A 72,089-nucleotide genomic window follows, 5' to 3' on the forward strand; every position below is an offset into this window, starting at 1 on the left:
AGGACGTCATATGACGTCCACCCGGATCGAGGAGGGGTTCCTGCCGCCGTCATTTCACAATGACGCGGTAGGGATGTGGTTAATAATCTCCATAGGCGACGTTTAAAAAATTCTACAGGTTGCATGTTTTGGGCTACAGAGGAGGTCTAGGTCGATACCTCACATGTGTGGTTTAAACACCGTTTTCATATGTGGGCACTGTTCACGTATGTGTTCGCTTCTGCACTTGAGGTCGGCGCGATGGGGCGTGTTTACGTTTTTTTACCTTTTATTTTTTACAAAATTGTATCACTTTTATTCCCATTACTTCCCTTGTAATCGAAAAAAAAACATGACAGGACCTCCTAAATATGAGATCTGGGGTCAAATAAAAAAAAAAAAATTGTCATTTGAAAAAAAAAAAATGGCCCTTTAAGAGCTATGGGCGGGAAGTGACGTTTTGACGCTGCTTCCGCCCTGCGATGGTACGGAGATGGGTGGGGGCCATCTGCCCCTCACTCGTCTCCATACCCAGCCAGCAGAAGAACCCGATCGCCTCCACCACTGCCAATGGCTCTGGCGAGCGGTGGAGGGCACAGGAGAGCGGCGGGAGGGGGGCCTCTCCCGCCGACGATAAAAGTGATCTCACGCGAATCTGCCGCATAGACCACTACTGGCCATTCCCAGAACATATGAAAAAAATTTACCCACATGCATTTTACATCTGGCGCATATAGGATCTCTGTCCGGAAAAATTTGATGCAGTTTCTGGGCCATATAATAGATTCTATGTAGGAATTTCACCTGGATGAGCTTGTCATTAGAAGAGATAACCAGTTTGGAGTCCAGTTCAAGGCACTCCTCCCAATTCTCCCTGTCCAGTGAAGGTATGTTCCTGTGCCACATTTCCCACAGTTGTTGGTATCTTGGGGGGAGTGGGTGCCTAGGAGTGCCCCATACAGCGTGGAGAGGAGTTTACAAAGGTCTTCCGGCGACAAAAGTTGTTCAATGGGGTCAGCCTGGAGGCAACCGGGAAAACTGGGCCCTAGCAGCGTGGTGTAGTTGTAAGTACCTAAATTGCATCCAATTGGGTAGTTTGTACTTAGTTTGCAGGTCCAAGAGTGACATTAACACACCCTGGGGCATAATATGGGCCGAAGTTGTAATACCGTACATAGCCCATACGCGGAGATCAGGAATGGTACAGAACTGTGGTAAGGCATGGTTCCCCATATGGTGGTTGAGCCGGTGACCATTGGTCAGGCCGCTTAAATTGTCGCCCCTGTATGTGAAATTACGGAGGTCAGCTAGCGATCCTAAACATAGGGTGGGGGGGGACGCGTTAGCGGTAAAGCTCCGCTAGTTTTCGTTATGTTTTTTGGCCGCTAGCAGGCACACAAAGTGCCACTGCCGAAGTGCCTGATGCTAGGTGAACAGCTCCACAATACCTTTAATACACAGAATCTATTCTAAACCATTTGTTGACCAAACGGTGGCAGTAGCAACTTAGTTGAGTTCATAAGTGAGAAGAGCCTTCATGTTTAAGTTTTTTTTTTTAAATAATCATAATGCCAAGTCTACTTTAAAGTAGAGCTGCACAATTAATCGTTAAAAAAATCGTGATCTCAATTCAACCCCATGGGATGAAAGAAAAATCCTGGATCGCCGCACTCCTCAAAAAACGATGTCTTTATTCAAAACATGAAAAAACAACAAAAATTCAAATGGAAAAAACAGCCAAAATTCATGCAGTCAAACAAGAAGTGGACTAGGAGAAAAGAGCTGACATGTTTCGCATCATGTGATGCTTATGCCGCGTACAGACGGTCGTTTTTTGTGATGAAAAAAAAACGTTATTTTTAAAAACGTCATTTAAAATTACCGTGTGGTGAAAACGTCGTTTTATGTCTTCTGAAAAACGGCAAAAAAATAATTCGAACATGTTTGAATTTTTTGTGTCGTTTTTCAAAACGTTGTTTTTTGTGTCAATTAAAATGATAGTGTGTGGGCAAAACGACGTTTAAAATGACGTTTTTAAACCCGCGCATGCTCAGAAGCAAGTTATGAAGCTAGCTTCAATGGAAAAGAGTGCTGAACGTAACCGCGCTTTGCTAGAGCATTTTGAAAAAACGATGGTGTGTAGGTAACGAAAATGAAGTTTCAAAAACGTTGTTTTATTTCATGATTTAAAACGTCGTTTTATTTCATCACAAAAAACGACCGTCTGTACGCGGCATTACTCAATTCAACCCCCTGACGATCTCCAATGCAGAGTTTGCCAATTCTTTCATATAACAAGTGTAGAGACTATCTGCTCACTCAGCTGTCATAAGAAAACTTCCGGGCAGTCTGCCAAGTTTAGATAAAAGGGATAAAGTTCTGTGTGTAAAGAGAAAATCCGGGCAGTCTGCCAAGTTTGTAACAACATGAAACATTGTAACTAAATTCCTTCTTAGAGCAAACTTCTGTGTGTAAATGCAGGAAGTTTAACCACTTAAAGTCCAAGGGGCAGATCCACATACATCTGCGCCGGGCGCATCGTATGTAAGATACGCTACGCCGCTGTAACTTAATTTCTTTGTGGATCTACCCCCAAATCTTTTTCTGACACTTGTTTCTTAAAGGGGTTGTAAAGGTACAATTTTTTTTCCTAAATAGCTTCCTTTACCTTAGTGCAGTCCTCCTTCACTTACCTCATCCTTCCATTTTGCTTTAAATGTCCTTATTTCTTCTGAGAAATCCTCACTTCCTGTTCTTCTGTCTGTAACTCCACACAGTAATGCGAGGCTTTCTCCCTGTGTGGAGTGTCGTGCTCGCCCCCTCCCTTGGACTACAGAGTCAGGACGCTCTCTACGTTGCAGCTAGAGAAAGGAGCTGTGTGTTAGTGGGCGTCCTGACTCTCCAGTAGTCCAAAGGAGGGGGCGAGCACGACACTCCACACCAGAGAAAAAGCCTCACATTACTGTGTGGAGTTAAGCCTCGTACACACGATCGGATATCTGATGGAATCTAATCCGATGGATTTCTTCGTCGGATATTCGATGAAGCTGACTTTCATCAGTCTTGCCTACACACGATCAGTCAAAAATCTGATCGTGTCCAAATGCGGTGACGTACAACTACGACGAGCCGAAAAAAATGAAGTTCAATGCTTCCAAGCATGCGTCGACTTGATTCTGAGCATGCACGGATTTTTGACCGATGGAATTCCATACAGACGATCGGATTTTTCTATTGTTTTTTTATCCATAGGAAAAATGTAAAACATGTTCTATTTTTTTTCACTGATGGAAATCAAATCGATGGGGCCCAAGCAAAATGGAAGGATGAGGTAAGTGAAGGAGGACTACACTAATGTAAAGGAAGTCATTTAGGAAAAAATAAAATTGTACCTTTACAACACCTTTAAGTTAACTACTTAAGGACCCCTTCACGCCGATATACGTCGGCAGAATGGCACGGCTGAGCACAATCACGTACCTCTACGTGTCTCTTTAAGCCCAGCCGTGCGGTCACGAGCACGCTGCCAGCGGCGTGCTCGCGACCCGGTCCTAAGCTCCGTGACCGCGTCCGTGGGACCCGATCGCCGCCGGTGTCCCGCGATCGGTCACCGGAGCTGAAGAACGGGGAGAGGTGTGTGTAAACAAACCTTCCCTGTTCTTCACTGTGGAAGTGTCATTGATCGTTTGTTCCCTGATATAGGGAGAGACAATCAATGACATCACATGTCCAGCCCCGCCCCCCTACAGTAAGAAACACATATGAAGTCACACTTAACCCCTACAGTGCCCCCTAGCGGTTAACTCCTAAACTGCAATTGTCATTTTCACAGTAAACAATGCATTTTTATAGCATTTTTTTGCTGTAAAAATGACACTCACTGAGGACCAAGAACTGAGCAATCAACGGTCTTTGATCACTCAGTTCTCGGTATGGAGGCAGCAGAGGAAAGCTAAAGCTGGGATTGCTGCTGCAGCCATCTAGGGGGAGTATGATTGTTATTTTCAATTCTCACACTTGTCTTTTAAGTAATATTCAAAAGGGTTAAAAAGTTTAAAACATGTGCAAAAATAAAACCGTTACACACACAAAAAAAAAATATGCAAACATCTAATTTGCAGAAGACTGAATTTTTACTTTTTATTGAAGCAAAAATTACAAATAAATAGCGTTCAATTAATATATAACAAATTATATATTTAAAACAAAGCTGCCAATTTCACTCCTCAAGGGCCTATAACAATCAGGTACACTAGTATGCTTATGTGAATTAAAGCAAGGGAGAATCCTGGCCCTTGAGGTGTGAACAGTCAGCGCCATCTTTAAAATAAAAAATAGAAAATCTCTGCATATTTCTTAGCATATATCTTTTCTATGAAAACAGAGTCTGCGATGAACACCGAAGACATTCTGACATGTAAGCTTAAAATACCTTTTTTTTTTTTTGTAAGGAAGAGTGCAAATCTCCAAGATCTCAAAAATTGCATTTCCACAGCATATAAGGAGTTCAGAGTACTGCATGATGGCTGCACAGGACTGTCACGAAGCCCAGTTAACTTTATGAGCTTACTAAAAGGCACTTTATAATGAGCTGTTAACGAATACAAAATGCACATACCTTAAAATATTTACAGGTATAATTAACTTAAAAAAAATATTAGAACATTATATTAACATTCATTTAAGACATTTAAAAAACACACTTTATTGCATTACTTTCCTAAGGCAACACTGTCCAGAATTGAGACATAATAGGAAAAGATGTTCCATACTAATTAAGAATTACAATGGTTCAATATTGTCTATAGCTTTGGATATAGCTGTGTTTTTGCGATGTGAACTTGTTTGTGTGCTCTGTAATTTTGCTTCATATGTAGAACGACAATTTATCCACATTTTTCTTCAAAACAGTACTACACTAAAGCCGGCCATAGATGGCTTGAATCTCGCCTGATTCAGCAAGGACCGGCCGAGATTCGAACCTTGTATGGGCAGGCTGATTGTACCCAAGTTGATTGATTGATACAACCAGCCTGTCGGATTTTACAGTATAGCTGATAGCAGTAATCACCGTTTCCCCTGTCCGGAGAACACAATAATCCACAGGAAGGACCCCCCCCCCCAAATCAACATTGATTGGGGAATCAAGCGATTTTCTTTCCTGCATTCATTTGGTCCATGGCTGGCTTTATTATATGGTGGAAGTAGAACTGTCCTTACTAAAGCCATTACTCCTGTGTTTAGATTTAGGGAGCATTTACATTTGGGGGGGGGGGGGAATTAAGTGAATGGGGCCGTGCCACAACCTCCCTGCAAACACGTTCGTTACACACTGTTGTGGCAATTACAGGTTAAAAAAAATTAAATAAAAACAGGCGTGAGGATCACCTGTCAACAACCTACTAAACCAAAGTAAATCACCGCAATTTGCTTTTCAGAGGGTGCGTGAGTTCTGCCACACATCTAAACTTAGCTTTACACAGAATTCAATGGCCTTCTTCAACTTTACCAATGGACCCATGATCATCCTCTTTAGCATTCTGCTTCATGTGTATGTAATCTCCAACAATGAACTTCTCTAATTTGGTCCCTTTTGGTCTGTTTAATATTTATTATTGAAAGAACTTGGATCATTTTGAGAAGTTAAAAAAAAATACACATTTATCTTCCCAGAAATCTTGTGAGATGATAAGTTCCTGAGCGGTCTGCCTATGCCAATCAAATTACATTGATCTCTGCCATCTGAGAAAAAATAAACCCAGGAAACACCACCCTGTGGTTTGGAGTTATGGAATGGGTCAAAAATGGGTGAGTGAGGACTGAGAATATGTGTTACTAGCAGAATCAATAGGGGAAAAAAATAAAAAATAAAAATAGAGATAGTGGCCACTGCATGAAATGTTATATTTCTGCCGGCCCAGAATTGGGCTTTAAAAAAAAAAAGGAGGAGGGCATAGGATCATTGAGGACGACCATGCTGACTGTCCTAATGTTTGAACTTTAGAAGAAAGAGGCCATGGTGTGTTTATTGAACACAATTTCAGGAGGAAAAAATAAATAAAAAAATCTTGGAAAATGGCTGCAATTCCCTAAAGCCATTATTGGAATGCAGCGTCATCTTTTCAGTATCACACCGACAATAGCTACGTATTCATTAATAATTGTGTTTGTGCAGGATCAGACAGAATCTAAAAAAAAAAAAATCAAGAGAAGCACATATTTGCCTCTCAGACAAGCACCCTATACAGAGATAATGTCAGTAATGGTTCATTACTGCACTTTGCATATATCAGTGAGGAAATATCTAAATCATTGTAACCTGCTGACCAACTTTTTAGTCAACACCAGAATCCTCTTTTGCACCCGATACAGTGGCTCTTGTACAGAGACACCAAATGTCCCATTCTACCACAATTTTATATTGCCAAACCATAGCGGGTATTGGGGAAGAGATTAGATCTGTATGCAATAGCAAGTCTACAGGATATGTAAATGTACTCAATATGTCTTGTATATGAGAAGTTTACTATACTTAAAGTAAACCTGTCATTAAAATTTGCCGGCTGCCATTGTAGATGCCTGATCCAATGACTTCCAAAACTTTTTAATCAATATATTCCAGAACAAGTATCAGGAAAGTCAATTGAAATGTGAAAAGTCCTTATCAAAAATACCTGTTCCATGTCAATGACTCAGAGTATTAAAGCCAAAGGGTCGGTAAGAAACCCTGGCAACTAACATTTTTACAAGTAGATGCCAGTAATGGCACTGTCCAAGTTCCCCCCCGCCCCCCCCCCCCCATGACAGGTTTTATGTAAAGGATCAGTACATCCAAAACTGATTTGTAATTCATTTGAGTAGGAAGGCAGATTCTGTCGACAAGATACTTGTTCTGAACATCATTTTCTGTACTGGAATTTTAATCATAGACAATTTAGCAGTGAGACTCTATGGAGTGGAAGGTAAGGGTAGAACCAGAAAAATAAATCATGCACCTTGAGTCACCAACGGGCACCTGTCATTATCCGCAGCCAAAATATCAGTTTTATGCAAACTGAACCTTCAGTTGCCGAAAACGTACATACTCACCTATCATGCTCCTGCAAAAAAAAAAAAAAAATCTATCTGGTCAAAACGGGTTCTGGCTGTCACTTTCCAGTAAGAATGCACCTGAAGGTATTTGGTGTCTGATGGGGTCCATGTCAGTACAGAAAATGTCAATTTGTTTAGTTGTTTTGCCTATTGGAATCCTATCAATAGAGAGGTAACGGGAAGGAAGCTGCCATTTTTTCCATAGGGCCCAATTCTGCCTTCATTTTTCTCTGCTTGCCTTTCCTCTACCAGTGCAATGCTGTTTCAGAGCAACCAATTGCCAGTTCCAATTACTGTCAGGTAGGGGTAGGGGTGAGATGCATTGGCCCAGTACAAGGTCAAAACAGAGCAACATGGAGGTTACATGGGACACACGCTTTTTGCTCCTACAGATTAACAGTGTGATGAAGAGTGTTGATAAGGGACGACTAAAATTCAGTACCACATTATAGGCAACAAGTTTCCTTTGTACATTGTTTTAATAAATATCAAGATATAATAATTAGAAATACTAAAAAAATATCAGCTTGTATGCACATATACATATGTGCCTATACAATTTTAGCTTTTTAATATTTAAAAAAAATGATGACTTAACCTACTGCGACATAAAACAACAAAAAAAAAACCTATGGATTATAACAATATTAATTGAAAAGTGCAACATACATAACAGCACCAACAAACAAATTAGTGGAATAAGAATAAAAAGATTGTCCTGTTGTGGTTACATTAGTCTGGGCTCTTTTGGAAGGTCTCCATTCCATTGCTTCACCATTGTGCATTTTAACAGGCTAGCAGAAAACTTTTCATGAACGCCGAGAGGTAGACATCATCTGTATCAATAAAATTCTTCAAAACATTTAACACTGGCAGAAGAAAAGTACAACCGAAATTGTCTAGGAGGGAAAGGCATCATGTTGATGGGCTTCCTTCATACTTTTGAAATATTGATCTTATATTCACAACCATCTCTGTTTCAACTACTTTTCTCTAATTTAAAAAGGGAGCCATTTCTGATCTACAAAATTTTCACGCTTGTTAGTCCTTCCTGATAAAAATGTATCTTTAGTCACTTGTCTACTTTGCCATACAACAGACTTGTCATACACGTTTTGGACCCAACTGCAGTTACAGTATTTAATGGATCTTCACCCTGATGGGTCTGATCGCTTTGGACTGTTTGGACAGTTCTTGAAATTCCAACAATAGGAATTTGAATTTCTTCAGCTACTGTCCTCATATCTCCAACAAACCTCCTTGTCCAGGACTACTAGATGATCTCTCCTGGGTAGAGCCAACAGGGGATCCTTCTGTTGCCACTGATCCTTCTTCTCTTGCTCCTTCTACAGCTCCTACACCACCATCACCCTGAACACCACCTTCCTTTGTTCCATTTTGCTCAGCATGACTCCGCTGATGCTTGCTTAGGTGATCACTGCGTGTAAATCTTTTTGAACAGAGAGGACATGTGAATTTTTTCTCACGAGTGTGGGTGCGCACATGACGCTCAAGCTCATCACTGCGTGTGAAGCGTTTTCCACAGAATAGCCAGTTGCAGACGAATGGCCTTTCTCCTGTATGCCAACGAAGGTGAGCCTTAAGATGAGATGCTTTGCCATAGACCTTACCACAGCCTGGAATATGACAGCTATGTACAGGTTTTCTCTTCAGCCCTGCTGCAGAAGCTCCTAACCTCTCTAGTTCTTGGCAATTTGGGCAGTCACATGATGGACGTCCAGTATTCCCATAGGATGAGGCTCTTTGAGGCTTCATTGGACCTGGAGCCTCAAGCAATGGACTAGAAGTAAGAAGTTTTGGCTTGTACATATCTGGGCCCAGTGAGTGCTGAGATTGTGATAGAATATGAGCCGATGGGGAGGGACTGGATGAAGGAGATATGGATGGAAATCCCACATTTGGATACGTGGCAGGTGTCAATGTGGTGTATTCAGCAGTGTACTGGTTGCTCATACCTGCTGGGCTTGTCACAGGTGGCATAGATGCAGCTAACCCATCTGGCTGTGTCTGGTTGCTGAGCCAGTTGCTATTAGGATGCATATCCCACCAAGAGCCTCCTGTTCCAGTGGGTGAACCAGAGATCCCAGGATGATGGATTCCGGTTTTGTACCATGAGCTGTAGGGATGTCCTACATCTAGAGAGGTATATACTCCTGGAACACACTCAGCTGTTGAAAGACTCTTGGGCTCCTGGCATCCTGAAGAAGAGAATGAATGGGAAAAGGAGGTGTAGTCACCACCATAACTTGAAGGAGCAGGTGGTGTCCCACATTGTGCCATTAAATTGCTTCCTCCCAAGTACGTAGAAGAGTATCCGTCCCCCATCAGTTTAGTTGCACTAAAGTCATTTATAGGACTATAAGACTTTTTTGGTCCAGATTTCAATGATGGTTGATGATCTCTAATAGGACTTGAACCTCCAAACTTATTGCAGGCAGCAGTTAGCATTGCTAGAGGACTGGATACATATCGGGCTTCTTCCTGAAAAAGAAAAATATAATTCCTATTATGAACATAAATACCAGGCATAGCAGTCAATGTCCGAAATACCAGACTAAATAGATAAAAATAAGGGGTCTCTTTGGTCCGCCATGAGCACCGCAAGACGAGTGAAAAAAATAAATAAATCTGTGTACTAATGTAGCTAGGTATTTGCCTTTATCTGTCCCAAACAAAGTCTCCGTGTATGGGCATTGAATTGTGTGGTTTAGATGGCAAACATGGAACCATTAATACCATTACCCTCTTACTACATGCTCTTTGAAAATGAGTAAATAAAGTTATGGATCATGCATAATTGCCCAATTTTGACTGCGTTGTAGATTTATCTAAATAGGGAAATCTCTGCATACGCTCTGAAGCAATAGTGCAGGTCATCCACACTAGAAACTCAAATGTTCAGATTACAAGAACATAGCAATGGAATAATATTTTTACGAAGGTAGCACAATTTCGCTAAACGTGGGTGTGGCTTGATGTAGAAGGTCCTTACAACCATAGATAGAACTTGGATTTCATCTAAATTTCATTTTCCATCACATGGTCTACTAAACATGGATTTATGGATGCACCGTATTTGTTATCCATGGAAAATCCAATAGAACCACCATGTACTTTGTTTACAGAGGTAATATTCTGTAATGTTTGATGGCTGTGCTTTTGGTCACTTGGGTTTAGACACTGTGGCATATACTTGTTTTATGGTTAGAATTCACACAGAAGTGTCTCTGTATGTACAAGTATTCAGTGTCTCAGGGGTAAGCTCTGCTAAACAACTGCTACCACAGTCCACAGACTACATTAGCAGAAATAGTTTAACACTGACCTAGCAGGTAATAAAATAAATACAATTATATATATATATATATATATATATATATATATATATATATATATATATATCATACACACACACAATTTTTTTGTATTATTTACACACATACACACACACGTTTTTTTACATATACAGTATGTACCCATAAATGGAATAAATTTCCCCAACAGGGAGCGCAATTATTTATTATTGCACAACCGAGTGCTGGGTTATTTATTTTACTTGCGATACACTGTACATACTCCTGCGACCATATCCTTTATTAGTCAGTTATGTATTGACTCTCATCCCTCTGTCTAGTTAACTTTTATAGCCCCAGCCTCTCCATGATAGGGGTCAATTCCAGATTTCACAGCAGCTTGCCCTGCCACTGTAATCTTGTATCAGCCCTGCTCTGATTAAAGCTTGGTACACACTCAGGCCTCGTACACACGGGCAAACATGTCCGATGAAAACGGTCCGCGGACCGTTTTCATCGGACATGTCCGCTCGGAGATTTCGGTCTGATGGTTGTAAACACCATCAAACCGAAATCCCCGCGGACAGACAGCGCGGTGGCGTGGCGGTGAAGTTGACGCCGCCACGTCACCAAACCAGGAAGTAAAATACTTCCACGAATGCGTCGAATCTATTCGACGCATGCGGGAGATTTCTGTCCGCTGGTTGTGTACTAACCAGCGGACATGTCGGACGGACGGGTTTCCAGCCGACAAGTTTTAAAGCATGCTTTAAAACTTTTGTCTGCTGGAAACCTGTCTGCTAGGCTGTACACACGGTCGGATCTGTCCGCTGAAACTGATCTGCGGACCAGTTTCAGCAGACATGTTCGGTCGTGTGTACAGGGCCTAACAGTTTTTTTTTTCCCTTCAACCCGCTGACAACTCCAGTCGGAGCTGCTGTACTAACAATCCAACGTTATTACAGCAATCTCCCCGGCTGAGCTGTCCCTCCGCCAGAACACTAAGCCATTGGCTGAGAGGGTCAAATTTCGGATGGTTTTTATTGAACCAGCTGCTGTCTCCTGACATTCGGCCCGTGGGTACTAGGCAACAGTGATATTAGCTCTTCACATAAAGTAACTAAAGCTGGCCATACACAGCGCAACTAAACAGCGCAGATGGACATATCTCCCAATGCAGCCATTGTATTCTAATAGCCGTTAACATAACCAAACAGTCCCTGCATCTGACTGGAAGCAGGAGCTGTTCAGTCAACAGTTTTTTGCCCGGTTCCTTGATTTTTTAGTGTCAGAGCCCTTTCACACTGGGGCGGTGGGGGCGTCGGTGGTAAAGCGCAGCTTTTTTATTGGAAAAAAAGGGGGGGGGGAATTGGTGGGACTTTAAATGAGGCGTGTCTTGTGCATTTAATAATTGAGATAAACAGTGTATTGTCCGTAACAAGGTTTGATGTTGGTATGATATAATGCGGTGGCCCCGCAAATTGATGCAGAGCCAATCGCAAACATCAGACCAATACATGTATATCTATTGATTATAATGATTAGAGATCAATAGTAGTGATAACAATAATGCATCACCACTAATGATATAATACTCATTATTATTATAATGATCATACAAGTAATAATAATAATAATAACAACAACATAAACTCTAATATTGATATACTTTAACCCAAAAAACATTTTTAGCGGTGCCATTCGGCCGCTAGCGGGGCACTTTTAACCCTCACTAGAGGCCGAAAAAGGCTTAAAAGCCTACAGCGGCGCTTTTTTCCCGGAGCTTCACATTGATTTCATTCGGCAGTGGCTTATTAGGAGCGGTGTATTCACCGCTCTTACAGCGCCTCAAAGATGCAGCAAGCAGGACTGTTTTTTACCGTCCTGCCAGAGCACCGCTCCAGTGTGAAAGCCAGAGGGAGTGAAAGGAGTGACTTTTTTACAGGGCGCTTTGCAGGTGCTATTTTTAGCGCTACAGTGCCTCAGTGTGAAAGAGGGTATATATTTGTTTTATTAAAGGGGTTGTAAAGAACACAGCGTCTCCCCGCAAGGATGTAGTCCCAAGGGAGGAAGCAAGCACGCTGACTAACCCCCAGCCAGAACGGTTCGGATGATGGGGGCAAGCTTACTGAGGAGGAACAGGAAGTGAGAAATTCAGACAAAGAAAAAAAAACATTTAGAAGGAAAAAAAATCAAAAAATCAAAGGAAATGGTTAGTGAACCAACAATGCACTAGCTTAAAGGAACCTATTTAGAAAATAAAAAAACAAACCTTTACAACCCCTTTAATTGATTTAAAAAAACAAACAAAGAAAGAAGATCACTTGGTAGAGCACCAAACTATCCTTGCACGCTGCAATAAAAGAGACATATATGTGAGGCTTAATAGGAACTAGTGAACACCATAACGCAGGTTTCTTGATTTTTTTAATCAAAGGATGTGAGGCAGGAAGGAGCCAACAGGGCCACCCATGGAGTGAAGTTCAGACAGTTCATTAGGAACGGGCTGAAATTGGCTCCATGTTTAACCAGCTTAATAGGCAAGTGCTAAAATCTTCAAGGTGAAATGAATCTGCAGCCACTTACTTTGGGCACAACCTACAGCCCTGTTGTGGTTGACAACCTCTGTCTATCAGAACATGGTGGAACTTTTAGTTCTTGAGCAAAAAGAGGACCAAGGATACCAACCATTAATTTTACCTCGGATGTTACAAATTTTAGCCAAGTAGAAACGTGAACCGTTTCTCCAGAAATATTTGTGACTCTGTTAACTACTTAAGACCCGGACCATTATGCAGGTTAAGGACCTTGCCCCTTTTTGCGATTCCACACTGTGTCGCTTTAACTGACAATTGCGCGGTCGTGGCTCCCATACAAAATTGGCGGCCTTTTTTTCCCACAAATAGAACTTTCTTTTGGTGGTATTTGATCACCTCTGCGGTTTTTATTTTGTGCGCTATAAACAAAAATGGAGCGACAATTTTGAAAAAAATTCAATATTTTTTACTTTTTGCTATAATAAATGTCCCCAAAAGATATATATAAAAAAAAAAAATGTCCTCAGTTTAGGCCGATACGTATTCTTCTACTTATTTTTGGTAAAAATAAAAATAAAAATAAATTGTAATAATCGTTTATTGATTGGTTTGCGCAAAAGTTATAGCGTTTACAAACTAGGGGATAGTTTTATGGCATTTTTATTAATAATTTTTTTTTTTTACAGGTAATGGCGGCGATCAACGTTTTTTTTCGTGAATGCGACATTATGGCGGACACATCGGACACTTTTTTGGGACCATTGTCATTTTCACAGCGAAAAGTGCTATAAAAATGCACCGATTACTGTAAAAATGACAATAGCAGTGAAGGGGTTAACCAGGTGGCGCTAAGGGGTTAGGTGTGCCCTAAGGGAGTGATTCTTACTGTAGGGGGGTGTGGCTCTTTGCGTAACGTCACTGATCGTCTTTCCCTATATCAGGGAATAGACGATCAGTGTCACTGCCTCTCCCCGTTCTTCAGCTCCTGTGACCGATCGCGGGACATCAGCGGCGATCGGGTCCGCGGGTCCCGCAGCTTCGGACCGTTTCGCGCACACGCGCGACCCACAGCTGGGCTATTAAAGGCAATGTACAGTTACGTGCCTGTGCCCAGCCGTGCCATTCTGCCGACGTATATGTGCAAGAGGCGGTCCTTAAGTGGTTAATAAACTTTTGTGAAGAAAAAATGTGTAATAAAAAATCTCCAATGTAAAATGATGGACAGTCCAATAGAAGCAAAAAGTTCTGATGTTCCCACAATCTGAACGTGACGCACACTGTGAAAAGGCTGCCACCAATTAGAAAAAGGCTTACCGGAAATGTTGAACCCTGAGGAACATACATTCAAAAGGGTCAACAAAGCTTGATATAAACGCTGTAAGACCAAATCTTCACGTGCAATAAACATACGACATCTATAAAAATAATTTTTCAAAAAAAAAAAAACATACGACATCCAACACATCAATCAGATATGCCCAGGGTGGGCAGATGTAGGTGCTTGTGGGCAGTAACCCACCGGAGGTCAAACAACAGAACCGGATGACGTTGGAAAGAGGAAAAAGGAGAAGGACATAGCGTAATATAGTAGGCAAAGGGTATTTAATGTAGGTAGAGACACTTGCATTGAACAATGAAAAACATTGCTGATCAAATATAAACGGCAACAGTGGGGTCTCTATATTTGAGTGCCCCCACAGCAAGCAGCTTGCTATGGGGGGGGGGCACCCGAGCCGACTCACAGCTCCCTGTGTCTATTCGGACATGGAGCCCTGACTTGGCCCCACCCTGCCCCCTCTCTCCACTGATTGGCTCCTGCTACTGTCAATCAGTCAGCTAACCAATGGCATCGCTGCTGGGTCTCAGCCAATCAGGAAAGAGGACCTCGGACAGCTGAGACATCGCTAGATAGAGAGAGACCTCAGGTAAGTGTTGAGGTAGGGCATTAAGTTTAAAAAAAAAAAAAACCCTCCTGCCTTTACAACCCCTTTATTAGCTGTATTTGAAGACAAAATGCAATTCTTCTTTCAATAAATGTATACATAACTGGATTTAAAGTGGTTGTAAAGTACAATTCTTTTTTTTTTAAATATCAACATGTTATACTCATGTAGCACCCTGGAATTTAGTCAGGGAGCTCCTCATAAATTTACTTGCCAAGAGCAGATATCTTGTTCGATTGATAGGGATCTATTGATTTCTCTCCAAGTTTGGCCTTGTTGCACTTTTCTCTTCTACCACTAGGTGGTACTAGATACGAGAATGGCAACCCAAGGTCAGGTTATGTCCAACCAGGGGTTTTCTTTAATCCCTTGGCCTGCTGGGAGAGCCTATATATTCGGATAAGGTCCGGCGATCTGTGTTCTGTGCCACCCGGACTGCCGTCTGGCTAGATGTGTGTCGTCTGCCCCAGGCTGCTAGGCCAGAGATTAGGCCTATCCCGGGGGCATCTGGCTGCCAGGATGTGTGAGGGCCCAACCAGTAGTAAAGAAAGCAGCACAGGGTTGGGGCTGCGGCTTGCAGTTCAACCAAAAGTGAGGGTCCTGCCAGCCGGAAGAACCTGTCATGGTCGGAGGTAGAAGTGAAGCTGTCGCCATGAAGGGTCCAATCGCCTTTACCAGGGACCACAGTGAGTAACTGAACAAGTACCGTAACCATATTCTCACTGAAGGGCATGGTGGATAATTGGGAAACTTGAGGCGGTGATCAAGTCAGGGACCCAACCAGCGGAGAAGACACTTGCAGAGCAGCCTTGTGTGTCAAGCCGAGAAGAAGAGGGGGTGACGCTTGAGGGGATACCACCACAAACCTTGGAGGAGCTCAAGAGATTCAGAGTCAGTGAATCAGAGGGTCTAGTGAGAGACCGGGAGCTCAGTATTGAAAAACTACAATGAGCAGTTGTAGTGGAGCTGAAAGAACTATTACGTTTGAGTTAGGAACTGTTAAAGGACTGTTATCATAGGAGATGTCAATCCTGCATGTGCAGAAGTGGCACCTTGCTGGGGCTTTTCTCCTATTGGACTCCGCAACTATCTAAGGGTGTCCTGGTCCTAACCCTATTTCCCCCCAAAATATATAAAAAAGGACTCAAGAAATTAAATCTTTTACATCCAAGTGTCTGGCGCCCAATGACTTTCACCATCTTTGCACCCACTGTGCCTCACAACCCACTACATATTGAAGGATGTCAGCTATCTTTGGCCTTGGAGGTCCTCAGACCAAAAGAGGTAAAACAGTGGTCATCAACCCTATCCTCAGGGCCCACTAAGGCCGCGTACACACGGTCGTTCCAAACCGATGAGAATGGTCCGAAGGGCCATTTCCATCGGTTCACCACTGAAGTGGCCTGATGGTCTGAAGTGTGTACACACCATCGTTCCAAAAAACGATCGGGTCAGAACGCGGTGACGTCAAACACATGACGTGCTGAATAAAACAAAGTTCAATGCTTCCAAGCATACGTCGACTTGATTCTGAGCATGCGTGGGTTATGAACCGATGCTTTCTGTACTAACCATCGGTTTGGACTGATCGGGCAGCAGGCCATCGGTCCGATTTTGAAGCATGTTTTAAAATTTTGGACCGAAGGACAACAGACCGATGGGCTATACACGCGGTCGGTTTGGACCGATGAAACTGAACCTCGGTCCATTCTCATCGGTTTTGTCCGTCCGAGTGTACGCGGCCTTACAGGCCAGTTTTGCAAGATAACTGAAATACATCACAGGTGATATCATTTGCCGCTTAGTGATTGCAGTATTCTAGTCTGCATCTCCCCAAGGAGATACATAAAATCTGGCCTATTAGTGGGCCCTGAGGACAGGGTTGATGACCACTGAGGTAAAAGACCTTGCTACACTTACCTGCTCTATAATTGGACAGAACATCCCTGATCCTCCACTTCTGGGGTCCCCTGCCAGCGCTCCTTTGTTCCTCCTCTATTTGGCAAGCCACCATAGGAAGCCACTTCCTATGGTAGCACGCCTACAGGCTCGATCCTGAACCGTGCTGCCTGTGTCCATAGACACAGACGCTGGGCACAAGGCTGGATCAACTGAGAACTCAAGTGAGAATGGGGGTGAGGGAGCGATACGAATACCTAAACATTTTTTACCCTAATGCAGGGAATGCATTAGATGGTAAAAAATGTTAAGGCTTTAGAACCACTAAATGTGTATATTTACCTAGACTTCAGCATTAACACAATTTGAAGTCACTGAAATAGAACAGAAGGTGATATATTTATACTCTAACAGAACATACGTTACATTACACTTTTATTTTTGTTTAACAAACCTAATGGTCTATATTCGGACTATTTGCAGGCAAGTATTGATCCAACGTGGCAGAGCCAGAATCAAGTCTCTAGACAAACAGAAAACAAAAAATGTAAACTTGGCTTAGATATCTAAATAAAAGAGTTCCACCGTGCCCTGTATACAAAAGCGTTGGTGTAAATGTGTGAGGGCACTGTCAGTGCTGAACCAAGAACATCTATTTGTCCTATTAGGTTACTACACGCTGTTTACAAGAATGAAAGAATACCATCCTATATATAGGTGTTCCACAAATAACATTAGCAACAAATTTCTGGGGTTTATTGACCTCAAAGCGCGGGCTAATATTTGCTAAGCCAGCGTCTGAGGCTGCTTATTATCCACAGAATTTGAAGCATGTCCTTTCTGGGTTTATACAATTTATTTTTAATATTTTATGATCCCACCCAAAACGTATCTCCACCTTAGTCTCATAGTGCGAATTTAAAAATATCCCCTACAAATAAACGGAACTCAGATCCTGTTTAACCATTAAAGATCCTAAAGGATTTCTTCGGGTTTTCTTGCTCCTAGTTTTTCTTTGAGTGAATATTAAAGCTGGACCTGGACAGATAGGGCCAGATTCTCGTCCAGCGGCATAATTTTGTGCGGGCGTAACGTATCCGCTTTACGTTACGCCTCCGCAACTTAGACGGGCAAGTGCTGTATTCTCAAAGCACTTGCTCCGAAAGTTGCGGCGGCGTAGCGTAAATCGGCCGGCGTAAGCCCGCCTAATTCAAATTTGGATCAGGGGGGCGTGTTTTATGTAAAACTACTGTGACCCGACGTGATTGACGTTTTTGCGGAACGGTGCATGCGCCGTCCATGGAATTTCCCAGTGTGCATTGCTCCAAAGTACGCCGCAAGGACGTCATTGGTTTCGACGTGAACGCGAATGACGTCCAGCCCCATTCACAGACGACTTATGCAAACGACGTAACTTTTTAAAATTTCGACGCGGGAACGACGGCCATACTTAACATTGGTACGCCGCATTAATGCCTCATATAGCAGGGGCAACATTACGCCGGGAAAAGCATAACGTAAACGGCGTATCTTTACTGCGTCCGCCGCGCGTACGTTTGGGAATTCGCGTATCTAGCTAATTTGCATACTCGACGCGGAATTCGACGGAAGCGCTTCCTAGCGGTCAAAAAAAATGCAGTTAAGATCCAACGGCGTAAGAGACTTACGCCTGTCGGATCTAATGGATATCTATGCGTAACTGATTCTAAGAATCAGGCACATAGATACGACGGGTCGGATTAGGACTTACGACGGCGTACATGGCGCTGCGCCGTCGTAAGTCCTTTCAGAATCTGGTCCATAACCTTCCCTGTTCAACAGAAGTTGATCCTTAAACCGAATCTGTCCAAAAGGACAAGTTGGAAAACTTTTGATTAATGTCTGCAACCAATTTTTTCTACATGCTGATCAGTGCGATTCTGATAGCACTGGGTCCCTCTAACAAAATGCAATGTCCCAGCGGGTAGACTCCTTTCATCTCATTTGTGTTGATGGAGGAATAGTTATTTATTTATTTATTTTTTTATTCTGCCCACTAGCTGAATGATTAAAATCTACCCATTTATGGCCAGCTTAAAGATTATGATACCCCAACACATCATATTCCTGATATGTGCCTGTTGTACCATGTGCTTGTTAAGGATGAGCTCCGGCGTGTTCACACGGTCCATGTGCAGAGCCCGCCACGAAGTCGGCACCGCACTGTGCTAATCACAGACAGGGAGACATTGTCCCATGCGTGGCTGCAGAGATCGGGAAATGTCTCCCTGCCTACGATTAGCGCAGCGTGGTGCCGACTTGCTGGTGGGCTCTGCACATGGACTGTGCGAACACGCCGGAGCTCATCCTTAGTGCTTGTGTTAAAAAGTATCATGTTCTCCATTTATTGCTTCCTTTGTGTGAAATGCCTGGTGATCCTGCCAGTCCACTAGGCATGGGGGCACAGCCATCCCAGCGTGGTTAGTTTTCCGGCTGTGCAGGGAGAACATACAGCCTGTCCTCCAATGATCAGACTTGTGCCGACACACTCCCCCCTGCACAACCATTCACTGGGTAGATCAGTGCCCTGCTGTTTCTCCACCCCCACCCCTGCTGTTGGGTCAACTGCTGCAACTTAATAAATATTTCAGACTGGGTGACTCCTTCAATGAGGCCCTTTGGGGTTTCCCTCCGGCTTCCAGGAATAACTTCTACAGTGCTTTCACAACTTCTGTTGGAAGATCAGCCACATTAAAAAGGGAAGCCCTCCCAAAAGAAGGCTCTTTAAACAGGTCTTGGATTCTCCAACAGAGAGATCTCCCTGCATTATTCCTGACTCCTGTCCACCTGGGATCACCTTTCTGCATAGCAATCCATGGTGGATCACTTTTTAGAGGGCGATACTGTAGCTTCAATCAGATCCTTCAGCTTATACCACTTCCAACAATGTTGGATACCCATGTCCCCACTGAATGCGGTAGTTCCATCCTCTGGCCCCACATCACTACGGGACTTGGGGGAGCAGGGGCAGGGTCGTGCCCTGCTGTCTGTGTCTATGGACGTAGGCAGCGGGGCTTGGGAGCGAGTCCACAAGAGTTCCCCCATAGGAAGCAGCTTCCAATGGGGCACTGGATGAAGAGAAGCCAGGAGCACCGATGGGGGACCCCAAGAAGAGGAGGAGGATTGGGGCTGCTCTGTGCAAAACCATTGCACAGAGCAGTTAAGTATGACATGTTTGTTATTTTTGTAAAAAATGTTTACCTTTAGAAGCACCTTAACTTTTAGCAGTCTATTAAAGCTGGACTGATCAAAATGGATCATTGACTGGCTGCTATGAGTAAAGCCCTGTACACACGATCGGTCCATCCGATGAAAACGGTCTGATGGACCGTTTTCATCGGTTAACCGATATGGCTGACTGATGGTCAGTCGTGCCTACACACCATCGGTTAAAAAAACGATCGTGTCAGAACGCGGTGACGTAAAACACAACGACATGCTGAAAAAAACTAAGTTCGATGCTTCCAAGCATGCGTCGACTTGATTCTGGATTTTTAAAACAAGATTACTTTTTTTTTAACCTATGGATAAATAACCGATGGGGCCCACACACGATTGGTTTGGACCGATGAAAACGGTCCATCAGACCGCTCTCATCGGTTTCAGTACTAAAGAGAACTTAGACCAACAAAAGGCAATGTGACTTTGAACAGAACATCACAGAATAACCAACAAAGCTTTTGCCCTTGGCCAGAAATCCAGCAGCACAAAAAAGGAGTAAATGTCTCAGAATTGTGGCCACATTTTACAGAAGTCCTGGCAATGTAACAGATATTGTGGCATTCTGAAATTAGAAAATTAAAGCAGTTAATTCATAACTTCTCATCTCTGGGAGCACTTGGGTTAAACTGGCTTCTTTCTTGTGCTTCCCTTTGAAAATTCTCCTAACCACAGTTAGGAATATATATTCCCCTCTGAGGATTTGGGGGGGAAAAAAATAAAATAAACTTTGTTGTTTCCGGACCCAAAATCCCATTCTGGTTAAATCCGCACACTGAGTCCACATTTCTGGTTGAGAGGAGAGACAGGATTCTCTGATGGGGAGCTCTTTGATACTTTAACTCTACTGGAGCTGAAGTAATGAACAGAACTTCCACACCATGCATCCGCAGCCTGATGCCAGTCAGGGTCTGTGTACTCCAACTCAGTTTTATAGTTGTTGCTGTATAAACTTTACAAGCTTTTTTTAAATGAGGCACCTAAGGTATAGATGTAAATGCAATCACTAAATTTCATATAAAAGCTGAACTCCAAAAAAGAAAATAACATCTAATGAAAAGAAGAATGTGTATTCTTTTTTGAATCTAGGAGTGGTTTGTGCAATTCTTCCAGTTCTGTGCAGTAATCCAGTGTGAAACGTTTCCTCTGTGCAGGAGCTTCCTGTATTAAGACCAGTTACTGCCGCTTTCTCCTTGGGCAGGGTGACTGGTCGTGTCTCCGCCCACTTCTGTAGTTTTCTGCAGGAAGCCCATAGGGCAGTGATGGCGAACCTTGGCACCCAAGCTGTTTTGGAACTACATTTCCCATGATGCTCATGCAATCTGCAGTGTTGTGGAGTATCATGGGAAATGTAGTTCCAAAACAGCTGGAGTGCCAAGGTTCGCCATCACTGCCATAGGGATTCTTGCAGAAATGGCTATGTGTATTTGCAGCAGTATTTTAGTATTTTAGATCCTTTGAGGATAAGAAGGAACATATTTAAATTAACAATTCTATCCCTGGGATTCAGCTTTAACATATCACAAATAACTTTCAAACTTTGCACCCCTGTTATTAAAACAATACCTAAGTGATCTTCCCATTAAAGTCCTGGTGCAATCATTTCCTGTTATAGGGTGACAACGCCCCCCCCCCCCCCATATCCTGTGTTGTCACCTGAGCTTCCAACAAAGACCAAGGCTAGGCTCACACTTGTGCGGCTGTGCAAGCACGGCAGACCATTCATTTGAATGGGCTGCTGTGCCTCCTGAACATGCAGGAAAAAGGTCCCTGCACCTTCTCTGAAAACAGAAACCACAAGTGCGATGTGGTACCCAGTTTGGAGAAATCGCTCTGTGGTTTCCAGTGCATAGGGAGTGCCATTAGGATTAAAGGCACCACTATGCCACTCAAACTGCAGCGTGCTTTTGCCTGCCGGTGCGGGAACAGGTGCGGTCCCGCAGTGGCAACCACCTGCAATAGTGCGAACCCAGCCTAAATGTGGCTGGTAAAAAAAAATAACCACACATTTCTGAAGGTTCTCATTTATCCAACTCTTGGTGTAGAATAGTAGTTCTTGGTCACATATAACTGGACTTGTTTTGTATTGTTGACACAGTTTTCGCAGCATAACCAAACCACTGCTTTAGATCCAATAAGCATTAGAAACACAGCAAAAAAACATAGGGCCAGATTCACATAGAAGAGCGGCGGCGTAACGTATCGTAGATACGTTACACCGCCGCAATTTTTCATCGCAAGTGCCTGATTCACCAAGCACTTGCGATGAAAACCTACGCCGGCGGCCTCCGGCGCAAGGCGGGCCAATTTAAATGGGCGTGTGCCATTTAAATTAGGCGCGCTCCCGCGCCGGACCTTGCCGGACTTTAGTCAGCAAGCAATACGCTTGCTGACTAAAGTTAGGGCACCTAAACCAAGACGACTAACTTTGCGACGGGAAACTAGACTAGCGGCGACGTAGCGAACGCGAAAATCCGTCGTGAATCTGCGTAACTCCTAATTTGCATACTCGACGCTGGTTTACGACGCAAACTCCCCCCAGCGGCGGCCGCGGTACTGCATCCTAAGATCCGACAGTGTAAAACAATTACACCTGTCGGATCTTCTGGCTGTCTATGCGTAACTGATTCTATGAATCAGTCGCATAGATAGAAACAGAGATACGACGGTGTATCAGCAGATACGCCGTCGTATCTCCACTGTGAATCTGGCCCATATTGTTTATGTCATTTGTGAAAACAAAAGCAGTGTTATAAAAAAAAAAAAATGTATGTGTGGTGTGTGTGTGTATATATATATATATACACACACACACCTCATGGTACGTTAATGTGATGGTCAGTGGGAACAATGCTCCTTACACACTTGTGAACATTCGGATAAATTACTCCCTAATGCCCTGTACACACGATCGGAATTTCCAATGGGATAAAATCTGGAATTCCGACGGAAAATTTCATCGTTCAAGCTGTCGTGCATACACACTGTCAGAGCAATCTCCGACCGTCCAAAACGCTGTGACGTAAAACACTACGACGAGCCGAGAAAAACGAACTTCAATGCTTCTGAGCATGCGTCGACGATTCTGAGCATGCATGTTTTTTTCCCTCGGTCGGAGTTCCACATAGACGATCGGAATTTCCGATAGGATTTTTTTTCATCAGAAAAAAATAAAACATGTTCCATTTCTAAACTCCGACGGAAAAAAGTCCGATGGATGGCCCACACACGGTCGGAATATCCAATGAAAAAATTCCGTCAGACTTTTTTCATCAGAAGTTCCGATCGTGTGTACAAGGCATTATAGGCTGGATTCACACCTATTCAGTTTTAGTGCTTTTTGCAGATTTGCACTACAGTCCATGTTAAAGCGGAGGTTCACCCCAAAAACAAGTATATAACATTACATTCTGTATACCTCAAACATGTACAGTATGCTGTTTTTTTTTTGGGGGGGTGTACATACAGTATTATCGCTATTTTTCACCTGGCTTCCGGGTACTAGCTCCCGCGGGAGTAGGTGTTCCTATGCAGTGGCGCAATGTCCTCTAGGACTTCGCCCAGATGATTGACATACCTGACAAAAACTTCCCCCTCGGCGCCTGCGCAGTCAGCTCTACACGGCTCCTAGTCGGTGCGCAGGCACCGTATAGCGTCGTATAGAGCTGACTCGCAGTTCGGCTAGTTTCGGAAACTCGTGACGTGCCTTCTCCGCCGGGGGGACGTTTTTGTCAGGCACGTCAATCATCTGGGCGAAGTCCCAGAGGACATTGCGCCACTGCATAGTAACGGGAGCTAGTATCTGGAAGCCAGGTGAAAAATAGCGATAATACCGTATGTACACCCCCAAAAAACAAACAAACAGCATACTGTACATGTTTGAGGTATACAGAATGTAATCGTATTTATCGGGCTATAACGCGCCTCGGCGTATAGCGCGCACCCCCTAACTTAAAGAAAAATTCCTGCAAAAAAAAAATATTTACAGTTTGGATGCCCCTCGTCGGTGTCTTGCCCGTCGTCCATCGCGTCCTCGTCCGGTCTGGCATCCTTCTGCGGCCATCGTGGTGTCCTCCCCGCTCGATCCCTGCTTCCCGCGATGTGTTCGAACCACTGCGCTGACATATACCGAGCGGAGTACACTTGGGTATAGTCGGGCGGGCTCCTCTCGCGTAAAGGACGTACAGGACGCACAGGACGTGACCGCGAGAGTAGCCGAGCCTGCCCGACTATACCCGAGTGTACTGCGCTCGGTATATGTCGGTGCAGTGGTTCGAACACAGTGCGGGAAGCGGGTATCGGTGTATATCGCGCACCCACAATTTGGCCCTGATTTTCAGGGCAAAAAAGTGCGCGGTATACGCCGATAAATACGGTACTTGTTTTTTGGGTGAACCTCCGCTTTAACATGTTCATTGCTCAAGGGACCCCAAGCAACTTCTGGAGGAACCCTAGAGTCCCATGGAACCCTGGTGTAAGTGGCAGCAAATGTTATTTCAGGTAAAACAAACAGCTGTTGAAAAGATTTCAAAAACAGGCTAGAATTTCTAAATATATTATTATTTTTTTAAATAAAAATTACAGTTTGCCAATGGTCTGGAGGAACAATGAGGGCGAACTACCTGTCTATTTATAAACATACCTGTCCTTCAAGGTAGCCAACTGGTATAGCTATGCTAAATGACTTCTGAACATATTACTGGTTGGTTTATTTAACGTTATTAAACCTTTTTTTGGAACTAATCAAATATATTATTTAAAATAAAGGTGGGTAGTAGAAAGTAATCATTCCAGTTGACTTCCTACTCAGTGTCATTAAAAGGAATGTTGTCAGTTGTTACTTTAGATAAGCTGGAACAATAGGCTGCACAGCAAGGTTACATCGTCACATGCATTATTTCCATGCAGGTATGTGAACAATCACTAGCATTCTGTATCTGTGAACACTAATGCATTTGTTAGTGTTACCGCAAATTTTGCGGTAACCCTAACAAATTCATTAGGTGCTCACAGGTAATATATATATATATATATATATATATATATATATATATATATATATATATATATATACACACACACACACACACATATACAATATATAAATATAAATATATATATATATATATATATATATATAATTACATACATATAAAAAAAATGGAAGAGTGTCCATTTAAAAATGTAGCCAGGTAACTGCTCTAGCTATGCTGCAGTTCAAACAAGCTTTTATTATGAATGCTTTTGGGGCGAGAAGAAAACACGGAATGCAAGCGTATTTTTATCAGGCAATATTTCTCCTTTCATTAACCTTATGTGTTATTAGGGTACCTTTTATGCCATGCTTGACTTCTTTAGAGGCAAACGTTTAAAATACAACAAATGCCATGACATTCATATTAAAAAAAAAAAAAGAAGTTCAGGCTAACAATTTAGCAGAGGATTTTTAAAATAGTAGGTATGGATTTCAATTGCCAATACATGATCCCATGTGAAAAGCTTGCTATACATTGTTAGATTTTTGTTTTAAGTTTTGATCTCCTATGTCGGATCATATAGAATTTAGACCATAGTGGTGAGAAAATTTAAAGGAGCAGGCTGGAATTTTTTTTTTTAAATGTCTGACAACGAATATGGTTTGCGTTCGTGAAAATTCCATTCATTCTGATACCAAATCTTAAAAAAAAAAACGAAATTAAATGTTGAAGTACAACATTCATCAAATCTCGGATGGCATTATTGATTGTGCCGACAAGATGTTCATATGAATATCTGTCAGTGTATGGCCAGCTTAATATAACAAAATTGTGCATTCAGCTACGAGACAGGATCATGAAGATGATCACTCACAGTGTCCTATGCCAGTGTTTCTCAACTCCAGTCCTCAGGGCGCCCCAACAGGTCATGGTATTAGGGTTTACATTATTTTGCACAGGTGATTTGACCAGTTTCACTGCCTTAGTAATTACCACAGCTGTTTTATCTGAGGAAAATCCTGAAAACATGACCTGTTGGGGCGCCTTCAGAAACAGTCCTATATAATATGGGCCAGATCCACAAAGAAGTTACGCTGGTCGTATCTATTGATACGCCGCGTGAATTCTAGGATGCTCCAGCGTATCTTTTTTCCTTATTAAGAAAACAAGATACGCCAGAATTTTGCTAAGATACGACGGCGTAAGTCGCATACGCCGTCGTATCTTAACTGCATATTTACGCTGGCCGCTAGGGGCGTGTACGCTGATTTACGCTGATTTACGCCTAGAATATGTATATCAGCTAGATACACCAATTCACGAACGTACGTCCGGCCGTCGCAGTACAGATACGCCGTTTACGTTAGGCTTTTTCCGGCGTAAAGTTACCCCTGCTATATGAGGCGCAGCCAATGTTAAGTATGGACGTCGGGCCAGCGTCAAATTTTCCGTCGATTACGTAAGTCGTTCGCGAATAGGGCTGTGCGTCATTTACGTTCACGTCGAAAGCATTGGCTTTTTGCGGGTTAATTTGGAGCATGCGCACTGGGATACTTTCACGGACGGCACATGCGCCGTTCGTAAAAAGCGTCATTTACGCGGGGTCACAATACATTAGCATAAAACACGCCCACATGTTCCATATTTGAATTAGGCGGGCTTACGCCGGCCTATTTACGCTACGCCGCCGCAACTTTGCTTTGAGAATACTGCACTTGCCTGTCAAAGTAGCGGCGGCGTAGCGTAACTACGATACGCTACGCCTGCTTAAAATTACGCCGTTCTACGTGGATCTGGCCCTATGTGTGTTAACTGTCTGACACGGTTGCTCTGTAACATCATCCTTAACTGCCCATACACACACACACAATTGTGTGTGTGTGTGTGTGTGTGTGTGTGTGTGTGTGTGTGTGTGTGTGTATGTATGTATGTATGTATGTATGTATATGTGTATATATATATATATATATATATATATATATATATATATATATATATACACACACACACACACACACACACACTTATATACATACATACATACATACACACACATACATACATACACACACACACACACACATACATACATACACACAAACACACCATTCGATTTTCGCTAACTTGTCTTTGACAAACTGATCCGTTTTTAGCCCAATTGATCATGCAGAATTTTACTGATTTCTGAAATGCATTTGTGTAATCACATACAGACCCTTTAGTTTTGATTATCATCCAAATTGTCTGGGAATGACAGGTAAATTCCACTACCCAAAAGTATAAAAACTGATGTGTGTGTAAGTGGCCAACTTAATTCTAGCCACGCACATAACAATAAAATGACCAATTCCATAGAAGTTCGATTGTTTCAAACTATCTTTCATACACAAATGGTTATTGAGTGCAGAAGACCTCATACAGAACGATCGGCTCCTTGAAAAATGGAGCGAATTGTTTGTTGACCAAAGCTCCCGCTGCGTACAAACAATTTTTAAAAGACGCAATCTTTCTTTGAACTCATCACTATATCATATCTGGTAGAATAAATAAGGACAGCTGCCTGGGGCCTCATAGGGATGTTAAAAAATGTCTGCACTTCAGAAGTCAATTAGAGCTTCAAAGTCTTTAGATTTTTTTTTTTAACAACAAAAATCTAATCAGCAATGGCAACCTTTTTGTATTGCTCATAACGAAGGTTCATTTCGGGTGGGTTCACATATAAGCGAATGGGATGCATTTTAATCAAAGGCTTCTCAGGAGACCAGGAGTGCCGGCAATGCACAAGGCAAATAGTGGGGGATAAAGGAATGGACAGCCGCACTTCCAAAAAAAACCTTGGGTTGTCTTTAATTAAAAAAGATACAAATACACTACAAAAAACAGCAGAATGGTGGAGATAGCAGCTTACGCGTTTCACGCTGCAGTCGGTGCTTAATCACGGCTAATCTGCTGGGGGGGCCCCCAGGAACTCACATCAGGCCGGACCCATGGTCCATTCATTTCAATGCAGATAGTCAGCACTGTTAACCTCCTGGGACCCGCGCTATAGTCAAATGACGGCTACAGCGCGGATCCCAAAATCCAACAGGACGTCAATAGACGTTCCCCGTGCGCGCTCCAGAGCGCGCAGCGGGGAAACTCTGTGTTGCCCGTGTCCCTTGGACACAGCCAATTACAGATCGCCGCAAACGGCCAATCAGAGTGACCGTTTGCGATGCGATCTGTGCGGCCAATGAGAGATGATCTCATATGTAAACATATGAGATCATCTCTCATTGCCGTTTTACACAGAGACATCGGTGCTGTCTCTGGAGAGGAGACCAATCTGTGTCCCTTGTACATAGGGACACAGATCGGTCACCTCCCCCAGTCACCCCCCTCCACCTACAGTTAGAACACAATGCAGGGATACATTTAACCCCTTCCTCACCCCCTAGTGTTAACCCCTTCAATGCCAGTCACATTTATACTGTAATTAGTGCATATTTATAGCACTGATCGCAGTATAAATGTGAATGGCGCCAAAAATGTGTCCGATGTGTCCGCCATAACGTCGCAGTCCCAGTCCCCGCAGATGGCCGCCATTTCTAGTAAAAAAATAAAATAATAAAAAATAATAATTCTGTCCCCTATTTTGTAGGCGCTATAACTTTTGCGCAAACCAGTCGCTTATTGCGATTTTTTTTTTTTTACCAAAAATATGTAGAAGAATACGTATCGGCCTAAACTGAGAAAAAAAAAATGTGTGTTTTTTTTTTTAAATCGGGATATTTATTATAGCAACAAGTAAAAAATATTGTATTTTTTTCAAAATTGACGCACTTTTTTGTTTATAGCGCAAAAAATAAAAACCGCACAGGCGATCAAATACCACCAAAAGAAAGCTCTATTTGTGGGGGAAAAAGGACGTCAATTTTGTTTGGGAGCCACGTCGCACGACCGCGCAATTGTTAGTTAAAGCGACGCAGTGCCGGAAGCTGAAATTTCACCTGGGCAGGAGGGGGGTATATGTGCCCAGTAAGCAAGTGGTTAAAGACAACAGCTGTCATTGTATAGGGTCACAATAAGTCAGTACCGTCACCTTCCTGGCGCTAAGATGGCATCAAATTATTAAGGGCTTATTTAGAGCTTCGTGTGTGCGTAGAGATGCATTTTTTATTGGTAGCACTTGGCAGGTGTATTATTACACATCACCATGCGCTTCCCCAAGCAGAGTCTATATATCTCATGCAGACTACTTGACATGGTATGTATTGGATCCATTTTTCCCTCATCCTTTTATGTACAACAATTTTTGATACTTATTAATAAATACATTTATAAAAACTTTATTCAAGAGTCTACAATTTTTTCAGCGGCGTATACGCCCCTGGGAGTCTCCTTCCCCCTTTTTTTCTCATAGTACTGGGCTAGCAGCAACAGTTTGGACATTAGAAGTTGGGTACCCTATTTTTGTTACTACTTGACATGGTAACCCCTATATGGCGCATCATGAAACACCTCATCCACAGTCTAATGCCCTGTACACACGATCGGTTCGTCTGATGAAAACTGACCGATGGACCGTTTTCATCGGACGAACCGATTGTGTGTGGGCCCCATCAGTTTCCCCCCCATCGGTGAAAAAAAATTAGAACCTGTTTTAAATTTTTCGTATGGTTAAAAAAACGATAGAAAAAAACGATCGTCTGTGGGGAAATCCATCGGTCAAAAATCCACGCATGCTCAGAATCAAGTCGACGCATGCTCGGAAGCATTGAACTTCATTTTTCTCTGCACGTTGTGTTTTACGTCACCGCGTTTGACGCGATCGGATTTTTAACCGATGGTGTGTAGGTAAGACTGATGAAAGTCAGCTTCATCGGATAACTGATGAAAAAATCCATCAGAACGTTTTCATCGGACGAACCGATCGTGTGTACAGGGCATTAGTCTATCACACCCCATCCAGAGAATGCGTTATTATTGTGTATTTTCTGCATTTTTCGCAGTAGATAAGTTTGTTCATAACTTTTGCCAATGCATGAAAACGCATGGAACTTGGGTTATGATGCATTGTTTTCCAGTGACTTTTACGGACATCTCAACCCACTAAAACACTCAAAAAAGATCAAAGTGCATTTCAGTGCAGAGATGGGATACATTTCTTTAATCCCGACTATACTAGATCTAGAATTTTTATTTAAAAATAAGGGGTCAGTGGGTATGTGAAGACATTCAGTGCTGTCCATAGGATTAGACAAGAACTACTAATCCCTTACTCACCTGCTATAAAGCACCCCCAGCATGCATACACTATCCAGAGATTATCATACCCCATGGAGAGTCTATTCTTCCCATCCAGAGTACATGGCATACGCTAAAAATGAGGGTACAGTAAACACCCAATGCGGAGTCTACCATACTCCATGCAGACTACATGGCATGGTATAATGCAGTGTTTCTCAACTCCAGTCCTCGAGGCGCCCCAACAGGTCATGTTTTCATGATTTCCCTCAGATAAAACGGCTGTGGTAGTTACTAAGGCAGTGAAACTGATCAAATCACCTGTGCAAAATAATGGAAAGCCTGAAAACATGACCTGTTCGGGCGCCTTGAGGACTGGAGTTGAGAAACCCTGGATGTTTTCATGGTATCATTAAAGCACCCTATAAATGGTATCTCGTATTCCATGTAGACTATGTGACATGGTACAGTATACTGTGTACGGGGTATCATTGTATAAAATACTCCATGCAGAGTACATGACATGGTATACTTTGTATGGGGCATCATTAAACACCCTATGCATTGTATAAAATACTCCATGCAGAGTACATGACATGGTATACTGTGTATTGGGTATTAATAAACACTTCCCGCACAGTATAAAATACCCCAAGCAGTTTACATGATGACATGGTATACTGTGTATGGGGCATCAATAAGCAATCCCATGCATAGTCTATCACAGTGTTTCTAAACTGCGGTCCTCAAGGCGCCCCAACAGGTCATGTTTTCAGGCTTGCCATTATTTTGCACAGGTGATTTCCCAGCTGTTTTATCTGAGGGAAATCCTGAAAACATGACCTGTTGGAACGCCTTGAGGACTGCAGTTGAGAAACACTGATCTATCATACGCCACATACAGAGTACATGACATGGTATATTGGGCATCATTAAGCACCCCATGCATTGTCTAACATACTCCATGCAGGGTACATGACCTAACTCCATGCAGGGTACATGACCTAACTCCATGCAGGGTACATGACATGGTATACTGTGCATTGGCCATTGGGCATCATTAAGCTCCCCATGCACTGTCTAACATACTCCATGCAGGGTACATGTCTGTTTATAGGGCATGCATAGTGTATCATACTCCATGGTATGCTGTGTGTGATGTCTCCTCATAGTATACATAGTTGAGTGCTAGTCCTGAGCTGTGTGGTCTCCTGTAGTAGGGAGAAGGAGCACTTACCTCTAACATAGGTGATGCCATCCCCTCCTGTGCAGTGTGTGATCGGAGTGCTGGGCTCTCAGTATAGTGGTGCTGAGTACAGCCTGCGATCCTCCCCCTGCCCCCGGGCTCACTCAGCTCTACCTCTCCCCACCACTAGACTCAGTGCCCCTCCCCCATGAAAGCAGTCCCGGGGTAGGGTGTGTGCTCTATAACCTTATTATCCCGGGGACACACACTATGGGGGTCTGGAGGAATGTCTGCTCATAGGGACAATCACCTGACTTCATACATTCCCTATTACAAGCCTCCGTCATTGTTGTCCTCCTCCTGAAAATGCTCGTTGTTTGGCTGCTCTGATGTCCCATTAAATGTAATACTTTCTGAATCAGAGAAATGTGAGATGTTCTTATCCGAAGACTTGTCCCAGATCACAAAGCCAGAGGATCAGCATGACAGCCAGGTGGCAGGCAATGTCACAAGGAATGCCAGTCTGCATTATTATATTCAGAGATTTCAGTTAAAGGGCCCCTACTTCTTTTACCTATACAATTTATTGTCACCTTTCCCAGTTATTGGGCACATAGACAAAAGTCTGATCTAGAGTTTGCCATACACGTTCTCATTCACACAATACGTACTGTACCATATGCCCGTACTGTACTATATGCCCGTACTGTACCATATGTCCGTACTGTACCATATGCCTGTACTGTACTATATGCCCGTACTGTACCATATGTCCGTACTGTACTATATGCCTGTACTGTACTATATGTCCGTACTGTACTATATGCCCGTAATGTACCATATGTCCGTACTGTACTATATGCCTGTACTGTACTATATGTCCGTACTGTACTATATGCCCGTAATGTACCATATGTCCGTACTGTACTATATGCCCGTACTGTACTATATGCCCATACTGTACTATATGCCCGTACTGTACTATATGCCCGTACTGTACTATATGTCCGTACTGTACTATATGCCGTACTGTACTATATGCCCGTACTGTACTATATGCCCTTACTGTACTATATGCCCATACTGTACTATATGCCGTACTGTACTATATGCCCGTAATGTACTAAATGTCTGTACTGTATTATATGCCTGTACTGTACTATATGTTCGTACTGTACCATGTGCCCATACTGTACTATATGCCCATACTGTACCATATGCCCGTACTGTACTATATGCCCGTACTGTACTATATGCCTGTACTGTACTATATGCCCATACTGTACCATATGTCCATACTGTACTATATGCCCGTACTGTACTATATGTCCGTACTGTACCATATGCCTGTACTGTACCATATGTCTGTACTGTACCATATGCCCGTACTGTACTATATGCTGGTACTGTACTACATGTCCGTACTGTACCATATGCCTGTACTGTACCATATGTCTGTACTGTACCATATGCCTGTACTGTACTATATGCCCGTACTGTACTATATGCCCGTACTGTACTATATGTCCATACTGTACCATATGCCTGTACTGTACCATATGCCCGTACTGTACCATATGCCCGTACTGTACTCAATGCCCATACTGTACCATATGCCCATACTGTACCATATGCCCGTACGTTACCATATGCCCATACTGTAACATATGCCCGTACTGTACTATATGCCTGTACTGTACCATATGCCCGTACTGTACTATATGACCGTACTGTACTATATGCCTGTACTGTACTATATGACCGTACTGTACTATATGCCTGTACTGTACTATATGCCCGTACTGTACTACATGTCCGTACTGTACCATATGCCCGTACTGTACCATATGCCCGTACTGTACTATATGCCCATACTGTACCATATGTCTGCACTGTACTACATGTCCGTACAGTACCATATGCCCGTATTTTACCATATGCCCGTACTGTACTATATGCCCGTACTGTACTTTATGCCTGTATTGTACTATATGTCCGTACTGTACCATATGCCGTACTGTACCATATGCTCTGATGTCCCATTAAATGTAATACTTTCTGAATCAGAGAAATGTGAGATGTTCTTATCCGAAGACTAGTCTCAGATCACAAAGCCAGAGGATCAGCATGACAGCCAGGTGGCAGGCAATGTCACAAGGAATGCCAGTCTGCATTATTATATTCAGAGATTTCAGTTAAAGGGCCCCTACTTCTTTTACCTATACAATTTATTGTCACCTTTCCCAGTTATTGGGCACATAGACAAAGGTCTGATCTAGAGTTTGCCATACACGTTCTCATTCACACAATACGTACTGTACTATATGCCCGTACTGTACTATATGCCCATACTGTAACATATGCCCGTACTGTACCATATGCCCGTACTGTACTATATGCCCATATGCCCGTACTGTACTATATGACCAGACTGTACCATATGCCCGTACTGTACTATATGCCCGTACTGTACTATATGCCCGTACTGTACCATATGCCCGTACTGTACTATATGCCCGTACTGTACTATATGCCCGTACTGTACTATATGCCTGTACTGTACCATATGCCCGTACTGTACCATATGCCCGTACTGTACTATATGACCAGACTGTACCATATGCCCGTACTGTACTATATGCCCGTACTGTACCATATGCCCGTACTGTACTATATGCCCGTACTGTACTATATGCCTGTACTGTACCATATGCCCGTACTGTACCATATGCCCGTACTGTACTATATGCCCATACTGTACTATATGCCTGTACTGTACCATATGCCCGTACTGTACTATATGCCCATACTGTACTATATGTCTGTACTGTACTATATGCCCGTAATGTACCATATGCCCGTACTGTACTATATGCCCGTAATGTACCATATGTCCGTACTGTACTATATGCCTGTACTGTACTATATGTCCGTACTGTACTATATGCCCGTAATGTACCATATGTCTGTACTGTACTATATGTCCGTACTGTACTATATGCCCGTAATGTACCATATGCCCGTACTGTACTATATGTCCGTACTGTACTATATGCCCGTAATGTACCATATGTCCGTACTGTACTATATGCCTGTACTGTACTATATGTCCGTACTGTACTATATGCCCGTACTGTACTATATGCCGTACTGTACTATATGCCCGTACTGCACTATATGTCCGTACTGTACTATATGCCGTACTGTACTATATGCCCATACTGTACTATATGCCGTACTGTACTATATGCCGTACTGTACTATATGTCCGTACTGTATTATATGCCTGTACTGTACTATATGTTCGTACTGTACCATGTGCCCATACTGTACTATATGCCCATACTGTACCATATGCCCGTACTGTACTATATGCCCGTACTGTACTATATGCCTGTACTGTACTATATGCCCATACTGTACCATATGTCCATACTGTACTATATGCCCGTACTGTACTATATGTCCGTACTGTACCATATGCCTGTACTGTACCATATGTCTGTACTGTACCATATGCCCGTACTGTACTATATTCTGGTACTGTACTATATGTCCATACTGTACAATATGCCTGTACTGTACCATATGTCTGTACTGTACCATATGCCCGTACTGTACCATATGCCCGTACTGTACTATATGCCCGTACTGTACCATATGCCTGTACTGTACCATATGCCCGTACTGTACCATATGCCCGTACTGTACTCAATGCCCATACTGTACCATATGCCCATACTGTACCATATGCCCGTACTGTACCATATGCCCATACTGTAACATATGCCCGTACTGTACTATATGCCCGTACTGTACCATATGCCCGTATTGTACTATATGCCCGTACTGTACTATATGACCGTACTGTACTATATGCCTGTACTGTACTATATGCCCGTACTGTACTACATGTCCGTACTGTACCATATGCCCGTACTGTACCATATGCCCGTACTGTACTATATGCCCATACTGTACCATATGTCTGCACTGTACTACATGTCCGTACAGTACCATATGCCCGTATTTTACCATATGCCCGTACTGTACTATATGCCCGTACTGTACTTTATGCCTGTATTGTACTATATGTCCGTACTGTACCATATGCCGTACTGTACCATATGCCCTTGCAGGGCCATGTTTACCCACATTGGGATGCCAAGGTGTTCTGTGTATCCCCTTACAGGTAGTGCCATTGATGTCGATTGGGACACTCACCTGCACCCAAATTTTTGTCATATTGGGACATTGGCTATGTCCATGCAGCCGCTGTGTCCCAATTGACATCCATGGGACTGCCTGCACAGGGATGTACAGAACAGCTGTGCACCCCCATTGGGCAAACATGTCCCTGCACAGGTGTATGGTATTGAATGCCCTGTGTGAACAAGGTCTAAGGCAGGCCATACATATTTTTTTTTTCAACTAGCGGTTTGAACGAAAAAAAAAGAATTAACCAATATCCACACATTCGATGAAGATGGGGGAATTACTCCAACTGAGCTATTGTATTCTGTTGGCAGGGAGTCTTCCCCACCGGCAGAATACAGTGATCATTGTTACTGGCAGGACTGATTGTTCAGGAAAGACTCGACAGGCTAGTTGTACACAAGTCAATTGATAGATCGACTTGTGTACAGCCCGTTAGCCCATACGTGGATAGAAATTCAGCCGGTCTCTGATGAACTGGCCGAATTTCGATCCATGTATGGCCAGCTTAAAATGGTTGTTAAGCCACTTTACGTACTTTATACCATTCTCTCTATTTAACAATCCTTTGTGCCCCTGTGTCTGTGTTTTCTAGAGGTTGGGAAACTTTCACTTATCCGATCCTCAGCTTCCCCAACAGCCGGCACTGTCTTCTATTTCACTTTTCTCCAGCCATAGACTGTTCCTTGGCATCCTTGCATCCAATGCTGGGCTATGGGCTCTGCATCAGAGGACCCGTGGCCATCACAGGATAGGGGATTCCCCTCCCCACATTTCCCCCCTTAGCACAAATCCTCTAGTAACCCCTACTAGCACGAATCCAGCACCCCTTTCCCCTTTACTAACACAAATCCACCCTCCTAGTACAAACCCCCTTCTTCCAAATCACCCCTTCTAAGAAAATTCCCCAAATCCTCACTGCTCCCAGGGCAGCCGTCCCTTCTGCCCACCCCTTGTCCCGGCCCTGGGTCCTGGGACCCCTCCCTAGGTCGCATAGACTGGGGCACAACTCACTTTTTAGGGGGGGAGGGGGATGTTTGACAACATTTTATGAATGTTTAACTGCAGTGAAAAATTAGAACCTTGTACCAACTGCCATGGTCCAACGTACATTCAGTCCATATCTATAATATATACTTTTTTACCTCCGAATTTTACTTTGACTATTTTTTTATTAATTTTCCTCTATGTTTAAGTGCTGGCAATTAAATATCACATTAGTCTCTGAAATAAACATTGCATGTGCTATGGCATCAATGTTTTAAAGAACCTAAGCCTGGGTCACTCATGCACTAGTGTTCAAGCACAGTGAATCAATACTTAGCACATACCGTATTTATCGGCGTATACCGCACACTTTTTTGCCCTGAAATCCCAAAATCGTGGGTGCGCGGTATACGCCGATACCCGCTTTCCCGCGCCGAGTTTAAATACTGCGCTGACATATACCGAGCGCAGTACACTCGTGTATTGTCGGGCAGTCTCGGCTCCTCCCGCGCTGACGTCCTGGACGTACAGGACGTCAGCCCGGGTAGCCGAACATTGCCGACAATACACGAGTGTACTGCGCTCTGTATATGTCGGCGCAGTATTCAAACTCGGCGCGGGAAACGAGCGGGGAGGACGCCGCAGAAGGACGCCGGACCCGACGAAGAGGACACCCGAAGCCGCAGAAGGACGCCGGACCCGACGAAGAGGACACCCGAAGCCGCAGACGGATGTCGGACCCGACGAGGCCGCTGATGGACGCCGCGCAAGACACCAAAATTGTAAGTACAAAAAAAACTTTTTTCCACAGGATTCGGGGCAACTTTAGGGGTGCGCGGTATACGCGGGAGCGCGTTCTACCGCGATAAATACGGTAAGTTATTTATCTTTGTGCTGTCTTCCATCCCGTTGGGATGTGTTGGAGCTAGAGAGAGTCCAGAGAAGGGCAACAAAATTAATATGGGGACTGGAGGACCTAATTATGAGGAACGACTGCAAGCACTACATTTTTTCTCCCTAGAGAAGCGAGGTGCTTGAGAGGAGATATGATAGCAATATACAGTACAAATATCTCAACGGTGATTCCAGCATAAGAATGAAACTTTTCAGTCCCAGGGCGTGTAAGAGGACACGGGGCCACACGATGAGACTGGAAGAGAAGCAGTTTAACCTTAAGCTGCGTAGGGTTTTTTTCACTGTCAGGGCGGTTATGGATGTGGAACCCCCTTCCACAATCGGTTGTCTCGGCAGGAAGTATGGATAGTTTTAAAAGACTCTTGGATGAGCAGCTTAGCAAAAACAATATACAGGGATACGGTAAATGAAAATAAACACACACCTACATAGGTTGAACTGGATGGACTGTTGTCTTTATTCAACCTTACCAACTATGTAACTATGGATGTAAAAATATAGGGCCAGATTCACGTAGAATCGCGGCGGCGTAACGTATCCTAGATACGCTACACCGCCGCAATTTTTCATCGCAAGTGCCTGATTCACCAAGCACTTGCAATGAAAACTACGCCGGCGGCCTCTGGCGCAAGGCGGGCCAATTCAAATGGGCGTGTGCCATTTAAATTAGGCGCGCTCCCGTGCTGGACCTACTGCGCATGCTCCGTTTCTTAACTCTCGCCGTGCTTCGCCGTGACGTCATTTTTTTGAACGGCGACGCGCGTAGCGTACTTCCGTATTCCCGGACGGCTTACGCAAACGACGTTAAATTTTATATTTCGACGCGGAAACGACGGCCATACTTTAGACAGCAATACACTTGCTAACTAAAGTTAGGGCACCAAAAAAAACGACGAACTTTGCGACGGGAAACTAGACTAGCGGCGACGTAGCGAACGCGAAAAACCGTCGTGGATCCGCCGTAACTCCTAATTTGCATACCCGACGCTGGTTTACGATGCAAACTCCCCCCAGCGGCGGCCGCGGTACTGCATCCTAAGATCCGACAGTGTAAAACAATTACACCTGTCGGATCTTATGGATATCTATGCGTAACTGATTCTATGAATCAGTCACATAGATAGAAACAGGGATACGCCGTCGTATCTCATTTGTGAATCTGGCCCTTAGTTGTTTACTTTATATGCAAAGAGACTAGTTTCCTATTTATGTTCACCCCCTTTTTTTTTTTTTTGAGGTCTCAGATGGTAACTGGATAAACCAAGAAAGCAAAATGGAAAACCAAATTCTGAGCTTTGTTATCTGTATAAACAAGGTTGGAACCAAAAGACATTCAAGATGAAAATGTGGCTTGTCAACAGTGCATTGCCAATGTCTTCTGACACCCATGCGTCGACTTGATTCTGAGCATGCGTGAATTTTTGACCGATGGACTTCCACACAGACGATCGTTTTTTTCTATCGGTTTTTTATCCATAGGAAAAATTTAAAACATGTTCTATTTTTTTTCACCAATGGAAAAAAAACAATGGGGCCCACACACGATAGATTTTTCTGATGAAAACAGTCCATCGGTCTGTTTTCATCGGACAAACCAATCGTGTGTACAGGGCTTTACCGTTAGGATGTGAATGAGGCCTAAATGTGGTGCTGTAGAAATGATCAAACAACATGCAAGAAAACAAATGTTTACATATAAACAATTGAAAAAAAAAAGGGGGATAAGGAAAGAAAGAGTTAATAATTGGGTTAATTTGGGAGTAAATAATGGATTAGGCCTCATTCACGTAAAAAACTTATCAGTTCTTATCAGGGCTTTTTTTCTCGGAGAATAGGTGCAGGAACTCCCTACTTCCGTGTCACCTGTTGTGTCCACCCCCTACCCACCTCCGAGCACCATTCATTGGTTCCAACCCTCTACTTACCTCTGAGCACCATTCTTTGGTTCCACTCCCTACCCACCTATGAGCACCATTCCTTGGTTCCACTTCCTACCCACCTCCGAGCACCATTCCTTGGTTCCACTTCCTACCCACCTCCGAGCACCATTCCTTGGTTCCACTCCCTACCCACCTCCGAGCACCATTCCTTGGTTCCACTCCCTACCCACCTCCGAGCACCATTCCTTGGTTCCACTCCCTACCCACCTCCGAGCACTATTCCTTGGTTCCACTTCCTACCCACCTCCGAGCACCATTCCTTGGTTCCACTCCCTACCCACCTATGAGCACTATTCCTTGGTTCCACTTCTTACCCACCTCCGAGCACCATTCCTTGGTTCCACTCCCTACCCACCTATGAGCACCATTCCTTGGTTCCACTTCCTACCCACCTCCGGGCACCATTCCTTGGTTCCACCCCTACCCACCTCTCAGTAATGGATTCAGAACCAAGTATCAATTTGTGGTGCCAAGTAATTTGTATATGATGGGAAGTAAAATGGATCCCCTGTAGCCAGCAACAATAGACCCCTCCCTCAACAGTTGATGTCTCCCAGGAGTATAAGAGCCATCCAGCAACACTAGATCCTCTACCAGCGACAACTGACCTCCCTAGCAACAATAGACTCTACCCCTGTAAAAATAGATCCCTTCCAGCAACAATAGATCCCCCAGCAGCCAGCATTAATAGACCCTCTAGTACACCCCAGCACCCCTTGCCATTACATACATTCAGAGCTAGAGGTGCCGGAACTGCGTTCCCCCCAGTTCCTGCTGAAAAAAAGCCCTGGTTCTTATGCGTTGCTTCATCCGTCTTCCGTTAATCTCCATTTTCATCCATCTGACTTTCCATTAACATCTGTTTACATTCATTAATTTACCCGTTTACATCCGTTTTTACATCTGTTTCGATCCGTTTACAGCGGTTTCTGTGGCTTTGATGACATTACCCAGAAAGCATTGCTCCTCCCATGCTGCATTGCAGTTTTCAGTGAGTGACTTGTCCTTGCTTGGTCCTTCCTTTGTCCTTGTGTGCGCTATCTGCGTCGTACGATAGATTCCAACACTTTTTGGGACAGCGTGACATTGTTTGTCATATTTGCCTATATTTGGAGAAAGGAGAGCAAGAAAAAGCAGATTGTGACTAGGAGCTGGCCGTGGTTCTCCTTGGGAATGTACTTCCTATTGTCCAACAAACTGCCTGGGTCATAGGTTGAGTTCACAGATAAACAAAAAAATATATTTCTTCCAAACGGATCTTAACTGATTGGACGTTGATGGACATTGTCAGTTAACGTCAGTTAATATTCGTTTTCACAGATCTCGACGTAGCCTTGTACGTTCAAAAAAACTGATAAAAATGGAAGCGGAGGTTACCGGATGGTAATGGATGGTCATCCGTTTGCCCATAGGAATGCAATGTCGTGATGGAAGAAAAATGGATAGACGGTTCCAGTTCCAGGCTTGCTGGAAATGACATTATTTGTACATATCAAGTATAATGCCTCGTACACACGATCCGAATTTCTGATGGAAAAAGTCAGACGGAATTTTTTCATCGGATATTCCGACTGTGTATATCCCCCAGCGGACTTTTTCCATCGGAAATTCCGACGGAGTTAGAAAGAGAACATGTCATTTCCATAGCAACCCTTTTTATTTTTTTTGATTATGATGTGCTTCCTGTTGTTCTTTTTTTTTTTCTCACGCTGCTATCCGCAGTTGACACTGCGATTACCTGCGGTTAAGTGCATATAGCTGCGCTAAATCGCACCTGGACGCATTCAATTCTATTTTTTCTATTCGCACCAAACCGCATGCAACGAAATCGCAGCTAAACGTTGTGTGTGAATGGGGCTTTTAGCTGCGGTAGAAAACTAGAAAATCCGCAGCTAAAAGCACCATTCTATCCCTCCGTGTGAAAGGGACCTAATACTTTGATCTACACTGATACAAAATATATTGTAACAATATTGTTACAATGAATAAATGAAACTGTTGCAGACATTATCGTTCAAGGGCCACAGTCAATTGATAGCCAAGCCCCACAGATTCCATCGGGAAAGCTATGGGGAGCCGATTTTGACCTCCTTTCGCAATTTGTCAATGACACGTTATTTTATGTAGAGGGAAAAGGAGTCTTGCAGCATTGCTGAAACTTCACAGAGTCTATGTACAAAAATAGTCCTATAATATTATTCCAGGACCATCTATTCATAGTGCGGCTGATAAAATAGTGCGGCGAAAAAATCCTAGCAGGAAAACTGTTAGCCTGTATGCAATTTCAACGCGCAAAAAAACGTGCATGCTCAGAATCAAGTCGACGTATGCTCGGAAGCAATGAACTCCATTTTTCTCGGCTCGTCGTAGTGTTGTATGTCACCGCGTTTTTGACTGTCGGAATTTGGTGTGACCGTGTGTACGCAAGACAAGCTTGAGCGGGATTCAGTTGGGAAAACCATTGGTGTTTTTTTTTAGACGGGAAAACCGCTCGTGTGTACGGGGCATAATATATCACTTTATGTTGGATTAGGGGGGTGGCACCCCTTGCGCCCCTAATGGGCGTCCGCCACTGCTATTAACACCAGTGACCTTTTTTTAGCTATCTGTAAAAAGCTGGCCATAGATGGATGGAAATCCGGCCTGTTCAGACCTTTGACAGATCTCAATAAAATGATCAATTTCTGTCGAGCAGCGATGGCCACACATTTTTGGCGGTCGCTGCTGAACCAGTCAAATTTTGATTAGTGTATGGCTAGCTTAAAGCAGAGTTCTGCCGGAAATTTTTTTATAAAAATTAAAGTCAGCAGCTACAAAAAGTGTAGCTGCTGACTTTTAAAGGAGTTGTAACAGACGGTCGTTGTTTGTGATGAAAAAAAACGACGTTTTAAATCATGAAATAAAGCAACGTTTTTGAAACTTCATTTTCAAAAACGACGTTGCCTACACACCATCGTTTTTTCAAAATGCTCTAGCAAAGCGCGGTTACGTTCAGCACTCTTTTACATTGAAGCTAGCTTCATAACTTGCTTCTGAGCATGCGCGGGTTTAAAAACTTAGTTTTAAACGTCGTTTTCCCCACACACGGTCATTTTAAATGACGTTTTCAAAAACTATGTTTTTTTTCATCACAAAAAACGACCGTCTGTACGCGGCATTAAGGTACATTTTTTTTCCTAAATAGCTTCCTTAGTGCAGTCCTCGTTCACTTACCTCATCCTTCGATTTTGCTTTTAAATGTCCTTATTTCTTCTGAGAAATCCTCACTTCCTGTTCTTCTGTCTGTAACTCCACACAGTATTGCGAGGCTTTCTTCCTGGTGTGGAGTGTCGTGCTCGCCCCCTCCCTTGGACTACAGAAGAGTCAGGACGCTCTCTACGTTGCAGATAGAGAAAGGAGCTGTGTGTTAGTGGGTGTCCTGACTCTCCTGTAGTCCAAGGGAGGGGGCGAGCACGACACTTCACACCAGGGAGAAAGCCTTGCATTACTGTGTGGAGTTACAGACAAAAGAACAGGAAGTGAGGATTTCTCAGAAGAAATAAGGACATTTAAAAGCAAAATGGAAGGATGAGGTAAGTGAAGGAGGACTGCACTAAGGTAAAGGAAGCTATTTAGGAAAAAAAAAAATTGTACCTTGACAACCCCTTTAATAATCAGACACTCACCTGCCCATGGGCCAGCGATACGAATGTACGAAGCCTCGCTCCTCTCCCCTCCTCTCCACGGCACCGGCATTCTTTCTGTGGGTGCCCAACTGTTGCTCCACAGCCAGGTACGCATTGCGCATGCGCGAGCCCAGCTGTGAATGGCCAGGCAATCTTCTGGGACCTGGGACATGTCCCAGAAGATTGCAGGGAGGGAGGGGGTCGAGGTGAACTTCCTTCTTGTGCCGCTGAGCCCCGGGAGGAAGCAGAGCCGGTTCTACCACTAGGAAAACTAGGAAGCCGCCTAGGGCGCCCTGCTCCCTAGGGCGCCCGCCCACTGGTTTTCATACTCTCTTCTCTCTACAGCAAGCAACCAAGTCTCAGCAGGTAGGTGGAGGACTATTGGTGTCCCGACTCCCAAATTAATGTGAAGCAAGCAAACATTCATTGGAGGGGCACTGGTGAGGCTGAATTTGATGGGGCACTGGCGAGGCTGCATTTGATGGGCGCTTCGTTAAAAAGGTGGGGTATACATGGGCAGGGAAAAGGGGGTGGAGTGGCACAATGAGGTTTCGGCTAGGGTGTCAAAAATCCTTGCACCAGCCCTGGGAGGAAGTGGAAGCTGGATGCCTCTAAAAAGAGGGTATCCGCTCCCCCCTATCACTTAAAGCGGAAGTTCCATTTTTGGCGGGAACTCTGCTTTAATTCTTGGTGCGTGGTGAATTCTATCAACAAGGACTTGGACAAAGTATTATGACATAAAAGCATCGGAGGGTTTATTAATCAACTGATAGGTGGGCGATGCCTCCACTTTCCATGACTGTAGTTTTCATATACGAGGCTTCCAGTCATGTGTAGACATATTACATTAGGTGTGTAAATTCCAGTATAAAACATCACAGACATTACATTGAGTACTGAACTGAGCGATGACTGAGCAATTGATACTTCTGCACCCTCAAAACTCTCTTCAGGAAATTAAAATGAAAGTTCTTTATTATTTTAATCTCATGTAACATGCAGCGGTTGCGTAAAGATACATCGGACTGACAGTGCAGTTATTGGTTGCTCAGTATCTACAATCACACATGATTAGAGAAAATAAAATCACCAGCAAAAAGTATTATTTAGTTCCCCCGAACCTGCAGGAATATGAGAAATGCAGACAGCTGTAAGCACTTCTGTATTACACGTCAACTTGTATTATCCAGTTATTGGCAGATGGCAGTAGCAATGGTGTAATACATTTGATGGGGTCTTTTGGAGGACCCCCACTCAGCTTGTTTGTTAAGCATGGGAGTCATCCCCAAGAAACAGCAGGAGACTAAACAGGTTAAAAAGGCTCTTTGATGTTTGAAAAGAAAACTAATAAAGTAGAGAACAAGAGAGGATAATTGGACTCAGCAGTAGAGTTCCAGGTGGGAATCTGCCCCATGGCATTCTGGACAATATAATGTGAATTAAGGTGTACCTGTAATGAGGCAAAGCATTTGTAAGTATGTCCGTGATCAGCTAAATAAGGCTACAGACATTACTGTATATTCCTTTCTGAAAGGTGTTAAGATACCCATACACACAGAGGGGCAGATTCACAAAGCGAGTACGCCGGCGTATCTACTGATACGCCAGCGTACTTTCAAATTTCCAGCGTCGTATCTTTGTTTTGAATCCTCAAAACAAGATACAACGGCATCTGGGTTAGATCCGACAGGCGTATGTCTTCGTACGCCTTCGGATCTAAGATGCAATTCTTCGGCATCCGCTGGGTGGCGTTCACGTCGTTTTCCGCGTCGAATATGCAAATTAGCTATTTCCGACGATCCACGAACGTACGAGCGGTCGTCGCATTCTTTTACGTCGTCTCTAGTTGGCTTTTTTCGGCGTATAGTTAAACCTGCTGTGTTAAGTATGGCCGTCGTTCCCGCATTTAATTTGAATTTTTTTTTTTTTTAGTTTGCGTAAGTTGTCCGTGAATCGGGATGGACGTAATTTACGTCCACGTCAAAACAATGACGTCCTTGCGACGTCATTTAGCGCAATGCACGGCGGGAAATTTAGGGACGGCGCATGCGCAGTTCGTTCAGCGCAGGGACGCGCTTCATTTAAATGAAACACGCCCCCTACCCGCCCGATTTGAATTCCGCGCCCTTACGCCGTGAGAGATACACTACGCCGCAAATTCTTTCAGGATTCAAACAAAAAAAAGTAAGTTACGGCGGCGTAGCGTATCTCAGATACGCTGCGCCGGGGCAGATCTTTTTGGATCTGCCCCAGAGCTTCTTTCATGATGTAAATGATGATTTCCAGGTACATTGCAAAGGCAATTATTACTACAACTCTGTACTACATAAATAGATAAAAATATCTAAAAAGGTATAATACAGACAACAGATAAAGATATTGGGCCATATTCTCAAACAAGTTACGCCGGTGTATCTACTGATACACCGGCGTAAATCGAATTTCCCGCCGGCGTATTATTATTTTGTATTCACAAAACAAGATACGCCAGATTTAGGCTAGGATTCGACTAGTGTAAGTCACTTACACTGTCGGATCCTAAATGTAATTCGCCGCCGGCCGCTAGGTGGCGTTTACGTTCAGGTCTCATTTGTTTATGCAAATGAGCCTGATACGCCGATTCCCGAACGAAATCGTGTCGCGTAACCGTCGCTAACGTCGTTTGCGTAAGCGTAAGGTTACCCCTGCTATATGAGGGGTAACCTTACGCCAGTCCCACGTATGCCATGTTAAGTATGGCATCGGGTCCGCGTCGTCTTTTCCCTTCGGGTACGTCGTTTTACTAAGTCGTTCTTGAATACGACTTTACGTCAATGACGCACACGTCGGCGTCATTGACGTTTTCCGCCGAGAACTGGAGCATGCGCACTGGGCTATTTTTAGCCCGGCGCATGCGCAGTTCGATCGAAACGGGGGCGCGCTTAATTTAAATATAAGCTGCCCCCTTTGAAATACGCGGGGATACGCCGGGCCTTTTACACTACGCCGCCCCAAACTACGGAGCAAGTGTTTGGGGAATACAGCACTTGCTCCTGTAGGTTGGGGCGGCGTAGTGTAAATGGCTTACGCGATGCCCGCCGGAAATCTACGGGAATATGGCCCATTAAATATTAACATTTATTTCAGCATCAGTGGCAGCTGGTATATTTTTTTGGGGGGGCGCCAAGAAATGTAACCCACACCCACACCCCCCGGTTCGTCAGTTACCAGCAGGGCCGGACTTACCATTGGTCTTGACTGGGCTCAAGCCCATGGACCCCGCCCAATAGGGGGCCCCTTACGTTTAAGTTTGCCAGTCATTTAAAGTGATTGTAATGTAAACCCTCAGACACAACATTGTCTTAAAAAATAGCCCATAACGCAGACAGCTGATCATTTGCATGACGTCACTGCGCTTGCGCACATTAGCCCCTCTAAACCGGCATTTAAAGCTTGCCAGAATGCAGTCTGTGAGAACTTCCCCTCTGTCCGGCACATAACAGCCACTAGCAATAATCGTATGTAAAATCTGACAGGCTGGTTGTACCCAAGTTGATCAATAGATCAACTTGGGTACATTCAGCCTGCTCATACATGGCTCGAATCTCGGTCTGCCCCTGGTTGCGGGTGGTTCAAATCTTGGCCGGTTCAGCAGGGACCAGACGGGATTTGAACCATCTATAGCCAGCTTAAGGCTGCTTTTGCGCTTAGAGGGGAGCGGTTTGGGGGCTGTAGAAACATGGCTCAATATCAGGCCATCCAAATTTGTATATTTATAGCTGGGCTTGGGTTCAGGCATTTGGCCTTAGGAAATAAATTTGGTTTTACCAACATCCAAATTGAACTTTCAGGGTGTGTGTGGGACAATAGGAGTACAAATGCAGTCATGGGGTGTATTGGATGTTTAGACCCCAGACGTGCCTTGAAGTAGTTTGTGATCAACATGAGTGTCCAATAAATAGAAGGAGAATAGCCATACATAGGAGTTTTTGCAACAGAAAATCTCAGGACACCCCATGACTCCCCCAGCTTTATAGCAGGATAGGTTTATTGAATGAAAGGTCCTTTTATGGACAATAATCTTTAAATTATCACTTTTTTTCTCTCTTTGTGAAATTACAATAACTTCCAACCTTCTGAATTTTTTTTTGTCATTTGCATCGACTGCTAGGTGCCAATTGGATTTAACCACTTCAAAACCGCACGCCGTCATATGACGTCCAAAAAGGGGATCTCCTATCCCGGGTGGACGTCATATGACGTCCTGTACTTTGTGCGATGATATATGAATGATGCCTGCACCTAGAGGCATCATTCAGATATCATTTTCTTCCGGCAGCGATCCGGTGCACCGTAAGAATGATCATAGCGGCGGTTCTGCCGCTTGATCGTTCTTGTAGGCGACGGGAGGGGACAACCCCCCTCCCGCCGCCATCCGGTGCTTCTCCGGGCTCTCCCATGCCATCAGGGGCCTGGAGAGATGATCGCCGCCCGCCGGATGTGAAGCATAGAGATGACTGGTGACCAGATGGTCACCAGTCATCTCTATGATCGTTGGAGGTCCGGGCACAATGTGATGACGTCACGCCCGGGTACCCGTAAGTAAACAAACCGCAATTGCGGCTAGTAAGAATGAGATCTGTGAATTTTTTTTCACAATCTCATTCTTTCCAGCCTGGAGGAGAGATGTGGGGTCGTATTGACCCCGCATCTCTCCTTAAAGAGGACCTGTCACACACTATTCCTATTACAAGGGATGTTTACATTCCTTGTAAAAGGAATAAAAGCGATCGGAGAAAAAAAAAATGTAAAAAATAAATAAATAAATAAGTAAAATAAAAAATAACTAAAAAAATAAAAAATTAAAACGCCCCTGTCCCCGGTAGCTCGCGCTCAGAAGCGAACGCACACGTAAGTCCCGCCCACGTATGTAAACATCATTCAAACCACACATGTGAGGTGTCGCCGCGTGCGTTAGAGCATGTGCAACAATTCTAGCACTAGACCTCCTATGTAACTCTAAACTGGTAACCTGTAAAAAATTTAAAGCGTCGCCTATGGAGATTTTTAAGTAACAAAGTTTGGCGCCATTCCATGAGTGTGCGCAATTTTAAAGCATGACATGTTAGGTATCTATTTACTTGGCGTAACATCATCTTTCATATTTTACAAAAAAATTGGGCTAACTTTACTGTTTTGTTATTTTTTAATTCATGAAACCTTTTTTTTTACAAAATAAAAGGCGTTTGAAAAATGATTGCGCAAATACTGTGCAAGATAAAAAGTTGCAATGACTGCCATTTTATTCCCTAGGGTGTCTGCTAAAAAAACATATATAATGTTTGGGGGTTCTGAGTAATTTTCTAGCAAAAGAATGATGATTTGTACATGTAGGAGAGAAGTGCCAGAATAGGCCCGGTATGGAGGTGGGTATTAAAGCCCGGTATTGAAGTGGTTAAAGCTGTTTTCAATTTAATCACCTATCTTGCAAGTGTTTGTGGATCTCTGGCCTAGAAGAACCTAATCCGACAGATTATCCTCCCATGCATGGGTAATGTAAGGCAAACATGTGCTTTGTCCTCAATGCAGACCTGCCCACTGAATCTGGACTTTTCAGGGGTATCTAACAGCTAAAGGGGGGGCATTTGACAGGTAAGGATTAAGGATGAGCTCTGACGTGTTCGCATGCTACACGTGCATAGCCCGCCAGGAAGTGTGCACAGCGCTGCGCTAATCACAGCCAGGGAGACATTGTCCCGATGCTCGGCTGCAGAGATCGGGAAATGTCTCCCTGGCTGTGATTAGCGCAGCGCCGTGCACACTTCCTGGCGGGCTCTGCACGTGTAGCATGCGAACACGCCAGAGCTCATCCTTAGTAAGGATACATGCAGGAGGCATGTATATCCTTATAGATAACCACTATGGCAGTACTTTAGAATTGACAAGAGTGGGTTTACATCCACTTTAAAGGGGTTTTCCACCTTTTTTTTAAGTTTATTAAAAGTCAGCAGCTACAAAAAGTGTAGCTGCTGGCTTTTAATAAACAGACACTTACCTGCTCCACGGCTCCAGCAACACGCCGGCCGGGCTCCGCTCCTCGCCCCCCCCTCGCCGGCCGGCGTCTTCATTCTTAGTGTGGGCACCTGGCAGTGACAGCTTTCGGTTTCACGGCCGGGCACCCACTGCGCATGCGCGAGCGGCAGTGCGCATGCGCGAGCGGCAGTGCGCATGCGCGAGCGGCGTGGCGCCGTCCGATTGGACAGGCGCTCGCCTACAGGGAGGGGCTGTGAAAAGGCGATTAAGCTAATCGCCTTTCCAGCCCCTCGGCGGAAGGAGGAAGTGGGACAGGAAGTCCCCTTCTCCTGAAGCCCCCACTCCCCCCCAAAAAAAAAATTACATGCCAAATGTGGCATGTAAGGGGGCGAGGAGTGGGTTAAGCGGAAGTTCCATTTTTAGGTGGAACTCCGCTTTAAAGCTAAACTTCATACAAGTGGCCTAATGGACTGTTGAATTACAGTGCCTTGTATTCACCCCCTTGGCATTTTGCGTGTTTTGTTGCCTCACAACCTGGAATTAACATGGATTGTTTGAGGATTTGCATCATTTAATTTACAGAACATGTCCACAACTTTAAAGATTTTTATATTTTTTTATTGTGAAGCAAACAACAAATAGGACAAAATAACAGAAAAAGTCAATGTGCATAACTATTCACCCCCTAAAGTCAATACTTTGTAGAGCCACCTTTTGCGGCTATCACAGCTCCAAGTCACTTTGGATAAGTCTCTATGAGTTTGCCACATCTTACCACTGGGATTTTTGGCCATTCCTCCTTGCAAAACTGCTCCAGCTCCTTCAAGTTGGATGGTTTGCACTTGTAAACAGCAATCTTTAAAGCGGAGGTTCACCCTAAAAACATTTTTCTAACATTACATTGTGCTCACTTCCAACATGTACAGTATGCTGATTTTTTTTTTTTTTTTTGCTGTACATACCGTCGTATAGCTATTTTCCCCCCGGCTTCCGGGTAGTGGCTCCCGCGGGAGTGGGCGTTCCTATGCAGAGGCTAAGTGATTGACGTGAGGACAAAAACTTCCTCCCGGCGCATAAGGCGCGTCACGAGTTTCCGAAAGAAGCCGAACTGCGAGTCGGCTCTATACATCGCTATACAGCGCCTGCGCACCGACGTTCGGCTTCTTTCGGAAACTGGTGACGCACCTTATGCGCCGGGGGGGGGACGTTTTTGTCATCACGTCAATCACTTAGCCTCTGCATAGGAACGCACACTCCCGCGGGAGCCACTACCCGGAAGCCGGGGGGGAAAATAGCTTTACGACGGTATGTACAGCAAAAAAAAAAAATCAGCATACTGTCAATGTTGAAAGTGAGCACAATGTAATGTTAGAAAAATGTTTTTAGGGTGAACCTCCGCTTTAAGCCAGACCACAGATTTTCTATTGGATTGAGGTCTGGGCTTTGACTAGGCCATTCCAACACATTTACATGTTTCCCCTTAAACCACTCAATTGTTGCTTTAGCAGTGTGTTTGGTTATTGTCCTGCTGGACGGTGAACCTCCGTCCTAGCCTTAAATCACACACCTACTAGGTTGAACCAAAAAGAACTAGCGGTGTGTGCAAGGCTTAAGAGGGTATACCCTGTGTAGAGGTAAGCCAACAAGGAGGGAGTTGCAATAGTAGTAGAGGTATGTAAATTATTAGCATTGAATAATATTTAATAAACACATAATTGCATAACAAAAAAAAAAAAAATATATATATATATATATATATATATATATATATACATCTGCCAGGTGTCTAGTTTGAACAACAAGCATGTAACATGCAGTTTTCACTGATAACAACCCGACTATACCTTCCGTTTATATTCACTAAAAACAATCCAGGTGAAACAAAATAAAAAGGTGTTCTACATCTTACATTTAGTTTTCTTTCTAAAGCAGACACATCTTATGCCGCATACACACCATCACTTTATGTGATGAAAAAAAACGACATTTTCTGTGAAGTAAACAACAACGTTTTTGAAACTTCGATTTTCAAAGACGAAGTTGCCTACACACCATCGTTTTTTCACAATGTTCTAGCAAAGCGAAGTTACGTTCACCACGTTTTTCCATTGAAGCTCGCTTCATAACTAGCTTCTGGGCATGCGCAGGTGTAAAAACGTTGTTTTAAACGACGTTTTTTGCTACACACGGTCAATTTCTGTGAAGTAAAAAACGACGTTTTGAAAAACGACACATAAAACTGAAGCATGCTTCAATTTTTTTTTGTCGTTTTTCAGAAGACATAAAAGACGTTTTCCCCCACACACGTTTTTAAAAACGTCGTTTTTTTTCATCACATAAAGTGATGGTGTGTACGCGGCATAAGTGTCCACTGCTAGGAGCTGAAAACTGTGACCTTGCTCTCTGGAAGCAGAGGTCTCTCTGCAGAGCTCCACTATACCCCTACTGAGTCAGGGGGCATTTCAGACCTCTGCAAAAAGAACACCACGTCCCCACAGAGAGCATGCTTCCCACTCTGCAGCTTGCTGGCATGGGATAGGATTTTCTACTCAGGCTATGGCTAATTTTCTTTTAAGAAAATAAACTGTGAGACTGTGAACAACTTTTTGTTTTGATGCATCTGGAATGTATTTACTCCCTGTTCACACTGAATGCAGCTTTGAAACCACGCTACTTCAGCACCATTTCAAAGCCGAAGGACAGTGCGATTTTATGCACAGATGTCAATGCAAGTCGCACATGAAATGGCCAAAAATAGTGCAGGAACTATTTTTCAAATCGCGCCAGCTACTTCAAATATTAAGGCTGCATTCACACCTGAGCGTCGGTCGTTCGGTCCTTTTTTCGGGCGTTTTTTTTCCGGCGTTTTGTCGCGCGTATTAATGCTTATTTGTGCGTTTGCATACAGCGTTGTCCGACGTTTTTGTACTTCAACGTTTTTTATTTTAGCCAATAGGAAAAATGATCATCTTTTCATCACTTGTTGCTATGTTGGTCGATTTTTTTAATCTTCTGCCTGGGTGAAAAGTTCTATTGATTAAAGCGACGAAACGCCCGTAGCAAACGCTCGTTGTCGCGCAAGTCGCTTGAATCGAGCGTTTCCATTACTTTCTATGGGAATTGGAAACGCTCAAATACGCCCAAACCGCCCGATACGCGCAACAAAAAAGGGTCCGGAACCTGTTTGAGCTTCAGTCATTCGGCGTCAGGCGTGCAGATGTGAACCATCTCCATAGGGTATAATGTATTTTTTCCCCTCTAGCGTATTTGAGCGTCGCGCTACAGGCGACAAAACGCTCAGGTGTGAATGCAGCCTAAGCCGGTGCGATAGAAAGACATTAGATGCGACCTCAGGTGAGATTTGAAGATGTCACACAGGTGTAAATGGGGCCTTAGTGGATTTAAACTGAGAGTTCAAGTGACCTTTGATTACCTGTGGCTGAATCAAGATACATTGGCGCAGTGCTCACAGGTGGGCTGTGATATCACTAACACATGAAGATGTAACAATAACTGTTAGTCCTTTTTTACCACAACATCCATACTGTATACAAATACCTCGCATAACACCTTCAGTCAAGTATGTGCCACCACGGTTAGCCCTGAGCACAAAGCTAGCAATGGGGTCACATTTGTTGTCAGTTGCTCAGCATCAGGCTTGTTGCTTTGGTTACCTAGCAGCCATTCTGAGGACAGTGATTAATGAGGCAGTGTGACAGGTAGTGGACCCAGGCACAAGGTGTGTGCTTCTGTTGTCATGCTGGGGTCTTCCTTGCATTGTTCTTGCTCCTTTCTTCCGGTGATTCAGCCCTAAAGCAAAACAGATCTTCACAGGTGTGAGGAACAGCCTGGGGTCTTTCACGTTAAATCCTGACAAACCACCACAACTGATTCCTTTTGTACTCATCACTCAGAAATCACATTGATAGTGCAGGCTTGACTTTAAATTATCTGTCAATGACGTTCATCCAAGTTTTGTATAATGAAGGGGGGGCATAATTGCTGTCATTATGCCTTCACCCGATAAGATGCCATCAGCTAGTTTGATGAGCTTCAGCGGGGGGGTCAGGGACCTCCATGTGAAAGGATTTTGGGTGTTATGGCTGGTGTGTTGCTCATTGGATTGGTAGATCTGGCATAGAAGGTACTGGTGGTGAAAGGCAGCCAGTACCTTTTCTCACCTACAGAGCCAGATTTCTGCATAATTTTGGGTTGGCCAGGCTTCCAGGGGTGGCCCACAGCCACTCACCCATCATGCTTCTGACCATTAGCAGCCAATTCCCCTGTATAATTAAAGGTTTCAGACAGACGCCCTGCCTGCCAGTGCAATTCAGCAGGGTCCTTATTGTTACTGCACAGTTTTTGTATTTTCTTTAGTAAAATAATGTACTGTGTGCTTACAGTTCAATCTCTGTGGATCTGTTATGCCACGTACACACGATCGGTTCATCCGATGAAAACGGACCGATGGATTTTTTCATCAGTTATCCGATGAAGCTGACTTTCATCAGTCTTGCATACACACCATCAGTTAAAAATCCGTTTGTGTCCAACGCGGTGACGTAAAACACAACGACGTGCAGAGAAAAATTTAAGTTCAATGCTTCCGAGCATGCGTCGACTTGACTCTGAGCATGCGTGGGTTTTTGACCGATGGATTTCCCCACAGACGATCGTTTTTTCTATTGGTTTTTTAACCATCAGAAAATTTTAAAACAGGTTCTATAAAAAAAACGATGGGGCCCACACACGATCGGTTCGTCCGATGAAACCGGTCCATCGGACCGTTTTCATCAGACAAACTGATCGTGTGTACATAGGGTTGCCACCTCATCCCTTTAAAACAGAACACATATGAATTACACAGGTTCTGAGGCTAATTTAATTTAGATAAGGCTCCACTTGAGTTCAATTACCACCTTAATCAGCCACAGAACCTGTATAATTCATATGTGTTCTGTTTTAAAGGGATGAGGTGGCAACCCTATGTGTACAGGGCATAAGTTGGCCATGCACATATATAGCCAGATTCAGGTAGAGATACGACGGCGTATAAGTAGATACGCCGTCGTAACTCCGAATCTGCGCCGTCGTAACTCCGAATCTGCGCCGTCGTATATTTAAGTGTATTCTCAAATTGAGATACGCTTAAATGTTGCTAAGATATGACCGCCGGCGCCGGCTATCTATTTACACTGGCCGCTAGGGGTGTGTACGCCGATTTACGCCTAGAATGCGTAAATCAGCGAGATACGTCTATTCACGAACGTACGCTTGCCCGTCGCAGTAAAGATATGCCGTTTACGTAAGGCGTTTTCAGGCGTAAAGATAAACCACCAAAAAGATGGCGCAGCCAATGTTAAGTATGGACGTCGGAACCGCATCAAATTTTTAATTTTTTACATCGTTTGCGTAAGTCGTCCGTGAATGGGGCTGGCCGTAATTTACGTACACGTCGAAAGCAATGAGTCTTTGTGGGGTAATTTGGAGCATGCGCACTTGGTTAAGTCCACGGACTTTGGCTGCTTCATCAAGAACCGGGTATAATCTGCACAGTGTATTGCCGGCTTCAGGGCAGTTTCAGGGCGGTTTCACACTGAACTGCTGCAGTTTGGCCACAGCTTAGCATACCTGCATTTTTTGTGCACCCATGCTTTCCCATAGACTTCTTTTGAATAGGCCAGTTTTGGTGCGTTTTCTGAAAGCGTATCAAAAGTCCTGCATGCAAACAGTATGAACCAACAGCCGTGGCTGTGCCCTAGACAGCAGTGCACCCTAGGCAGCTGCCTAGTTCGCCTAGTAGTAGCACAAGCCCTGGGTGCCCGGGGGTCCTCCTTTTAAACTTATAGGGCCTGTGCCTAGGACAGGAGAGCTGGCTGTACTGCTTTATCAGCAGCCCTGCTGGGGCAAGCCAGTGGAGTGGGATAGGTGGAGATTGTAAAAGAAAGTTGGTTTACAGGGGCAGCAAGTATTAATCTGGTCTTGCATGCTCTTATGCCACTTAAAAATTGTTACATATTATAAAAAATGAAAACACAATCATTACAATACTTTGTCTGCAGCTTGGAAGATAAGGTCAGATTAGTGTTTGCAGTTAGTAACCTGACTGGGCAGGTGACTTTTCTTTCCTGTCTGCAAAATAAAAACAGATATAATCTTGTTCTAATGGAACCTATGCAAGAGCATGAGCTACCAGTGTAATCATTTGACAATCTGACCATAGATAAACACAAACAAATTGCAGGTGAAGAGCTTCCTAGGTTAGAAAATCCGGGTTAAGTCTTGATGTTCTCTGCTGATTAAGTGTGATGAGCCTTTACACACTGTTCTAGCAAGTGGATGCGCACTTTAATGGAAAACCTGCCATTCCAGGGTCGGATCATCCAGTATCTACAGGAACCGTAAAATTAGGCCTTGTACACACGATAGGTTAACCAGAGGACAACGGTCTGAAGGACCGTTGTCATAGGTTAACCGATGAAGCTGACTGATGGTCCGTCGCGCCTACACACCATCAGTTAAAAAAACGATCGTGTCAGAACGCGGTGACGTAAAACACAACGACGTGCTGAAAAAAACTAAGTTCAATGCTTCCAAGCATGCGTCGACTTGATTCTGAGCATGCATGGATTTTTAACCGATGGTTGTGCCTACTAATGATCGGTTAGGAATCCATAGGTTAATTTTAAAGCAAGTTGGCTTTTTTTTAACCTAAGGTTAAATAACCTATGGGGCCCACACACGATCGGTTTGGACTGATGAAAACGGTCCATCAGACCGTTGTCCTCTGGTTAACCTATCGTGTGTACGAGGCCTTACAGTACAGTACAGGCAAAACTGCAATGCTTATGAAGTACACAGCCACTGTGTCCAAGGTTTATGATTATAGCAGTAGTATACCAGGCTACCCTACTGTCCAAAAACCAGGCCGAGCTTTCCAAATCCTACTTATCCAATACTTCTGGCTCACTTGCAAGGCTTGGTTCACACCTATACGTTTTCTATTGCTTTTTGATATGACTCTCTTGCTAACCTGCACAAGTAAACTGCTTCAAATAGCACAAGGGACAGCTGGAGACTTTAACGCTACCTGGACTACATCACTGGACAGGTTGGGAGGAGTGCACCTCTCTGAGGCCCCGTACACACGACCGAGTTTCTCGGCAGAATTCAGCCAGAAACTCGGTCGGAGCTGGATTCTGGCGAGAAACTCGGTCGTGTGTACACCTTTCAGCGAGGAACCCGTCGAGGAACTCGTCGGGCCGAAAAGAGAACATGTTCTCTATTTCCTCGTTGTTCAATGAGGAAAGTCGGCCCGCCGAGCTCCTCGGCGGCTTCCACACTGAACTCGACGAGGAACTCGATGTGTTTGGCACGTCGAGTTCCTCGGTCGTGTGTACGGTGCCTCACTCTGCATTGTATGACTGGATGGAGAGCTATAGTTGGGTGGAAGTCTGGCGTTGGAAACATCCTGTTCGCAAAGAATTCTCCTGTCTCTCTACCTCTCATGATTAGACGTGATTTTCACGCAGACAGAAACTCTGCATAGAGGTTCGTGAATACAATACTTACAGAAGGTTATATCCGATCATGCCCCTTTGGTTCCTTAGCTACAGGTCTTTTGCCCTTCTGGCCTAGGGACTTGGCGCATGAGTCCCTTTTGGATCTCTGAACCTATGGTTCTATATAAATGTAATATGTATATAAGATGTATATAAGATGACATGACAATTCTGAATAGAAAAAGGATCAGGATGTTTCTGAAGGGGTTCGCTGTGATGCATTTAGGGCAGTTATGAGAAGTTCATATATGAAGGGTGCTCCGGTGAACTTAAAAATGCCAATGACTCTAATCTCAGTGATTTAGCCAAGAATGTTGCAGATTTGTAAGGAAGTTATATAGCCAACCGAACATTGGCCAATTATCAACATTGGCAACTTGCTGAAAGGACATATGCTGTAGGCCTTACAGACAAGACCCATACAAAACTGCTATATTCTGCACAGCATATATTTGAAATAGGGGATAAAATCAGGAAGTTTTGGGCTTTTGAGTCTAAGCCAACCCATCAGCCTTTTACAATCCCTAGAATACTAGATGGTATTGGAAACGTGCATGAGTCCGACGAGTCTATTATGGCGGCCTTCTTACACTGATCTTTATAGTTCCAGAATTCAATACGCTCAAGCCAAGCTTTTGGGGTATTTACAGCTGGTGAGCCTTATCTCCCTCACCTCAAAGGATCGAAATTTTGTTGATGGCCTCATCCAGGCAGATGAATTAGAAAGGGCATTGGGTCAACTTGCTAAACATAAGACGCCAGGCCTGCTCTCATATTGTATAAATATATTCTAAAAGAACACACGCTTCCAGAGTCAATGAGAGAGGCACTTACTGTACTTATTCCCAAACCATATAAGGATCCTAACTACTGTGAATACTATAGACCTATATCTTGGATTAATAGGGATCTTAAGATCCTCTCCAAAATACTTGCCCTCCATTTAAACACCATAGTTGACTATCTGATCAAACCAAGTCAAACTGGCTTTATACCTGGCCACTCCACCTATATTAATTTAAGACGGTTATTTACCAATTTACAAGTTCCTAATGATTTTGGTACTCCCTGAGTCCTTATGACCTTGGACACCCACAAGGCATTTGACTCTGTAGAATGGCCGTATCTATTATAGGTGTTGCACCATTTTGGTTTTGGAGTCACTTTTATTACATGGATTAGGATCCTTTATACCTTACCACGGGTTAATAAAAATATATTTGACCTCTTCTCCATCCAGTGGGGTACGAGACAGGGATGTCCACTTTCCCCTCTCTTGTTTGCTCTCTTGTTTGCCCTAGCCATTGAACCCCTGGCGGAATTGCTCAGAGCTTCTCCTCAGCTTACGGGCCTTTGGAATGGTACACTGGAAGAAAGAGTGGGGTAGATTCACGTACCTCGGCGCATTAATACGCTGGGCGCAGCGTATCTAAGATACACTACGTCGCCGCAACTTTTTTTTTCAAATCCTCAAAGAATTTGCGCCATAAGTTACGGCGGCGTAAGGGCGCGCTATTCAAATCTCTGTGAAGGGGGCGTGTTTTATGTAAATACGTCATGACCCGAAGTAAACAACGTTTTTTTTTTAACTGCGCATGCGCCGTCTGTGGGGGTATCTCAGTGCGCATGCTCGAAATTAAACCGGAACCAGCCAATGCTTACGACGGTGACGTCATTCTACGCAAATCCCTAGTCGCGAACGACTTACGCAAACGACGTAAAAAATTCAAAATGAGAGGCGGGAACGACGGCCATACTTAACATTGAGTACGCCTCATAATAGCAGGTTTAACTATACGCCGGAAAAAGCCGAACGCAAACGACGTAACAAAATGCGCCGGCCGGACGTACGTTCGTGGATCGCCGGAAATAGCTAATTTGCATACTCTACGCGGAATTCGACGGAAACGCCACCTATCGGCCGCCGAAAAATTGCACCTTAAGATCCGACGACGTATGCCTGTCGGATCCCTCCGAGATGCCGTCGTATCTTGTTTTGTAGATACAAAAAAAATTTAAATTTGAAATTACGCGGCGTATCAATAGATACGCCGGCGAAATTGTTCTGTGGATCTGGCCCAGTGTCGCTACATGCTGATGATATGCTCCTATATATCTCGGATCCACTTTATAGTATTCTGATAGCATTAGAGATTATTCAAGAGTTTGGGAGATACTCAGGTTTTAAAGTTAATTGGACAACGTCATGCATTTTCCCCATTGACGTAGAATCACCTCCTTATTTACCACCTGCCTTTGCCCTACAGGTTACTAGTATCCCGGTATTGAGATTCAGCTTCCATTAGAAAAAGATTTTTATAATAATTTTTGTAAGGGCGTGTAAATCTTTTTAAAATGGTGTTTTTACCTAAGTTTCTCTATCTCCTAGCTAATTCTCCAAACTACTTTAAAAAAAAATGTGTGAAAAATGCTTCAAAATGCAAAATGCACTGCTAAAAGCACTGTAGATCAAAAGTAAACTGGTGTGAACCGAGCCTAAAGTGGATGCAAACCCTCTCCTATACCCAGTGAAGTGAACAGCCTCAGATGGCACACAGGGATGAAACAAATCTCCCTACATAAGTTTTACTTGTATATCTGCTGTCTTATTCTGTATATATCCTTTAGAAAGTGCTCTTCATGTTAAAAGTTAAAGTGGTTAGCACTGGGAGTGGATTATTGGCATACAACCAAGACAGCTGGTTGGAGGAAAGGCACACACCCCTTATTTTCATAGGCAAAGGAAGAAAGGAATGTGCAGAGGTCTGTTCTTAGACAGCAAGCTGACTGCTAATCTATTTATAGCAACCACCCCCTGACACACACTTCTATCTACCGTTTTCAGAGAACATGTGAGAAGTTATCAGGCTGATAACACAGCTACGATGCAAGAGCTATGGGACTTAGTGCTTTGGAGAGAGATAAGAAAACACTGCAGATATATATGCCCAGCTCAAATTTCATGAATTGGGTATACATCCACTTTAACCACTTGCCGACCAGCCGCCGTCATTATACAGCGGCAGGTCGGCTCGTTCCCGCAAATTGCAGTACTGGTACGTTGGCTCCTTTAACAGCCAAAACAGGCGCGCTCGCACACACGCTGCACGGCCAGCGACCCAATGCGCGTGACTGGCGGCCGCGATTGCAGGCACGTGAGCCAGAACGGGGATTTGTGTATGTAAACACAAAAATGCCCATTATGACAGGGGAGGAGAGACAGATCTGATGTTCCTAGTAATTAGGAACAGCGATCTGTCTCCTCCTCAAGTCAGTCCCCTCCCCCACAGTTAGAAACACACATGAGGTAACACATTGAACCCCATGATTGCCCCCTAGCATTAACCTCTTTCCTGCCAGTGACATTTACACAGTAATCAGTGCATTTGTACAGCACTGATCGCTGTATAAATGTCAATGGTCCCAAAAAAGTGTCAAAAGTGTCCGATCTGTCCACCGCAATGTATCAGTCCCGCTAAAAATCGCAGATCGCCGCCATTACTAGTAAAAAAAATAAAATAATATATATATTTTTTTTTTACCAAAAATATGTAGAAGAATACACCCATTGACACAGACAGTGAGACTTGGCCCCGCCCTCCGCTCCCTCGTCACTGGCTTTGATTGACAGCAGCGAGAGCCAATGGTTCCCGGGGCCCCAGCAAAGCCAATGAGACACGGAAGTGAGGGGAGAGAAAAGCTGCAGATGTACACAGTGCTGGATTGAATGAGGGCTCAGGTAAGTATGAAGGGGGGGGGGGGTAAGTCAATGTTGATGCAGTACAGCGAATGTATATCACAAATAAATTGTGTACAATCTTGTTATAGTAGATTCAAAGAGCTATACAGTATGGGCCGGATTCACAGACGACTTACGCCGACGTATCTATTGATACGCGGCGTAAGTTCTGTGATGCGCCGTTGTATCTATGCGCTCTATTCAGGGAACAAGATACGTCTGAATTTTGCCAAGATACGACCGACGTAAGTCTCCTACGCCGTCGTATCTTGGGTGCATATTTACGCTGGCCGCTAGGGGCGCTTCTGTTGGTTTACGCATCGAATATGCAAATGACCTAGATTCACGAACGTACTTGCGCCCGTCGCATTCAGCTACGCCGTTTGCGTAAGGCTTACGTCCGGCGTAAAGTTACCCCTGCTATATGAGGCGCAGGTAATGCAAAGTATGGACGTTGGAACGAGCGTATCTTTTTACGTCGTTTACGTAAGTCGTACGTGAATGGGGCCTGGGCGTAGGTTACGTTCACGTCACAGGCATTGAGCCGGCGTATCTTAGGGAGTAAATTCAACGTGATTCTGAGCATGCGCGCGCATGCGCCGTTTGTTCGGCCATGCATTTACATGGGGTCACGGTTAATTTAAATACAACATGCCCACTGCCTTGCTACTTTGAATTACGCAGGCTTACGCCAGCCCATTTACGTTACGCCGGCGCACATATGGGAGCAAGTGCTTTGTGAATACAGTACTTGCCTCTCAATGTTACGTCGGCGTAGCGCATATGAGATGCGCTACGCCTAACTAAAGATGCGCCCGTCTCTCTGAATCTGGCCCTATATCGCAGTCCGGGAGATTGTTCCTTTGGGGGGGATATTGGAACAGATTGGGTTGGGTAGTAGGCAGCTTTAATCAATAGGCATGGAGAGCAGAGAAGGAGTTAGCAAGGAGGCAAGTGTCATCGGATTTCCTATATTGGTAGTGTTAATAACGAGCTACAGATTCAGGTTATGTCCAGGTTGGAGTAGATTAACCAGGGGGCCCAGTCCTTCTGGAATTTGGGAAGGCTCAGGTTTGCTTTGATGAACATAAGTAGCATCTAGAGATGTTGGGTGAGAATTTGGTAGACCATTTTAATAGATAGCAGAGATTTAGGCCCTGTACACACGATCAGTCCATCCGATGAGAACGGTCCGAAGGATCATTTTCATCGGTTCAGCGACGAAGCAGACTGATGGTCTGATGTGCCTACACATCATCAGTTAAAAAAACGATCGAGTCCAACGCGGTGACGTATAATGTCGAATCTTTTCTCTCTATAATGTCGAATCTTTTCTCTCTATAATGTCGAATCTTTTCTTTCTATAATGTCGAATCTTTCCTCTCTATAATGTCGAATCTTTCCTCTCTATAATGTCGAATCTTTTCTCTCTATAATGTCAAATCTTGGACTAATAGAGTTAATTTTAGGCACATTCAACCAACGAAAATGAAAATAAAGCATTTGTTTACGTCAGATCTTTCGGTTTTCGTATTCTGTGCGTTTGTTTTCGTTTGTTAAAACAATAACAAAAATACCTGAAATTCGGACGAAAATGCATTCGGACGAAAACAAATGCACATGTCTAGCAGACAATGCTTGTGTATCATTCCCAGCAGAAGTGTCCTCAACCACTTAAGCCTCGTACACACAATAGGTTAACCAGAGGACAACGGTCTGAAGGACCGTTGTCTTAGGTTAACCGATGAAGCTGACTGATGGTCCGTCACGCCTACACACCATAGGTTAAATAACCGATCCTGTCAGAACGTAATGACGTAAAACACAACGGTGTGCTAAAAAAAACAAAGTTCAATGCTTCCAAGCATGCGTCGACTTGATTCTGAGCATGCGCGGATTTTTAACCAATGGTTTTGCATACTAACGATCGGTTTTGACGTCTTTTGACCTATCGGTTATCAATCCATCGGTTAAATTTTAAAGCAAGTTGGCTTTTTTTTAACCTAAGGTTAAATAACCTATGGGGCCCACACACGATCGGTTTTGACCGATGAAAACGGTCCTTCAGAGCGTTGTCCTCTGGTTAACCTATCATGTGTACGAGGCTTTACTCTACCTTCTGACAAACCTTCTTTCTTGAGGAATAGGATAATGTGTAATTGGCATGTTTACCTAAACACGCAGTTTAAAAAAAAGTGAGATGTCTTTCCATTTCATTATTCCAGCACGGGGTCATATACAAAACAGGCATGGATTTTATTCACTAGGCGAGTTAGGTAAGTTGGGTTTGTATATTAAGTGATTATGGTGATTTCCCCTCAGTTTGTCCTGTGATATCTTCATAGGGATTATCTCTTCACATCAAAAAACAGTAGATAAAAAAGTGCAATTGAGTGTGTACTTCTGAAACTCAACTTTGTTCCCATACAAACAATGTCCAATTGGTCACACAGCTTATCATTTCTTTAGTGGTAAGGTGTGTCCCCGTACTGCCCAAATTAGACAGGGGGAGGGAGACAGAAAGAGGCTATACCTGCCTGAGGGGAGGACAGAAAGGAAAAGGAGGCATACAATACATCAGATGATGGGAAAGAAAGAATAGGATTAACTGAGGCCTCGTACACACGACCGAGTTTCTCTGCAAAAACCAGCAAGAAACTTGCTGGGAGATATTTTTTTGCAGAGGAAACCGGTCGTGTGTACATTTTCGACGAGGAAACTGTCGAGAAGCTCGACGAGCCAAAAAGAAAGCATGTTCTCTATTTCCTTGACAGCAATGGAGAAAATTGGCTTGTCGAGTTTCTCGACGGCTTCACAAGGAACTCGACGAGCAAAACGATGTGTTTCGCCCGTCGAATTTCTCGGTCGTGTGTACGAGGCCTTACTAGTGTCCCTCACACATTCATGCACATGTCCCTCACACATTCATGCACATGTCCCTCACACATTCATGCACATGTCCCTCACACATTCATGTACATGTCCCTCACACATTCATGTACATGTCCCTCACACATTCATGCACATGTCCCTCACACATTCATGCACATGTCCCTCACACATTCATGTACATGTCCCTCACACATTCATGTACATGTCCCTCACACATTCATGCACATGTCCCTCACACATTCATGTACATGTCCCTCACACATTTATGTACATGTCCCTCACACATTCATGTACATGTCCCTCACACATTAATGTACATGTCCCTCACACATTCATGTACATGTCCCTCACACATTCATGTACATGTCTCTCACACATTCATGTACATGTCCCTCACACATTCATGTACATGTCCCTCACACATTCATGCACATGTCCCTCACACATTCCTGCACATGTCCCTCACACATTTATGTACATGTCCCTCACACATTCATGCACATGTCCCTCACACATTCATGCACATGTCCCTCACACATTCATGTACATGTCCCTCACACATTCATGTACATGTCCCTCACACATTCATGTACATGTCCCTCACACATTCATGTACATGTCTCTCACACATTCATGTACATGTCCCTCACACATTCATGTACATGTCCCTCACACATTCATGTACATGTCTCTCACACATTCATGTACATGTCCCTCACACATTCATGTACATGTCCCTCACACATTCATGCACATGTCCCTCACACATTCCTGCACATGTCCCTCACACATTTATGTACATGTCCCTCACACATTCATGTACATGTCCCTCACACATTAATGTACATGTCCCTCACACATTCATGTACATGTCCCTCACACATTCATGTACATGTCCCTCACACATTCATGTACATGTCCCTCACACATTAATGTACATGTCCCTCACACATTCATGTACATGTCTCTCACACATTTATGTACATGTTCCTCACACATTCATGTACAGTACAGGAAAAATAGAAGTACTGTTTACCTAAACTGGAATTCTGTCAGAGCAGACTACGTCACAATTGACATGTTATTTTACACACAAAACGGTCACATTAGTAAATGATGGGAGGCTAAAATTGAACACATACTATGCAAATCTTGGCCTATACAAAGATGCAAGGAGCATCCAACAATATGCCCCCTAGGAGTGGCGTATCAGGGGTGCCAGAAAAAACACTTTGGGCAGCGGTACCCCACTGTGTTTTCACTGGCACTAGGACACATCACTACTGCTTCTCTTGCTCATGCCTATTGGGCAGGCCTTGTGGCTAGTCCAGGTGAAGATTTTATAACGAATTTCCATGGGCTCGATCCCGCGTCGCTCTCCACGGCTTCTCAGCTCTTCATTGAATAGATTGATAGCACCGCAGCCATTGGTTCCCTCTGCTGTAAATCAAATTCAATGAAGCGGCCACATGATGGTGCCGAGTCATACACTCGGCGGCAATGTCCATTTTAATTATGTTAGGGAATGGCCCTGTATCTACCTAAAGCAGCAATGTGTTGGTCCTTCATTGCTCCCTCACTAATGATAATGATCACATTTTTGTAGCTTTTCTGGGCAGGAACAGAGAGACATCCATTAGTGCTAATGTTAGTTGGAGTTCAGTGATTGCTCGACAGACACGTTGTCCTACATAGTTAGCAGAATATGCTAGTCTTACAGCATCAAAGTGAATATAGTCAATGAGCCCACATCATGGCAATAGTGTCTCAGTCAATTGAGCTGCACAATTAATCAGTCAACGGGGGATATTTGCTATCCAGAAAAGCAAGAACTGCATTCTCTGTCTGCTTGTATGTGTACAAAGTTCTAATAAAACCAAGGAGACACATATTCACCCAATTAGAAAACTGTCTGTGTGAAGGTAATGTTCCTAAGATCGTAGAGGTGCGGGAATGCATGCTGACCAAAGGAATGTAACTTTATTGTCTGTACGTCTTTACTTTATGGCCTTCTCCTCATTCATTCCAACTTCTCATTACTTTCCCTAAAATACTCTTCATGTCTAAGGGAATGCGTACAAGACCTTTTGTTTTTTCTTAACAAAGTAAACTGGTTGTTTTTCAGCATTTTCAACTTTTTTTCACACAATGCTTCAAGTTCCTCATTGTTTTTCAGTTGCTTTTTGTGATTTCTATAAGCTAATAAGTGAGGGACATGTACATGAATGTGTGAGGAACATGTACATGAATGTGTGAGGGACATGTACATGAATGTGTGAGGGACATGTACATGAATGTGTGAGGAACATGTACATGAATGTGTGAGGGACACTAGTAAGGCCTCGTACACACGACCGAGAAACTCGACGGGCGAAACACATCGTTTTCCTCGTCGAGTTCGTTGTTAGGCTGTCGAGGAACTCGACAAGCCAATTTTCTCAATTCCCGTCAAGGAAATAGAGAACTTGCTCTCTTTTTGGCTCGTCAGTTTCCTTGACGATAATGTACACCCGACCGGTTTCCTCAGCAAAAAAATATCTCCCAGCAAGTTTCTTGCTGATTTTTGCCGAGAAACTCAGTCGTGTGTATGAGGCCTAACTCCAGACTTTTAGAAAACTTTTAAAAATTAAATTATAAAGTGGTGTCAGGTTTTTCTTTGCCATGCCTGAGGACTGACAGCGGGGAAGCAAGTGAAGCTGACCAAACACTGATCGAAATTCAGCCAATCCAGCAGGGATCAGCCATATTTCAACTAGTGGACAAGAAAGGACACAAGGGGGTAAGGAAAGTGCTGCTCACCCCTAGAAAAATATATTGTAAGGAAAGGCTCCCCAGTGGTTTTTTTTGGCAGCAAAGGGTTTGTGAAAAATGCAATGAAATACAAATTATATGTAAAAAAGTATGAAAAATCATTTAATAGTAGAAAAGTATAATATAAAACAATGAGCTCTGGTATAATTTACACTGGAAAAGCATTTACACGTAAAGTGTTGCACCAAAGTACATGACAACAATTAATATGAATGATTAATATGTAGGTCAAGTGGTGTCTGACGCGTTTCAACCCATATGAGGGTCTTCTTCAGAGGAAGTTGAGGTGCAAACTGAAACGAAAAGGATATGTATAACAGTAATGCAGTCTTGGCACATAGTGTTGAGTGCCATAAAAGATAAATTTTACATATATAGTTACCCACTCACAGCGTGTAAGTTTCGGTTGTGTATAGACCAGAGCTTAACTAAAATCCACAGAAGGACCCCTGGTTGGACATCTCCGCAGGGACGGCTGGGAATACCTGAACAGTGCACACTGTGGTACCGTTCGGGGATTCCCAGCCGTCCCTGCAGAGTTGTCCAACCAGGGGTCCTTCTGTGGATTTTAGTGATTTTTCACACTTTTTTACATATAATTTGTATTTCATTGCATTTTTCACAAACCATTTGCTGCCAAAAAACCCCACTTGGGAGCCTTTCCTTACAATATATTTCAACTAGTGCATGGGCTTTTCTGTGCAACAATCAATAGTTTTATCGGTTAAGGGACATTTTGGAAAGTCCTCCATCGATTAGTGGCTGCAACTGGTCATCAGAGTATTCTGACAGCACCAGGTGCCACAGTCAGTAAAACAGTGTCCCAGCAAGGGGATTCCTCCATCCACCTCATTTGTGTTTTTTTGCTCAGACTAAGCGCTAGGAGCCTATGGGTGACATTATAGCTGGCAGAATTCTCAGCCATTGTGGAGCATTCCCTGAGCCAGAGCTGCAGAATCATGTGACCGGACCAGATTGGATTAAATATGAGTTGTTCCCCCCAACTGCTTTATACAGTCTAGGCAGGATATGTAAAAGATGGCGGGGGGGGGGGGAGGGGTTAAGCATAGCCTAGATTTAGGCTTTTCTTCCACTTTAAAAGGTTAAAGTGGTTGTAAAGTTGGTTGTAAAGAATCAAGTTTTTTTTTTTGCATGGAATGCATGGAGTTAAAAAACCTTTGGTATGCAGCAGCCCCCCCCTAAATACTTACCTGGGCCCCATCTTAATCCAGTGATGTGCACGAGAGCAACGGCTCTCCCAGGTCTCTTCCTCCTCATTGGCTGAGACAGCTACTGACTCCCACTATTATCAATCACAGCCAGTGAGCCAATGAGGAGAGAGGGGGGGCAGGGCCGAGCCACACTTAGTGTATGATTGGACAAACAGAGCAGCAGGTCAGGAGCTAGCCTGTGGGGTGCTTGTTATGGGAGCACTCGGCAGGAGGGAGGGAAGAAGATTTGTATAGACAGCCACAAACCAAAAAACCTTTTGGTTGCCTTTATTGGTAAAATTGGATAAAAGCACTACAAGCCACAGCAAAAATAGGACACGCAGCTAATATACACATAGCTGTGTGTCCTATTGTTGCTGTCGCTTGTAGTGCTTTTATCCAATTTTACTAATAAAGGCAACCAAAAGGTTTTTTGGAGTGCGGCTGTCCATACAAATCTTCTTGTCTCATGCTCTGTGCATTGCCAGCACCCGTGGTTTCTGAGAGGGTATTACCATGTTTTCCCAAAAATAAGCCCGGGTCTTATAATTATTTTGGCAACAAAAGACACAGTAGGGCTTATTTTCAGGGTAGGTCTTACCATGTAATGTGATGTCTTCTCTCCCCCTCTCCCTTTCTGTCAGGAATCCCCAGTGCGAGTTAAAATGCTTGTAATATCCTATAATCCACTCTATTACAGTAATATATAATGTACAATGTGTGTTTCTGTAATATATTTGTGCCAAATACCTTCGTTATCTCGCCGCTCTGCGCTTCTGTGACCCGCTGGAGCTCTCTTCCCCACATTTATATTACAGAAACACACACATTGTACATTATATTCTACTGTAATAGAGTGGATTATAGTATTTTACAAGCATTTTAAACTAGGGCTTATTTTCGGGGTAGGGCTTATTTTGCAGCGCTCCTGGAAAATGACGCTAGGGCTTATTTTCGGGGTAGGTCTTATTTACGGGGAAACACGGTAATTAACAAGAATTTCCATCTGGAGTGGTTATTACCTTTTCCTGGCTGGAGGGAGGGGCCGGAAGTGCCGGCAGGGGACCCAAGAAGAGCAGGTAAGTATGACATGTTTGTTATTTTAAAACAAAATAAAATCTGCCTTTAATATCACTTTAAACCCAAAACCAGAAATATTATATATTACCAATATCATATGTGGTGGCTGCATTCGTTTTCTATTTTTGGACTTTTTTCACCTGGTGAATTAGAGTGCCTCCACTCTGGATGAAGGAACACAGGGGGCACAGCAGACAGCAACATTGTCAGTCTGGGGGGGAGGGTAGTGTTAGGTCGCGTACACACGGTCGATCCATCCGATGAGAATGGTCTGACGGATCGTTTTCATCGGTTCACCGCTGAAGCGGCCTGATGGTCTGATGTGTGTACACACCATGGGCCAGATTCAGATAGAGATACGACGGCGTATCTCCTGATACACCGTCGTATCTCTGAGTCCGGCCGTCGTATCTATGCGCCTGATTCATAGAATCTGGTTCTGCATAGATCTCCCTAAGATCCGCCAGGTGTAAGTGACTTACACCGTCGGATCTTAGGCTGCAATCTCACGCTGGCCGCTAGGTGGCGCTTCCGTTTGTATACGCAAGGAATATGCAAATGAGGAGTTACGCCGATTCAGAAACGAACGACCGCCCGGCGTTTTTTTTACGTCGTTTGCGTTCGGCGTATAGTTACCCCTGCTATATGCGGCGTATCCTATGTTAAGTATGGTCGTCGTTCCCGGGTCGAATTCTGAATTTTTTACGTCGTTTGCGTAAGTCGTTCGCGAATACGGATAGACGTAATTTACATTCACGTCGAAACCAATGACGTCCTAGCGACGTCATTTGGAGCAATGCACACTGGGAAATTTAGCGGACGGCGCATGCGCAGTTCGTTCGGCGCGGGGACGCGCCTGATTTAAATTTTACACGCCCCCTAGCTGCGGAATTTGAATTCCGCCAGGGGATTTACGATACGCCGCCGCAACTTTAGAGGCAAGTGCTTTCTGAATAAAGCACTTGCCTCAAAAACTTGCGGCGGCGTAACGTAAATCAGATAGGTTACGCGGATCTAAAAATCCGCTGACCTATCTGAATCTGGCCCAATCAGTTCAAAATCTGATCTGGTCAGAACGCGGTGACGTAAAACACACGACGTGCTAAAAAAACAAAGTTCAATGCTTCCAAGCATGCGTCAAATTGATTCTGAGCATGCGCGGGTTTTGAACCGATGCTTTTGTGTACTAACCATCGGTCAGCGTCCATCGGTTCGATTTTAAAGCAAGTTCTCTAATTTTTGTCTGAAGGACAAAAGACCGATGGGGCGTACACACGGACGGTTTGGACCGATGAAACGGAACTTTGGTCCGTTTTCATCGGTTTGGACCGATGGTCTGTACGCGGCCTTAGAGGTAATAGCAGATTTACATACAGAAACAAATTGAAGCCAAACTCTGGCTAATACTTTATAATCAGTTACAGCAAACAGTTTTTTTTTCCTTTTGGGATAACGATTTTACATAAATAAAAGCTGATCATCTTAAGCACCCCTGTCAGTGGTAAAGAGTTTGTCTCATCGCTGTACATGCAAGAGAGATTTTCTGTTGAAAAACGACAGACTTACTGGCTGGATCACCAGATGAAAATAGAACAAACAAAACCTAAAAAACGAATGCTGCAATCACAGCTAAGAATTGTCAAATTACAATATCATAGATGTTTTTGCTTTTGGGTTTAATACTGCTGCCAATGTACCATTGAAAGGGCAATGTCTACTGGATAAGTGTGTGTAGAGGTGACTCTTCTTAGTGGAAGAATAATAAGGGTAACAGAAGAAACAGTTTCCAGCTCAATCTCCATGGAAGTCTCCGTTTTGTTCAGTTTGATTCTAATTAAAAAAAAGTTACTTTATTCGCTCAAATTTTATTAAAATCCTCAAACGACTGCACTGTGAGAGGGATGAGCTCCAGATACAATATGAAATGAAATGCAGTGGCCTGGATTCAGAGAGCAATTGCGCCTGCGTAACCATAGTTACGTAGCGCAATTGCTTACTTGCGCCGGCGTAACGAATGCTCCTGATTCAGGAACCTCGTTACGCCAACTGCAGCCTAAGATATGCGTGGCATAAGGCTCTTATGCCCGCATATCTTAGGCTGCATTCTTGCGATGGCCGCTAGGTGGCGTTCCCGTTGTGCTCAGCGTATAGTATGCAAATTGCATACTAACGCCGATTCACAATGTTACGCGAGCCCTGCGTACGCAGTTTACGTTGTTTGCGTACGGCGGTTTTCGCGTATACCCGTCGTTCCCGCGTCGCGAAATTTGAACTTTACGTAGTTTGCGTAAGTGAATCGTGAATGGCGCTGGACGCCATTCACGTTCACTTTGAAGCAAATGACGTCCTTGCGACGTCATTTGCCGCAATGCACGTCGGGAAAGTTTCCCGACGGAGCATGCGCTCTACGATCGGCGCGGGAACGCGCCTAATTTAAATGATTCCCGCCCCCTACAGGATCATTTAAATTGCGCGCGCTTACGCCGGGCATTTTGCCGCAGCGCACACGCAATTTACGGAGCTACTGCTCCGTGAATCGCGGGTAGCGCAGAAAATTTGCGGGGGCGCATGGCAAAAACGTTGCCCTGCGCCTCCATAAAAAAAGCGCAAATGTACCTGAATCTAGCCCAGTGATCTTATTTGCTGCAGAAACGTGTCAGTACGGCTATAGCTCAGCCTTAATTCAGTAGCATAAAACGTATTCTTGATTATGCAAAAAGTTCCATCTTCGGATTCCATCTTCAGCTCTAAAATATGAAATAATAAAATGATAAGCCACAGGTTCCCCCGCCACCTCCTCCATTCTTCATACAAAGCAAAGCCAAATATTACATTCCCCAAATATCTGGAGCTGTGGGGACCACCCCAGCCTCTGAGGGTTTGAGGGGCGGAGGAAGAGAGGTGTGTGGGTTTCAGTGTGGTAATGGGGAGGGGGGCTTGTATTTTTAGAAGAGCTTTATATAGGGACTGGGAGGGTCACATGTGGGATCAGGCAGGGAGTTTAGTTGGAGGAGATGTTGGGTATCTGCGTGGCAATGTTTGATGTGGTTGGCACTAGAGACAGGGAGGTGCGGGGGCAGAAAGTTCAAGGACTAGAAGGGCATTTGGTCTTCTTAACTGAGTTCTTAGAGTAAGGGCTTGTTTAACCCTTTCTTTGCTGAGCAGTGTAAAGTGTTGTATCATCAACGGAAATACAAGGCATATGAAACAAATGTGGTGCGTATTTATGTAGATCAGTTTCTCATTATCGTTACATTACGTAGTCTTTTATAGCAGTCTATTAAATTCCGCGTAAGTTTTTTTTTGAGTGTATGGTACAATAAGCACAATAATTTATATTCTGAGGGGCAGATCCACAAAAAAATTACGCCGGCGTATCTATTGATACGCCGGCGTAATTTCAAAATTCCTGCGTCGTATCTTTGTTTTCGAATCCTCAAAACAAGATACGACGGCATCTCGGCTAGATCTGACAGGCGTACGTCTTCGTACACCGTCGGATCTAAGCTGCAATTTTTCCGTGGTCGCTAGGTGGCGTCCCCGTCGGAATCCGCGTCGAGTATGCAAATGAGCTATTTACGGCGATCCACGAACGCACTTCCGGCCGGCGCTTTTTGTTACATCGTTTGAGTTCGGCTTTTTCTGGCGTA

General features: G+C 43.9%; 1 protein-coding gene across 1 annotated transcript; it reads right to left on the reverse strand.

Annotated features, from left to right (window-relative positions):
* Positions 1-6,969: 6,969 nt before the first annotated feature.
* SP7 (Sp7 transcription factor) lies at positions 6,970-31,571 on the reverse strand. Its single transcript, XM_040340692.1, has 2 exons — positions 31,462-31,571; positions 6,970-9,573 (listed from the first exon to the last, which is right to left on the reverse strand). Exons 1-2 carry the CDS (start codon positions 31,480-31,482, stop codon positions 8,311-8,313), a joined length of 1,284 nt encoding a protein of 427 aa, XP_040196626.1. The 5' UTR covers positions 31,483-31,571; the 3' UTR covers positions 6,970-8,310.
* Positions 31,572-72,089: the final 40,518 nt, after the last annotated feature.

Source organism: Rana temporaria, chromosome 2 (assembly GCF_905171775.1).
Source record: "Rana temporaria chromosome 2, aRanTem1.1, whole genome shotgun sequence".
NCBI lineage: Eukaryota > Metazoa > Chordata > Amphibia > Anura > Ranidae > Rana > Rana temporaria.

Bases quoted from the DNA above. Each gene is read 5' to 3' on its own strand.
- SP7 (XM_040340692.1), bottom strand. From the start codon at position 31,482: ATGGCATCACCTATGTTAGAG. The intron at 9,574-31,461 runs GTAAGTGCTCCT...TTTCTTTTTCAG, and splicing joins TGGCATCACCTATGTTAGAG to GAAGAAGCCCGATATGTATC.